A 63,384-nucleotide genomic window follows, 5' to 3' on the forward strand; every position below is an offset into this window, starting at 1 on the left:
CGCTCCTCTGCCCCCCGCTCCGGAATAACAGCATCGCTTCTGCCGCTGCTTTCTTCATGCAGGGCAGAAGCATAGAGATGTTGCTGACTTCACTTGTGCCGGCGTCTAACCCTGTATTGGCGGCCCCTTCCCCCAAAGGGTAAACTACCCCCCTCCCACCAGGCTTGCTCCCGTGCACTTAACCCCTCCTCCCTCCCCCTGAGAGCAGGCAGACACATCACTTGACTCAGGAGCAGCTAGGTCAGGGCTGTGGCCACAAAAAAATGAATAAAGTGAGATAGTGGCCAAACAAAGCAATTTTGCTGAAGCAATGTATTTAGGAAAAGTCTAACATTCACATTAACAAGCAGTATAGATAGGATCCTTGTGACGGGACAACCCCTTTAACAAATTATTAATTAAATTAAAGGGAATCTCTGAGAAGGCTTATTATAATAAATAGTGCATACTCACCCATCCGTCCTGCAATCCAGCAGTCTCTGTTCGGGTCTCCGGTCTATTACTGTTTGTGCTCCAGTGTGTCAGCCATTCAGTGGTGCTGATACTCTGTTAGTACAGAACATCACTGCTCAGTCACTCATTGGTGTGGTTATAATCTGTAGGATATAGGGTATGTGGGGTGGAGTCCACTATATAGATAATGTGAAACTTGATGAAGGCCAGTGAAATAATTGACCAAACATGTAATCTATAGAGTTCTGGGTCACCACTCTTATTTAGTTTTAATTCTTTTTACTAGTTTTCATATATTATGGCTTATAGAGAGGAGTCCTTTCCTCTAATAAATCCATATGGTGTTATAGGGCATACATGCCGGAAATATCTTCAAGAGAAACCTTTTCAAGAGTGACAATTTTATGGTAAAACCCCCCTCCCCACCTTGGTTACTGATCCAGTCCTTCCAAGAAGGTCCCCTGCAGGTCTCTACTTGCCTCTTGTCACATACAATATGCTGCTCAGCCTGTCATTACTTCCTGGTAACTCAGTGAATTACCATTGGATGTGACCAGTGCAGAATCCGAGTGCTGAGCAGAGTACTGCTGCCTCTTTCTTTAAACCCCTTTTGCACATGGCTTGCTTGCCCTATTACATGCCATAGATGTAAGAGAAGATTCTATAACTTTGCTACAACATTCAGATTGCACAGAAGTCAATGAGAGAGTATGGAAAACCTGATGTGAACTTGAAAGCTGAATTATGAATTATTATTGACCGTGGCAAACCTTACCATATGAAAATGTCAGAAATCATTCCTCACTGTCATTTACAAACAGTGAGTCTATTTTTGGCCAATTCATGATGGACGACTGTGCTAGTAAATAATGAATTCACAAGTGGCGTGACTGCAGGTTAACTCATGTATAGACACCAGGTGATGTGATTTATTTTCCTAAGCTTTCTGCTTTAAGATGAAGTCACAAGTCACCAGTAAATGTCTTGTTTCTCAGGAGGATGTAGCTGATCTTGAGGTACGTGTATTGTTTGCAGAACTTGTTCAGACTAGTGATCCAGCTAACTGCAAGTATAGGCATTCATGGCTGGACATCCATCTTTGCATTGTGAATGTATTTCATTGTCTATTGGCTAGCAAGCGAGAACATTGTGGTAAAATCCTGCTAGCCTCACATTCCACAGCCAAGGACTGCTAAAATGTATTACAATGTACAGAGTCCAGGTGAGAATGAAGAAGGGGCTGTTTTATGCAGTAAGAAGTAAAATCAGCAATAGTATTGTGTATTGAAAGACTATTTAGGTGAAGGCCACACATAGTGAATTGTTGTAGAAACCCAAGGTCGCCATCAGGAATTTTGGGTCCCCATACAGCCTAAGTGTCTGCCCCCCCACCCCCATTTTAAAACTACTTTATTTTGCGACATACCAATTATGCATTACATTTACCTTTATTTAGCAGCATTACAAGGCTTAATCAGATTCTATTTGCACGTAAAATCTGCTACATGTGACAGCGCCTATAGAGAGCCAACACCATTTATAAGAGCCCTCTTAATAAATCCTCAGCGCTTTTTCACATTGCTTTTTTGGCCTCCCTTGCCGGGATACGTTGGTAACCAGTCAGAATCAGCTGTCAACTTATCCCTGCACGAAGAACTGGCCATTAAAAAAAAGGGGGGCCTGCAGTTCTCTGTGCAGGGATAAGTGGGGAGCTGATTGTGACTGGTTACCAACGTATCCCAGCAAGGGAGGCCAAAAACGCAATGTGAACACCCCTTTAAAGTGAAAGTCCCACCCCCAAACAGACTGCTATGCTAGTAGCCCCCAGATTCATGTCCCCCATCTCTGCCCCCAGATTCATGTCCCCCCATCTCTGCCCCCAGATTCATGTCCCCCCATCTCTGCCCCCAGATTCATGTCCCCCCATCTCTGCCCCCAGATTCATGTCCCCCCATCTCTGCCCCAGTCATGTCCCCCCATCTCTGCCCCCAGATTCATGTCCCTCCATCTCTGCCCCCAGATTCATGTCCCCTCTATCTCTGCCCCAGAGTCATGTCCCCCCATCTCTGTCCCCAGATTCATGTCCCTCCATCTCTGCCCCCAGATTCATGTCCCCTCCATCTCTGCCCCCAGATTCATGTCCTCTCCATCTCTGCCCCCAGATTCATGTCCCCCCATCTCTGCCCCCAGATTCATGTCCCCCCATCTCTGCCCCCAGAGTCATGTCCCCCCATCTCTGCCCCCAGAGTCATGTCCCCCCATCTCTGTCCCCAGATTTATGTCCCTCCATCTCTGCCCCCAGATTCATGTCCCCTCTATCTCTGCCCCAGAGTCATGTCCCCCCCATCTCTGCCCCCAGTTTCATGTCCCCTCTATCTCTGCCCCAGAGTCATGTCCTCTCCATCTCTGCCCCCAGATTCATGTCCCCTCCATCTCTGCCCCCAGATTCATGTCCCCTCCATCTCTGCCCCCAGATTCATGTCCTCTCCATCTCTGCCCCCAGATTCATGTCCCCTCCATCTCTGCCCCCAGATTCATGTCCCCTCCATCTCTGCCCCCAGATTCATGTCCCCTCCATCTCTGCCCCCAGTGTCATGCCGTCCTCTCCATCTCTGCCCCCAGATTCATGTCCTCTCCATCTCTGCCCCCAGATTCATGTCCCCTCCATCTCTGCCCCAGATTCATGTCCCCTCCATCTCTGCCCCCAGATTCATGTCCCCTCCATCTCTTCCCCCAGATTCATGTCTCCACATCTCTGCCCCCAGTGTCATGCCGACCTCAGTGTACACGACATTACACTTACCTTCTCCTCCGCTCCCTCACCGCTCTCTGCGCGCCTCTCTCCCTCTCGCTGACACAGTTGTAGACGCGATGTGACGTCATCACATCGCGTCTACACAGCCAGTAGCAGCGGCGAAGCAAAGAGCTGAGCTGTGTCAGCTCCTTGCTTCAGCCGCGTATGTCTTCAACTCAGATCTGCATCCTCTGGACGCAGATCTGAGTTGAAATAGGACATACAATGACTGCTGCAGGCGCCCGGGGACCGGCACACAGTGGCGGGCCAAAACCAGGCCCCCCCCCCCATTTTTCAATTTGGCCGGGCCCCTGACGCCAGTAGCAGTAGTATTGGCTTATCGGCAGCCCTGTAGAAACCCACCCCCCCCCAAAAAAAAACCACTGCGGAAAAGAGAGCAGCGAAAATGCACTGCTTTTTCTCTGCAGTGTTTTTCATGTGTCTTTCTGCCTTGGATTATACCAATGTGGAAAATGGCAGTGTTTCCGTAGGTATAATAATTGACATGTTGTGATTTTTTTTTTTTTTTTTTGAAGTAGTAGCATTTCCACTGCAGATTTTCCCCCCCCCCCCCAACCCCCCACCCCCCACAGTGTGTGGATGAGATTTGCAAAGCAGATGGGATTCTAATGTAAAACACTTTTATTGCTGTGGCGCCTCCACTGCAGCCAAAATACTTTGTTTTTACAACATGGGGCCCTGGTGTAAGGGGTATTTCAGCCAAAGACATTCAATACCTCGGGGTTCAGCTGCTGGGACTTTTTCTGATCACGAATACAGGGATCCCTTGTCCCATGGAGAAGTGGCCATGCATGCTTGCGTTCTAAGGCAACTACGTTAGACCGGTGGTGGTATGACCTAAATTAATCCTGATCACAATTAATTGGGCATTTTACCTTGATTACAATCAGGGCCGGCTCCAGGTTTTTATGGGCCCTTGGGCGACAGAGCCTCAGTGGGCCCCCTTGTAAAGGAGGCGGGGGAGTCGAGACACTGTGCGTCGCAGATGAAGTGAGTGACGTCACGCAGGAGTGTGGCGTCACCAACGCCATACCTCCCAATTTTTAAAGAGTAGAAAGAGGGGTAAAATGTGTGGCGCGCTCTGCAAATTTGGCCCCACCCACTTTTATGTTGACTCCGCCCATTCTCATTCATTTATCATGTGCTCCCACACAGTATAATCCTCCTACAGTCACCCGTAAATTATATGCCCCCCCTCCATCTCTCCCCCAGTTTCATATACACCCTTCCTCTCCCCCCAGTTTCATGTCCCCTCCTCCATCTCTGTCCCCAGTTTCATCACGTTCTCCCCCTTCATCTGCCCAGTTTCATGTCCCCCATCTCTGCCCCAGTGTCAGGCCGTTCCCCCCCCTTCATTTGCCCCAGTGTCATGCCGTTCCCCCCCCCTTCATTTGCCCCAGTGTCATGCCGTCCCCCCCCCCTCCATTTGCCCCAGTGTCATGCCGTTCCCCCCCTCCATTTGCCCCCCCCCCCAGTTTCATTGGGCCCCCTCCATTTCTGTCCCCAGTTTCATGCCGTTCTCTCCCCACCCCCTTCATCTTCCCCAGTGTCATGCCGTTCCCCCCCTCCCCTTCATTTGCCCCCCAGTTTCATGGGCCCCCTTCATTATGTTCCACCCCTCCCCTTCATTTGCCCCCCAGTTTCATGGGCCCCCTTCATTATGTTCCACCCCTCCCCTTCATTTGCCCCCCCAGTTTCATGGGCCCCCTTCATTATGTTCCACCCCTCCCCTTCATTTGCCCCCCAGTTTCATGGGCCCCCTTCATTATGTTCCACCCCTCCCCTTCATTTGCCCCCCAGTTTCATGGGCCCCCTTCATTATGTTCCACCCCTCCCCTTCATTATGTTCCACCCCTCCCCTTCATTATGTTCCACCCCTCCCCTTCATTATGTTCCACCCCTCCCCTTCATTATGTTCCACCCCTCCCCTTCATTATGTTCCACCCCTCCCCTTCATTTGCCCCCTTCATTATGTTCCACCTTAATATTTAATACAAAACAAACACTTACACTCACCTTCCATCGCTCCCCCGACGCTCCTCTCTCCGCTCTCTCACTCCATTCACATAGGCGATTAAAGCAAGAGCTGTGAGCTCAGCTCCTGCTTTAAAGCTGCGGCCCGGCTTGCGTGTGTAGGTGCGATGCGATGACGTCATCGCGCCTACACACGCAAGCCGGGCCGCAGCTTTAAAGCAGGAGCTGAGCTCACAGCTCCTGCTTTAATTGCCTATGTATTCAGCTCATCGGCGTCCGTCAGACGCCGATGAGCTGAAATCGGGACAGGCAAGTGCTGGGGCGGGCAGCTGGAGCGGGCGCTGACGCCGGCCCCGATTACAATTAATAGTGATTTAGATTACACCCCATTTACAGTATATTTTGAGTAAAGGTCCCAGATTATTTCATTAGGATCAAGCTGGAACTGCTATTATATTGTGGGGTCCCTTTAGTAAAATTAAGCAGAACCCTGGTGGTGGTGAAAGGGAAAGAAAATAAAAATGTGCGTCAGACCCCTTTCAAATGACCGCGTGGTGTTTGCAGTCCGCAGAATACGGTTCACTTTTTGTGGGCTTTGTGTCTTCAGCATCAGTGCCATACAGGGCCCATAGGAAATGAATGGAGAAGCGAGCTATCCGGGAAAACCGCTGATAGTACACGGTCATATGCAAGGGGCCCTACTCGCATCTCCCAGTGACAGCTCTGGGTATTATCGTGACTTGCTTAAATAAAGGCACCAGGGCTGGTCACTTAAGAGTTAAAACTTACAACCAAGTCAGCCAACGTCCAGAAAACTCATATTAACCCCAATATTTCCATCATGTGAGAGAAAACATTGGGGTCACTTTCACTTATTTGGGAACAACTTTAGATTTTTTTTTTTTGGGGGGGGGGCAGCTTTTGTGTCATTACAAATTGTGTAATATACGGAGTTTGGCTCCTTTGTGTGAAATTCTGAGCTTAACTCCACTTACCCAAAATCTACCCCCAACATCTCTGTATTACATTCATACATCCTCATACTCTGGGTACTAAAATCCTTTAATAAAGTTTATTACATAATGTATTACTGACAAATTCTACCAGAAATTCACAAGCTGTCCAGAAGTTTATGTACGCTTCAAGACGTTGTGGAAAAACTATGTAGGAGTAGGGAATATAAAAGTAGCATTAATTATTATTGTTATGCTCCCTTCTGCTAAAACCTGGTTTTGGCTATAAACAAAAAAAACCCTCAAAAACCTGCATCACCATGCAACTTTTCCATAATGGCCAAAGCCTAAAAGTAGTTGACCCCATCACACATCGACTCAATGTTACCTATTATGACTGTGAGGTACTTAATGGGGGTCACTTACTTTAACCCCTTAGTGATCATCAATATGCCTTTTTACTTTGGTCGCTAAGGGACCTTATTCCAATACATATGTATCAGTGTGTGGCATGGACATTGCATGCCAGGTAAAGCTGGTGCTTCACTCTGTATCTTGCTCTTAACATCCAGGATCAGACCATTTAGATGTCATAGCCAAAAGTGCAGCAGAAAACCTACAGACTATCCATATCAGTCTCATGTGGACAAAGCCTAAGCTGCCTAAAATATTGCACACCGTATCGTCAGTGTACATTGCATTATATTAATAAATCCCATGCTATACGGCAAATACATCCATAGATCTGCATTAACCTGATATTGCAGTATATAAATTGAGAAATCTCCTTGCTATTCCGGGCTCTGGGTGTCAGTATGGTGGAGGTTTGTAAACTAGGACCACAAGTGTCATGAAATATTACAGTATGAAGAATCCACGACTGCACACATCCGTCTATCTTCAGTGCCGTGTTTTTTTTAATTACTGTAGATTTAACTTATTAATGTCATTTAAAAATGGACAAAACGTGGACGTAAAAACTAGACAGAGGACTGAAGATAAAACTGATGTGTGCATGAGAACGTTCTAGACGCTTTCTTAGAAGTAAACCTAGTGAAGAAGCACACATCCAAATTGTCTCTAGATTTATTAAATATATTTCAGTCAGATGCAATTATCTTAAATATGAAAGACTCAGCTTTTTGGCCAGCGCCAACACAAAGATTCACACAACGGTTTAAATAGAGGAGCAGAACCTGGCTAAACGGATCTGGTCCAGTGTCTGCAGAATTAATTCTCTTGAAAAGTACAACATATTATATACAGCTATAAATTAACTCTAAATAGATTTTCTCTTTTCATCTTTGTTCTAAAAGTCTTCCGATTCCGGTATGGTTAGTTTTAATAATCAGGCCACAGTCTCGGGGGATCTGGCTCCTTGGTACACAGAAGGTCCATTTCATACCGACTGCAGCAGAGCTTGTAGCATCCTAGATGAGAGGGTAAAGTCTATGGGCAAGAGAGGAGGTTCAGTCCTGCTTCAATATCGACCAGTGCCGAAAAACGTCAAGAGGATTGTGCATTGACATTTCTGAATTTTTAATCACATTGAAGTTGAAGAGTCAGTAACGCACTAGGAAACAATGCGCTCCAGGCCCCCCAGCAGGAAATGAGGCCAAGTGTCTCCTGGAACAAGGTGTATTGCCAAAGATTTCCAGCTACTTTGAATCTGCAAGGAACAGACAAGTCACTGAGCATGTGCATCACACTATTGGAAATGTATTTTCCCCATGAAAACATACCCTCTATGTACTTGTCAGAAAAATCAGACCAGTATTTTGGCATCTGTGCAGAACTGCTGGCTGATCAGTGTGGGGTCCGCTCTGGTGGTGTTTCCAAAGCAAGATAGGATAAAATGCTTAAAAAAAGGAGCACTGGTCGCTACCGCACATTGAGAACAATGGGTGATGGATTTGAGGAGTTTTTCACACCGATGCCAATATCTTTTCTGTGTCAGAATTGGTGTATTACAACTCAAGAGTATAACTACACTGAGGTAAATGCATGCAGCCGACACGTCATCTATCCATGATGGCCAATGGCCGCAACAAAGAATGCGGCAGAAATTACTATTATTTGATACAACTGTATGAGGCTTGCACAAATCCCTTCACATGCTGCTGAAGTTACCCTATTCAGATTTATGGAATGGATGTTTAGTCACAGAAATTTGCTCTGTGAGTATGCCCTAAAAGTGCTCCAGTGATCTAGTCTATGCCAAAATCCTGACCTGAGACTGCTGACATTCCCCAGCATAAGTGTATTATTCCCCATTCACATGCAGCAGAAATTAATAAAATCAGTGCACAGTAAAGCTATAGAATAGCCCCATAAAACAAATGGAGCAAGGCCAAGTGTGTATCCTCTGGCACGTGGAAGGTGTAAGGGCTTACTTGCATGTCCATTTAATACAGGGGTGTGAAATCTGTATTAGTCAAGTACACAATCCTGCTCCTTTTCAGTGTCCCTGTGCTGTCCATAATTCTCACAGAGCCAGTAGGTTGGCAAAGATACTTGTCATACTTGCTGTATGTGAATGTAGGTGAGGGAATCCAGAGAGCTGCTCTGTATGTACCTGTGCTTACTCCATTGTGCTAAGCAGACTAGCCATGCATAGAGGCCTGGACTTCGGTCAGTCTGTTACAACTCGGGGTGCCCATCCTTTGTGCTCTCTGGTACAGCTCAGAGTCCCCAAAGTAACGAGCCCTGTATAGTAATCCTTCCTCTGAAAATAGGAAAGAAAGAAATTAGTATATTCACTTACACATAAAGCAAAAACTGCTGAAAATACTTTTACCCCAATTTGAAGTTAGATCTGCTATATATTCTGCAGACATAAACATAGAGCAGAATGACCTGGGCCGTGTGCATAGGAGTCGCTGCACTATAGCCCATTATGACACAGTGAGCTCCTGAATAGCCCGATCACTACTGTAATGACTGATAGGTAGCAAATGGGCAGTTCAGGAGCTCCGTGTGTCATAACATAACCGGCTCCTATACACACGGCCGAGGTCAGTCTGGGAAATACAGCACACGCACAGAGCTTTACCTTTGATAGGACTCTGTTATGGGACAAGGCCCTAAGGCTTCATTTTCCACCCTGTAAAGTATAGATTTCTTTCATTTGAAGCAATCCTTTAATACTGCCCCCCCCTCAAATACTCCCTTCTTTAAGCCTCTTGCAGACGATTGTGTCTGAGATCAATGTGCTATCCGTGTTTTTCCTAGATAACACACCTGTCCATTCATTTCGATACAAACACGGACGTTTGCACGAGTCTGAGTCCACACTGCAAAATATAGAGCAGATCCTATTCTGTACAGTGTTTGCAGCACGGACTTGCCCATAGAAGCATATGGCACTGATACTGAATAGAGATGAGCGAACACTGTTCGGATCAGCCGATCCGAACAGCACGCACCCCTAGAAATGAATGGAAGCACCTGTGACGCCGGCCGCCGGCAAAGTCAGCATCACAGGTGCTTCCATTCATTTCTATGGGTGCGTGCTGTTTGGTTCGGCGGATCCGAACAGTGTTCGCTCATCTCTAATACTGAAGACACAATGATGACACATGGTCAACAAAAAAGGAGCACTTATTACTAGTTTGGGAACCGCAAAATACACACGGCCATCTGCAACTAGGCTTATAGCAATGGACTGATGTCAGGGAAGCGGCAGTCAGCCCTGTAGATAGTACACCTCCATGTACTTACTCTGTTGCTTCTCCTTCCAGCAGTTATTCCTTAGATTGGCTATAAAGTCTTCTTCTACGCTTCTTTCTACATTTCTTAGATTATTGCCGGTATATTCCTCATCAAAACTTTCTGACACAAAATATGGAACCTTAAGGTGCTCAGTGAGCTTCTTGTGTATATGACCCACAGACCTGCACAGAAAAGATAGAACACAACCAGTTAATGTCTATTTTCATGTCCTTACATAAAGCTTTAGCTGTGGGTATTAAAGGTACGTTTAGACAATTTTCTCACAACTACAATCATACTAATATAATACAATACAACAAGACTTTTTTTTTTATCACAACTTGCAACCATTGTATCCATAATTGCCTTATGTGGATGGTGGTGTAGAATAATGACGGCAAACAAAGCGTACCTCCAACTATAAAACCAAGGTGACTAGAAGAGATACAAGTCATATACCCCAAGCTGACCATGGCTGTGATAATGGAACACATGGCATCATATAGTTATAATACCGTGCTCTCCTGGACAGCTGTAACTATACTGTAAACTGCACACAGAGGGGCACTACTATATAAGCAGCTTATTTTATGTAAATTAACAGTACAATGTGTGTACAAGAGGAGCAACACATTTGCTCACTAGAAGGATAAGTTCACACATGGTTTTTCGGTCCGGAACCTGAGGAATCTGTATCCATCTTCAGATAGGTCACTTGACCTAAATCACACAAGAGGGCTTTTCGGAGGGAAAGTCATTTTAGCAAAGGGAGGTCGAGCAGGGAAACTTTCCTCTGATATTACAAGGTTTTTTTTAATAAATTATAATACATTTGTGTAACATTTGTTAAAGGGATTCTATCATTAAAATGACATTTTTTTTCTTGATCACACATAGGAATAGCCTTAAGAGAAGATATTGTTATCCTACCGTTAGAGGTCTTCTCCGCACCGCCATTTGGTAGAAATCCTGGTTTTCGTCGATATGCAAATGAGTTCTCGCAGCACTGGGGGCAGGCCCTAGCACTCAAACAGCACTGGGGGCATCCCCAATGCTGCAAGAGAAATCTCCAGCATCGCCTCCATCTTCTTCAGGAATGGCCTCTCTGCGTCAGGCAGAGCTGACTGCACATGCGTGCAGCCATTTTTTTTTGTGGTCGCTTACCCCAGCTTACTGTGTAAGTGACCACAAGAAAATGGCCGCTTACACCAGGCAGGCATGCACAGTCGGCTCTGCCGTCGGGCCTCGGGCATGCGTAGAAGTTTGAACCCAGCTCCGGAAGCAGACGCACAGAGAGACCATTCCTGAAGAAGATGGAGGTGGCGCTGGTGACTTCTCTCACAGCATCGGGGAAAACCCCAGTGCTGTTTGAACACTGGGGACCGCCCCCAGTACTGCGAGAGAACTCATTTGCATACAGACGGAAACTGGGATTTCTACTGAATGGCGGCGCAGAGAAGATTTCTAAAGGTAGGAGAAGAATAGCCTTTCTTGAGGCTATTCCTACGTGTGATCGAGAAAAAAAATGGGATTTTAACGATGGAATCCCTTTAGTTAGTGACCATAAAATTGCCAAAAAAATACTCTATAGCCTGCACCGAAAATATATAAAAATAAACCTTACAAATTTTAAAGTTTAAAACACTACCTCTTTCCATTTAAGTCAGAATATGGCAACAAAGAAATTTTTGGGTAAATATTAAAATTTGGCCTTTCCTTAGTTGTATTGACCCACTTAATGTAACTTTTACCACAGTGAATACTATAAACATTTAACGTGAAAAACAATTATGGAAGTGTGCCCCCACTCCCATCCCGCAAATAACTTAAGAGTTCAATCACTGTAATATATGGATTAATGAAGCCCATTAAAACTACAGCTTGTCCCCACAGAAATAAGACCTTATATGGCTGTGCTATTGCTCATGAAAGGCAAGGCTAAAAAATAGAAAACCTGAAAATCCACTCTAGTATAAAAGGGTTAAAGCTGCTGTTTGTTTTAGGTAGTTAATTGCTGTGTTGTTTACAATGTGTCATTGACCTTTCAGCCATAATTGGGTAAGGTCTCTTGTGTATATATAACCCCTTGTACTACTGACTAGCAGGACCTGGTGTAAGCGCTCAGAGGCTGCAACTTACTCGCATGTAAATTAGTTTCTGAACATTTAGGAGTCTTTTTTTTTAACTAATGTACTTGTGTAGCAGTTTATTTCATTAATATTCGTACCCTGCAAAACTGACCCAATGCTATACAGACATAAGCCTTATGTATAAACATTGTTGGTGCAGTGTTAGGATAGGTTACCAAAGATTGCACAAAGTTTCACACAGATGGAAGAGATCAAAACAAGTTGTAAGGTCTTTAACCACTTCAGTACCGGGCCAATTTGTGGTCCAGGACCAGAAACATTTTAGGTTTATTTTGTATGTGCGGTTTTGAGGGCTGTAACATTTTTCTCGTATGTCTCAGTCAACTAATTTTTGCGTCTTTTTTCGGGGACACATAGGGCTTTATTTTTATGTTATTTTTATTTTCAAATGTGTTTTAATTTTTTTTTTAATATCCAGGGAAATCTAAACAAAATAGGAGGGAAATTGTCTGGTTTTCAATTTTTTATTTAATAAACACAAAGTGTCACTGAAAAACTTTATAAAATAGTTTTTCCTCTCCGTTACGGTAATTTTTATTTTGTATGGTGTTGTCGGGGGTGGGGCTATATCCTTTAATAACAGTGTTTTATTAGCGTATTATTTTTTTTTTATTATTTTATTTACATTTTTTTAAAACTTTTTTTATTATATATATTTTTTTATTTTCAGATTGTGTCCCCATAAGGAGACCTTTGGGGACATCTGATCACTTATTTTTTTTGTACTGGAAGCCGATTTCTCCTATAACTGGGGCTGCTACATTTAACCCCAGTTGCAGGAGAAATCCTACCTCCTGCACGCTGTTTATACAGCTTACTGAGCTGATCTGAGTCCTGTAGGACCCAGCAGCTTTTGCAAGACTCTGCTCCCGGCGGATCATGTGACCACCGGGTTAGAGGGCAGCTGAATTATGGCAGCGTCCATAGCTGTGTATACAGCGCTCATTTAGTGCTGTATACACAGTGATCGAGAAGGCAGGGGAGGTAATAAATCTGCCCTGTCTTCTCTCTGGGAGCTCCGGATGAAGTTACAGCCGGCTCCCACTGAAAGCAGCTGCACGATCTCCATGCAGCTGCTGTGTTCTGACTGGACGCACAGGTACGTCCTGTCAGAACTAGGCAACCACTTCCCGGACATATATAGTCTATGGGTGGTCCGGAAGTGGTTAAAGAGGAGAGGTCACTATGCTGTGGTCTCTGGGAACGGGGTCTCTATGTGCTGTATGTCATGGAGTGTAGCCCGTTTGGCTAGTTTAGTGAAAAAACATTTTTTGACTTTTTTTTTTAAACTTCTGTGTGTCGTCAAAAGGGGGTGTGGCAAGGGCAGATTTATCATCCGTTATAGCCGAAATCTGACATAAATGACGTGGGAAATAAACACCAGGAGGGCGCGCCTTGTCATAAATGAGGCTCACCCTCCATTGACTCTAGTGTTATGCAGATGGAACGTTTATACATTTACTAGCAGGAGGACCCGGCTTTGCACAGGTATATTTCATTTTCTGTTTGTGTATTAGCCCCATAAGAATTGCCCAGTTTCACACTGGTGTATTTTGTATGTCATGTGTGTGTGTGTCCATAAGCATCATGTGATCATGTGTATCTCAGCTTGGATATCAGTGAAAAATCTGCGATCGGTTGTTATGGATACCTGGACTGTGTATGTGACCTTGTACACAGTGTCATCAACAGGGCCCTGTATCTCAGGAATGGTACAATCTGAGAGGGTTGAGGCCTAAAACCTTACCGGACACCTGATGTATTTGTGTGCCAAATTTGGTGAAGATCGGTCGAGCTGTTTGGTAGTGCATAGAGGACAGACAGAAACTCATAATTTTATATATATATATATATGATGAAGACTGGCATTGTTAATACCTTAGTGTTTCTTTTTTACAGTTTGGAAACAAATTGGTATTTTAGAAAACTATTGATAAGTCATACTGTAGTCAATGAACAAGTCCTGTGAGCTGATCACAGGCAAAGGGGCACATGCATAGATATAGAACAGCACTGTATGTACTTACGGTCTGTGGCTCAGGCTGTAAGGCGGATTGGACACCATCAATTGACTCAGGGCAGACACAATTATCAGGATCAAAATGGGCATCAACTGAACAAACATTCCAAGAGTTCCCTGCATAAAAACATGAAATAGTCACAGCTTTAACTATATAGAAGTGGGGCACATTAAAAAAAAATAAAAAATAAAAAGCAGTAGCGGGTTCTTGTTTAGTTTTTTCTTTTTTGGCAAAAGATCAGTCTGGATTTCAGGCTGGAATTTTAAACTCTGTGAACCCAATGGTAGAGGACATGGTAAAATATTAAGAAAGGAATATATTATTATTATTATTATTATTATTATTATTATTAATAATAATAATAATAATATTTTTCTGTGATGCAAAAAGGATGGGTCTTTCTCCCTTGTTCTGGTTTGGCCTTAAATAGGACTTTTCATGTCTTCGGACACATGCGATTTTATATATTGCTAGAAAGCAGACAGCGCGATGAATTAAGCACACTGTCGGCTTTCCCGTTATGTGCCCTGGGGCTGGAAATATCAGTGTAGTTAGTTTTGGCACCAATCTCTGCCCACCGTCAGAAGGACGTTCCTGACAGTCTAGCTGGGCTGTGAGGAACACCCCTCCTGACTATACTCGTCCACAGCCCTGTACTGTCAGAGGGGTGTTTCTTACCACCCAACAATGTCGCTAAACTGTGAAGAATGCCCCCTCCCCAGTACAAGTCTATGGACGAGTACTGTCAGGGGGAGGTGTTCCTCACAGCTAAGCTGGACTGTCAGGAATGCCCTTCTGATGGTGGGCAGAGATTGGTGCCAAAACTAACTGCACCGATATCTCCAGCCCCGGGGCATATAACGGGAAAGCCGACAATGCACTAAATTCAGTCTGCTTTCTAGCGGTATATAAAACCACATGTACCTGAGGGCATGAAAGCTCCACTTTAATCCCAGACAATGTCTCTAGGTTTCATAGAAAACCAGGCAATGCTCTACAGGGGGCTACTTTCTAAAAGATGGCGCTAGAGTGAGTTTTGTGGCCTGCAAAGTCAATCTGCTTAAAGAGAACTAGTACCTTCTGACCTCAGCCAAGTATTAAGAATTTAGTTGGAATTAAAATATCTACGCCATGTGTACAAGACCTTTCAAAGGCATCAGTCACATAGCTCCCTCTAGTGGCCAAACCATTACTTAACAGAATCCCTGAGATCTTCAGAAGAACTGATCAATATGACATGCAGAAAATGTACTTACATCGCCTTGGTGTTCTCGTCTGTCTGGTCTTTGAGAGTATGTGTAATGCATTCTGCCATTGCTGTATACGTGAACATTACCTAAACGTAAAAAAATAAAATCAGAATGTGTAATTCACTTTATATAAAAGTGTTTGTCAAATCCAGACGTGGATTCAGGAGGAATGAGAAATGAAAAAGTAACTTCTACTTCATCTTGCATGTAATAACAAGTGTGAATCCATCCTAAATTTGCAGTTTTAAGGACACTATCATTTTACAAGTAAACCTATTAAAAGAGAGCCATAAAAGACGCTTACTAGAAGGGAATCCTCCTCCAAAGAACATATTGAAGAGGTCTTCAGGAGAGATGTCTGCTTCAAAGCCTCTGTGGAAGTCGGAGTGGCCATGTCGTGAGGCACTGACTTTCTCGTCTCCAAACTGATCGTACTGCTTTCTCTTCTCTGCGTTGCTTAACACTGCATATGCATTCCCAATGGCTAAAGACACAAAAGAAATGGATGATAGTCTAGAAATAATGGAATATATCTTATTGAAACACAAAATTAAGCGATGTGAAAGTATCAGTAGAGCAGAAGCACACTCACATTTCCCCACATTACTGCTGGGCATCTTGTAATCTGCCGTATTGTTCATTTACTCAATGGACACCGCTCCAGTACCAAGCAGCCTTGTATGGGGTTCCCTGGTGTGTCACATGATCACTAGTCTGGTTGGCCAATTTATACATCTTTGGGCAGACGGGAAGTCTCAGATTCACATCAATGCTCTCATTATGATCACTTGTAACAATATCCTGCAATATACCTTAGGGCTAGTTCACATGTAGTTATTTGGTCCGGATTTTGACACGAAATCTGTCAAAATCCATGTCAAAAAACCGCCTTCCTTTGAATTCAATGGGAGCCGGTCATTTTCTCTCGCTTGCGGAAAAAAAAGAAGTGACCTGCCCTATCTTGACACGGATTCCGGCGCGGAGTCCGTGTCAAGACAATCCCTCCAGACTAATTACTAAGGTAATGTTGCACCTATTGGACTACCTAAATGTATGATGGTGCTCAGCATGTCCTACAATGCACCGGGGCTGGTTTGATGTTGAGTTTCCTGATGACAGACTCCCTTTTAATAGGTTTTTAACATTTATCAATTGACTAGACTAGAAGCAGGGTATAACTAATACTCGCCTGTCCACCTGGTCCCTGCTAGTGTTTCACTTTTTCTGCAGCAATGACCTAGCTGTATATCAATGTACACGAATGTCCCATCCTTGCTACAGAACAGCAGAGTGGTGGAGAAGGAACTAACAGGTTAATAACATTACCTGATTTTAGTAACAAATCCGGTTATGTTCCTGTTTTGCTAGGCTGAATTATCAGTAGATGTTCTTATCTGGGTCTTAAGTGTACCACAAAATAATAAAGCCCAGATAATATTTTCCTATACATACAGTCAGGTAATGACTAACATCCTGCCTTGAACTCAATGATCCTGCAGCCACCATGATATGTCTGCTCAGCAGAGGTAACACATGGAAACTGCTCAGGGAATAGAGAACAGTAAGTACAAGCCTGCTAGCCAAACACACAAAGTGCTCTAGCTTTTTGATATATACTGCATTTATTTCCAGTCTGCTAGGTTTGGCCTCAGGAACTGGTAACAGCTCCTCCAAAGACATTATTCAAAGGAGATGTACCCTGTCACAGACTGTCAGGAACGCCCTTCTGACTATAAAGCGCTACGGTACCAGGACCGAAAGCTCTTTACCTGGGGCACAGATCGGGAAAGCCGGCAGTGCGCTGAATTCAGCAGTATATAGAACTGCATGCACCCAAATCCATGAAAGGTCCTCTTTAAAGGAATCATTCTTAGTAGATTCTCAGGCTAGGCCAGGACCACTGCAGATCAGCTGCTCCCAGTAATGTAAACATGGCGATAACTGCACTGCTGACTTGTACAAACTGTATCAGAGGCTTTAGATGCCACAGCATTGTCCTGTAGACTTCAATGAGGCAATGGTTAGGTCATCAGTATTAGAGCAGTCCATATAAACCAAAGATGTGCTGGATCCTCAGGGACTTATTGTAGACAATCTGTACTCTATGGTGGTTACAAATCATAAGGTCCCATATGATAACTCAAAAGTACCAAATATTAGTCACCGCAGTATTCGGCTATGTTCACAGTCTAATTGAGAGAGGAATTTGATCGTGGTTTTCTGCCTTAAAATCCTAGCCAAAAAACAGAATGATGACATATTGCGAGCTTTCAGAGCAACTTGGTTCCTTCATCAGGCTGTATAACACAATATCTGAAGGCGAGCACATTCATACAGGAATACAGTGTTTGATGTACAAATGATGGAAAACAGTACAGCAAATAAACACATACAATGAGTGAGCGCTCACTGGAGTTCAAGAGGTGTCTGCTCTCTATTTAAAGCATAGGCCACCTGACCAATGGTGCATGTGAATGCCTGCATGCTGACTGCTTTCTTACATGTATGGCCAGCTTTATTTCCACACCATAATGTTCCTCCAGCCTCCAGACATCGTAACACTATCTATGTATGATTCTGATAAAAATGGATCCAGTAAGAGGATATAACCATTTCATGTGAATGAACAAAGTGAAGGCATTAGAGCATCATCAGAGGGTCCTCCAGCAGTGTATAGAGACCCCCTACCGCTGTAGACATTAATACATATGGCTGCCTCTTCTGTACATGGTCATATTCACAGCCCTCCTGTTAGCCATCTACAAACGCACATGGTGAAATACTTTGGTAGTTAGGTATAGAAGGCTACTATCTCTCAGTACCTCAGTGTGGGAGAAGAATAAACACCTTTCTAAGCCAAATCTCCTGCATTACGGGCAGGCGGGCACTGGGAATACCACCACTTGTGCTCCAAAGGGCTTGCAAACTGCATAGAGGACAATATTGCCTAATCATCTTGTTTGCTATCAATCCACCTAAACCCCTCAGCAAACAGTCTAAATGCATACAAGAAGAACATGATGTGCTGGCTACTGGTGTCTACCTCAAGACCCTGCTCACTGATAAGGACCTGACACTGGTTTGGGACAGTCCCTTTTTTAAAATCTTTTCAGCAATAAACTGATGATAGGGAACACTGCGTCTATGTGTCCAGAGCTCAGCTACAATCTGGGTCAGTGGTTTGTGTGTATAACCGGTAACTATTCCAATAAAGACTTAAAGGGCTTGTCCTATTGAAGACACTTCTCTTCTACCCACAGACAGCTGCAACCCCATAGAATTGAATGAAGCGCTAGTCATAGAAGCACACTGACAATTCATTCATGTGGGGGATGGGGGGTCAGTACAAACTGTAGCAGAGGCTTTGGGTACTACAGCGCTGCCCCGTAGACTTCAATAAGGGAATTTGTATCTTCACTGGTGTAACACATAATATACATTAAAAACTTACACTAGGTTCACACCTGCACTTGCGTTCTTGTCGCCCTCTTGGAGAAATGCAGAGAATTCCTGCTTGTAGTCCGGCATTATTAAAGGTAGGTTTGTTTGTTTTTTTTTTAGGAAAAAGCCATTCACACAATTCAGCTTGAAACTACACATTTATCTTCTGAGCAGGGGACCCCTCTATATGATGGGGGCAATGATCAGGATAGGAAGCTCCTAGGACTGTTTATTCCTGAATTGGTGGCTACATGTACCAGTCATCTGTCCTGTATGTATGTACGGTAAGCTCATCCCTACACAGTTTGCATTGGTACCACAACTGTGGAAATCATCTTGTGTAGTACCAGTTCCAAAGACGCCTCATCCAATGGACCTTAATGGCTACAGACCTACAACAATGACATCCCACTTTATGAAGGTCTTAGAGTAACTGGTTCTGACACATCTCCAACCTCTAGTGAGTTCTGCTATGGACCCTCTCTAGTTTGCCTATTGGAGTGGATGATTCCATCATCCACCTTCTACACAGAGCTCTCTCTCACCTGGAGAAACCAAGGAAATGGATCTGAGACTATAGACCTAAGTATGTGAGAGCCCAGGACTGTGTGTCTGACACTGTGATCTGTACCACAAGGTACAGTTCTTGCCCCTTTCCTCTTCACACTGCAGACTTTAGGTGCACTCATCCAGCTGTTACTTACAGAAGTACTCCGATGACTCTACAATAGTAGGCCTCATCACAGACAGAGATGACAGGGAGTACAGAGGATTACACCGGAACTTAGTGGAATGGTGTCAGTGGAACCACCTCAGGATTAATGCTGGGAAGACCAAGGAGATGGTGGTGGACTTCAGTAAGCGGAGACCTGCTCCAAAACCAGTGGACATCCAGGGGAAAGGCATTGAAATAGTCAGGACCTATAAGTACCTGGGAGTGCTCCTCAGTAATAAGCTGGACTGGGCAGATCACCTGGAGGCGCTGCACAGAAAGGGTCACAGCAGACTCTACCTGCTCAGGAGGCTAAGGGCCTTCGGAGTCCAGGGGACACTTCTTAGGGCCTTCTTCAACTCTGTGGTTGCCTCAGCCATCTTTTTCGGTGTGGCCTGCTGGGGGAGTAGCATATCAGCTAGGGACAGAAATAGATTTGATAGGCTGATTAGAAGGGCCAGCTCTGTCCTGGGGAGCCCCCTGGACTCCCATCCCATGTATGAGCCCATGATAGCATTGGGCAATACTTGTCAGTGACAGACTGCTTCACTTTAAGTGTGAGAAGGATGTGACCGCCCCAGGGACACTTTCTGATAATCCGGTGATGTTCCATTTCACCGCTTCTGAAACGGAACGTCACCAGTACTCAAGGCTGTGCACAGTGAAGAGGAGCTGGCTCATACATTGGAGGCTAGGCAAGTATAATGCTATAAGGCTATCAGTGGGCAGTAAAGCTAGCTTAGCGTAGCTAGGGAGTGAGGGGTGCTAGTAGTGGGCGGGATAGCTTATTTTAGCTAGGGAGACAAGGTGGGAGTGTAACAGTGAGAGAGGATGGGGGAGAGCAGTGACAGGGAGATAGCGTGGAAGGTACACAGGAAGTTACATAGTAGGAAGGTACACATGTACACAAATGCAGAAGATACCACAGGCACCTAGCAATCACTCAAAACACTGCTAAAAGTATATGGGTACACTTTTAACCCATTAATAACTAACAGACCTTTTAAAAAATATGTATTTTTTTGCCCAGAAAACCCCTTTAAGTTGTGATCTCCCTTCTACTATTTTTTACCCTAATCTTTTATCTGTACGGACTGTCAAACTGTAATGCCTCTACCATAGAGCTTTAGTATTATTATTGTATTATCTATGCTGCTGTAACACACTATTAAAGGATTATCTTATCTTATCTTACACAGGGCAATGTGCTGTATAACCCCTTATCACCTTACAAGAGAGCTTGTTCGGCAACTCACTGCTGCCACCTCCAGGGTGAAGGCACACATTGCAGCTGGATTTATTGATTATTGCTAGAATAAAGGCTCTTAAAATAAATTTCCACTATTATTTATCATGCAGCCCCCACAAAAAAAAAAAAAAGTTCACTACTAAAACTCTTGTCAATTGGACCCACGCAGCTACATGAACTAAAAAATAGAGACCTGTAAAACCAGGGGGAAGCCAATATTGTAGCAGATTCTCATGCAAAAATGAGCAGCCTGAAGGGACAGTTTTATCAGTGTCATGAATGGGCGGCTGCATGACCAGCAGTCTATGAGGGGACTGAATCGCTCTAGTGAGTGCTGGCTAGCTGCCATTGCTGACCCAGCAGCTTGCTCATATCACAGGTAGAAACTGGTAGGGCTGATAGTTTTTCATGTGCACTTTTGATGCCCTAGTGAGGCAATATACACTCACCGGCCACTTTATTAGGTACACCATGCTAGTAACAGGTTGGACCCCCTTTTGCCTTCAGAACTGCCTCAATTCTTCGTGGCATAGATTCAACAAGGTGCTGGAAGCATTCCTCAGAGATTTTGGTCCATATTGACATGATGGCATCACACAGTTGCCGCAGATTTGTCGGCTGCACATCCATGATGCGAATCTCCCGTTCCACCACATCCCAAAGATGCTCTATTGGATTGAGATCTGGTGACTGTGGAGGCCATTGGAGTACAGTGAACTCATTGTCATGTTCAAGAAACCAGTCTGAGATGATTCCAGCTTTATGACATGGCGCATTATCCTGCTGAAATTAGCCATCAGATGTTGGGTACATTGTGGTCATAAAGGGATGGACATGGTCAGCAACAATACTCAGGTAGGCTTTGGTGTTGCAACGATGCTCAATTGGTACCAAGGGGCCCAAAGAGTGCCAAGAAAATATTCCCCACACCATGACACCACCACCACCAGCCTGAACCGTTGATACAAGGCAGGATGGATCCATGCTTTCATGTTGTTGACGCCAAATTCTGACCCTACCCTCCGAATGTCGCAGCAGAAATCGAGACTCATCAGACCAGGCAACGTTTTTCCAATCTTCAACTGTCCAATTTCGATGAGCTTGTGCAAATTGTAGCCTCAGTTTCCTGTTCTTAGCTGAAAGGAGTGGCACCCGGTGTGGTCTTCTGCTGCTGTAGCCCATCTGCCTCAAAGTTCGACGTACTGTGCGTTCAGAGATGCTCTTCTGGCTACCTTGGTTGTAACGGGTGGCTATTTGAGTCACTGTTGCCTTTCTATCAGCTCGAACCAGTCTGGCCATTCTCCTCTGACCTCTGGCATCAACAACGCATTTCCGCCCACAGAACTGCCGCTCACTGGATGTTTTTTCTTTTTCGGACCATTCTCTGTAAACCCTAGAGATGGTTGTGCGTGAAAATCCCAGTAGATCAGCAGTTTCTGAAATACTCAGACCAGCCCTTCTGGCACCAACAACCATGCCACGTTCAAAGGCACTCAAATCACCTTTCTTCCCCATACTGATGCTCGGTTTGAACTGCAGGAGATTGTCTTGACCATGTCTACATGCCTAAATGCACTGAGTTGCCGCGATGTGATTGGCTGATTAGAAATTAAGTGTTAACGAGCAGTTGGACAGGTGTACCTAATAAAGTGGCCGGTGAGTGTATGTATATATGATTGTGGTCATTAAGTGTCCTCCTTCTGCTTCCCTGTCAATCCTATAACATGAGAGTAGTTAAATCTGCTGAACTACCAGCGGAGGCCTCACTAATCTGATTTACACTGGGCTTTATCCTGAAATCATACTTGCCAGTAGCTAATCCTGTATGGCAAAGCTACGGCTCATGGGTTAACTGACCTGAGAGCCATGACACCACATCTAGATTAACACTGTACTGACCTGGTTATACCGCGTGGTCATCATGGCTACAATAAACATTTTATACCTAGAAATACTATATAATTTATACATTTAGTGTACACATATACACTCACCGGCCACTTTATTAGGTACACCTGTCCAACTGCTCGTTAACACTTAATTTCTAATCAGCCAATCACATGGTGGCAACTCAGTGCATTTAGGCATGTAGACATGGTCAAGACAATCTCCTGCAGTTCAAACCGAGCATCAGTATGGGGAAGAAAGGTGATTTGAGTGCCTTTGAACGTGGCATGGTTGTTGGTGCCAGAAGGGCTGGTCTGAGTATTTCAGAAACTGCTGATCTACTGGGATTTTCACGCACAACCATTTCTAGGGTTTACAGAGAATGGTCCGAAAAAGAAAAAACATCCAGTGAGCGGCAGTTCTGTGGGCGGAAATGCGTTGTTGATGCCAGAGGTCAGAGGAGAATGGCCAGACTGGTTCGAGCTGATAGAAAGGCAACAGTGACTCAAATAGCCACCCGTTACAACCAAGGTAGCCAGAAGAGCATCTCTGAACGCACAGTACGTCGAACTTTGAGGCAGATGGGCTACAGCAGCAGAAGACCACACCGGGTGCCACTCCTTTCAGCTAAGAACAGGAAACTGAGGCTACAATTTGCACAAGCTCATCGAAATTGGACAATTGAAGATTGGAAAAATGTTGCCTGGTCTGATGAGTCTCGATTTCTGCTGCGACATTCGGATGGTAGGGTCAGAATTTGGCGTCAACAACATGAAAGCATGGATCCATCCTGCCTTGTATCAACGGTTCAGGCTGGTGGTGGTGGTGTCATGGTGTGGGGAATATTTTCTTGGCACTCTTTGGGCCCCTTGGTACCAATTGAGCATCGTTGCAACGCCAAAGCCTACCTGAGTATTGTTGCTGACCATGTCCATCCCTTTATGACCACAATGTACCTAACATCTGATGGCTACTTTCAGCAGGATAATGCGCCATGTCATAAAGCTGGAATCATCTCAGACTGGTTTCTTGAACATGACAATGAGTTCACTGTACTCCAATGGCCTCCACAGTCACCAGATCTCAATCCAATAGAGCATCTTTGGGATGTGGTGGAACGGGAGATTTGCATCATGGATGTGCAGCCGACAAATCTGCGGCAACTGTGTGATGCCATCATGTCAATATGGACCAAAATCTCTGAGGAATGCTTCCAGCACCTTGTTGAATCTATGCCACGAAGAATTGAGGCAGTTCTGAAGGCAAAAGGGGGTCCAACCCGTTACTAGCATGGTGTACCTAATAAAGTGGCCGGTGAGTGTATATTACATTGTATAATTACCAAAGCCTTACCAAATATGCCTACATTTTGATTCAGTGTTTCATAGGTTTTGTATGCCAGCAGACAGACATACAACACAAAACTTTGATATAACAGAACACCCTAAATCTTAAACCTATCTTACTCGCTCCTACCCCTCCCCCTGTCCTCTCCGGTGAACTATGCTCAACTAACGCTCAATCCACACGCAATAAACTCAACAACATTCACAACTTTTTCATTTCTAACGAATTTACATTTCTCGGCATCACAGAAACATGGCTGACACCCTCAGACACCACCTCCCCCGCTGCCCTCTCCTATGGGTGGTCTGCAAATCTCACACACTTTCCACCCCAACAATAAACCTGGTGGAGGTGTAGGCGTCCTCCTGTCACACAATTGCTCATTCACTCCAATACAAGCGCTACCTACCCTCAACCCCCTCCTTTGAAGTGCGCTCGGTTCACATCTACTCATTCTCCAAGCTCCGACTGGCCGTCATATATTGACCTACGGGACCTACTGCTGCCTTCATCGACTATTTCACCACCTGGCTCACACACTTTCTATCCACAGAAGCCCCCACCATCATCATGGATGATTTCAACATCCCCGTTGACATAGACCACCCCCCTGCCTCCATTTCCTCACCGCCTCCTTTGGTCTTTCTCTATGGTCCTCCTCTGCCACCCACATAAAGGAGCACAACTACTTGCTGCTCCTCATCCTTAACCATCACTGACGAAAAACTCTCCACCCTAATCTCTAAATCCCACCTCACCTCCTGCGTGCTTGACCCGAACCAGTCACATCTCATCCCCAAACTCACTGAAGTCATTACTCCAGCCCTAACCCATCTCTTCAACCTATCCCTAGCCAGTGGATCCTTCCCCTCCGCCTCCAAACATGTCACCATCACACATATACTTAAGAAACCGTCCCTCGACCCGTCCTCTCCAACCAACTATCGTCCCATCTCACTGCTCCCATACACCTCAAAACTGCTTGAGCAACATGTCCACTCCGAACTCTCCTCCTATCTCTCATCCAACCTGCTCCTTGACCGACTTCAGTCAGGCTTCAGACCCTGACACTCCACTGAAACTGCCCTAACAAAAGTCACTAATGACCTGCTAACCGCCAAAGCCAAGTGTCATTAGGGCTAGTTCACACGTGGGCAAAGGGGCGGATTTTGACAGCGGATTTCGCTTCAAAATCCGCCCCTTTACAATGGTGGTCTATGTAGACCACTGGGCTTTTTTTTTCCCGCAAGCGGCGGGCTGCCGCTAGCGGAGAAAAGAAGCGACCTGCCCTATCTCAAGGCGGAAGCCGCGCGGCTTCTGCCCCCGGCAGCTCCCTCCTATGTCGGCTCATTCATTTGAGCTGACAGCGGAGGGGAAAGCCGCGACCGCGATGGTCGCGGCAGGCGGGTTTTGACAAGAGAGAGACGCGGCTCGACGCTTCTCTCTCGGTGTCAAAACCCGCGTGGGTAGTTCACGTGTGAACTGACCCTCACTCTGTCCTCCTCCTCCTTGACCTCTCCTCTGCCTTTGACACAGTCGACCACTCTCTCCTGTTAGAAACTCTCTCATCCCTTGGTATCTCAGACCTGGCCCTTTCCTGGATCTCCTCATACCTCACCAACCACACATTCAGCGTCTCCCACTCGCACACCACCTCCTCACCACCTCTCTGTAAGTGTCCCTCAAGGCTTCGTCCTAGGACCCCTCCTGTTCTCCATCTACACCCTTGGCCTGGGCCAACTCATAGAATCTGATGGTTTCCAGTACCACTGTTATGTCAATGACACCCAAATCTGCATCTCTGGACTAGACATTACCTCCCTGCTGGCCAGAATTCCAGATTGTTTAACAGCTGTAGCCTCCTTCCTCTCCTCCCGCTTTCTCAAACTCAACATGGAGAAAAAGGAGTTCATCATCTTCACCCCACCCCGTACAGCCCCTCTACCTGACCCATCTATCAAAGTTAACAGTCACACTTACCCCTGTCCCATGAGTCCGATGCCTTGGGATAACCCTGGACTCCGACCTATCCTTCAAATCACACGTTCAAATCCTCAACACTCGCTGCTGCCTCCAACTCAAGAACATCCATCGAATCTGTGCCTCCCTCACCCCAGAAACTGCTAAAACCCTAGTCCATGCCGTCAAAATCCCCCACTTAGATTACTGCAACACCCTTCTCTATTGACTCCCAGCAACCAGCCTATTTTTTTTTATATAAGTGTCCGTTTGCGAACGCCGGAGGAGGACGGGACCGGAGGACATCGGAGGAAGAAGAGGCGAAGAAGAGGCGTGGACGAAGATTAAGACACACCCTGAATGCCCGCCCAGCGTGCACATTCGGTAAGTAGATCACATTCTTTTTTAGGTTATTATTTTAAACATTTAATATAACATTTACGGTGCCTGAATAGCCTTTTTAAAGGCTCTTCACGCATATGTGGGGCTCTATCAGCATGATTTTGCTGATAGAGCCCCTTTAAAGGGGGGGGGATAACAACTCAAAGAGACATTAGAATAACTCATTCTGACATACCTATCTCTTTTGTATGCACTTTCTAACCCAGCTTCAGTAGTAGTAGTAGTAGTGGTGCCATAGTTCTGAGCATCTTTACAGGGGATCTGAGTTTTCATAAACAGTTCATATGGGCAGGGTCTTGCTGAGCAGTCTGTTCTTGACTGTATAAGCCATCGTACATGATATTCTATCAGTTTTCTGTTGCTAATAATCACGTTAGAGCTGAGTAAAGCCATGTATCCAAGCAGACAAAACACTAATCTATGAGCAGTGTCAGTAAAGCTGCTTGCGGTCTTTGAATAATATCCCATCTGTAATCACACAAGCAGCCAGAAGTAGATACTAGTACATAGAAGGCTCTTCTTTTGTTAGGTTCACACTAGCGTTGCCTCTCTATCGCTCAGGTCCATAGGGGGACCCAAACAAAGGAGAGGTATATTCCCAGCACGCAGGACTTCTTCCTCAGCCAATTTTCGGGTGACACTGTGTGCACAGATGTGGCTATAGCCTTACATCATAAGCTGTGATATTTGCAGAATCCTCAGTCTTTTGTACAAATCAACAGCTACACTCGCTAACATAAGCAAGAAGGAATGTGATGTATCTAGGATGGACTTAGTAACAAGAGAATGAACAGCAAATATGCTAGAAGAGAGACACCTAGTGGCAGGAACTTTAGAGAGGTTTTTCAGGCAGAAAACAGCCACATTTTTAATTAAAGTGCATTAGATTTTGGTCCATAAACACAAGTTCTATGAAAGGAGACTAAGTTGTCTGAAAAGTTAGTGGCCATTTACAGACAATCTGAAATCTTGGTGGCACCAGCAGATCTCCACAAAGAACGCTGAGACTTTTGGCATCGCCTTGCCCTCTGCAAATTCAATAAATAGGTCAGCCAAGGACCCTCAAAGCTGCATGTGGAAGGCTTCTAATCACGTAACATTTCTCTCCCTACATAACTCCTTTAACACGGGTAACACCTTTCTAAGTGCAACTGGTGTGCCAATCTGGGATCTGCTCTCAGCCAACACCAAAGCAGAAGAGAAGCAGGCAGTGCAGTGTTAACATTGCGACTATTAACCCCATCACCTGCGGGCAATTTTCAATTTTCGTTTTTGACTCCCCTCCTTCCAAACCCCATAACTCTTATTCTTCCACTGTCGGAGCCATATGAGGTGTTTGTGGGACAAGTTTTTCCTCATCATGCTACCATTTATTATTCTGTACAATGTACTGGGAAGCTGGAAAATAATTCAGAATGGGGGTGGATTTGAAGAAAAACTGCATTTCTGCGACTTTTTTACAGGCTTCATTTTAACGGCGTTCATTGTGCAGCCAAAATGACAAGTCACCTGTATTCTATGTTTCGGTACGATTCAGAGGAAATAAAATTTATATGGTTTTATCTACATTTAACCCCTTAACAAAAATCCATAACTGTGGGGCAACATGGTGGCTCAGAGGTTAGCACTGCGCCCTTGCAGCGCTGGAGTCCTGGGTTCGAATCCTGCCAGGAACAACATCAGCAAGGAATTTGTATGTTCTCCCCTTATTTGCTTGGATTTCCTCCCATTCTACAAAGACATACTGATAGGAAAAAAAATGTACATTGTGATCCCTATATGGGGCTCACAATCTACATAAAAAAAATAAATCCATAACTGTGCCCCAAATTTTTTTTTCTACAAGTCACCATATTCTGACAGCCGTAACTTTTTTTTATACTTCCATGTACGGGGATGCATAGGGCGTCTTTTTTTTTTATTTTTATAGATTTGTAGAGCGGGCGTTTTCGGACACGGGGATACCTAACGTGTATGTGTTTCACAGAGTTTAAGTACTTTTACATGTGTTCTAGGGAAAGGGGGTGATTTGAATTTTTTATACTTTAATTTTTTTCTTGCATTTATTAGAACCCCTAGGGGTCTTGAACCTGCAATAGAAAGTATAGAATGACAGGCCTGAGAGCCTTCACAAGGCTCCCAGCTGTCATAGAAATGGGATGCAGGCCCCAGAGCTTTTTCCGGGTGCCTGTGATCCCCAGTAAAATGGCGGCACCCATCAGCTTTGACCAAGGCGCCAGAGGGGTTAATACCCGCAATCAGCGTGGGCACAGATAGCAGGCATTTACGCTGGGTGTCTGCTCTATAAAATAGCAGCCACCCAGCAGCTATGGTGGCCGCCATGTTTAAACACCCGGCATCCGCTGTACTAGTACGGTGGATGTTGGGAAGGGGTTAAACTAAATGGATGTCATGCATAGATGTCCTCCAGTCCACATGTGAATGTATACAGCATCTCCCTATTCTGGAGCATAGAAAAATGGTCCTGACGCTATGTCCTCAAAGTACGTGGTTAGAATTTGTTTTTTTTGTCGGTCTCATTTGGTTATCACCCTCTCTCATATTAAAGGTGACTTACCTTTAAACGCTTCAGTAGCGCCCGGTGCATGGTTTTTATCTGGATGAAATTTTAACGCTAGCTTTCGATAGGCTTTCTTCAAGTCATCATCTGGAGCGTCTCTTGTTACACCCAAGATTTCATAATAATCTTTGCACTGTTTTATCCTATAGGTAATAAATGTATTGGGTAAATTAAGTGAACAGAAGACCATGTATACTCTAAGACATGACAACTGCAGGTATCATTATTTACTTTGTTTTAAATGTCACGACTAGAGATGAGCGAGTACTGTTTGGATCAGCCGATCCGAACAGCACGCTCCATAGAAATGAATGGATGCACCTGGTACTTCCGCTTTGACAGTGGCCGGCCGCTTAACCCCCCGCGTGCCAGCTACGTCCATTCATTTCTATGCGAGCGTGCTGTTCGGATCGGCTGATCCCCACAGTACTCGCTCATCTCTAGTCACGACCAAAGAATGGAAACATACATATATACAGCAAAAGGCTACACTCCTATCCTAGAACCAGTGTAGAACAGTGCAGGAACCATGGAAAGTTTAGGGATTTTACACTTGAAATGCACATCCAGCACTTCCTAAGCTGTTCACCTCCTCATCTCAAAATGTCATATCAAAGAGGAGATTCTCATCTTTCATATGACACTAATATTCAGTTCTCACTCTATTTTTCCAGAGATATCGTAAAGTAAAAACATAGGACCTGCAGCTGTTCCCAATGACCATTGTCATCCAGTGATATCTCTAGAAACCTTATGAAAGATGAGAATCTCCTAAAAGCACATTTCTAGATTTTATAATAAATGACTTAAATGTTATCTCCTCTTCATTACACACAAGGAGAAGCCGGGGACAGCTCTCAATAGAGAAACAAGCGAAAGAATGAAGAAATGTAGGATTTCACAGAAAGGAGACAATTTGCTTATCCTTTAAGCCCTAGATTTTTGGGGGGATTGGTTAAACTTACTGATGCACAAATGAAATGTCCAGCTTCAATATTGTATAATACATCTGATCCGCGGGGATCCAACACCCGCAGATCAGATGTATTGAGAAAGGATGGCTCCCAGTGTTGCATGCAGGACTTTTTCAGCGGACGATTTTTGACAGACACTGCAACAGCGTTCCACTGTTTCCAAAACTCCTGACCGCTCCAGGATTGCAGAGCCACATGCCATGAAAACACAAGGAAAATGCCCTTTTAAGCATACTAGTCATTTATTTTCTCCATTCACTGGATTTTATTTTTCGCTGAAGCCCAGACATCCCTGCAGAAAGCCACAGTCACACAAAGTACTAAGGAAACATCAGCTATCTACTAAAAGCTCAAAGTGATCTACAAAAACCTTTTTTGTTCAACCACAAAATGTTTCTTGCAAAATACAGCCTCTACCGCAGTATCTGCCACCTACATGCTGTACGCTGCTCAGATACAGGTCAGATGTTTACATAGTACCGCGTTTCCCCGAAAGTAGGTTACCCCCCGAAAGTAAAGCATGTTTTTTTTTTTTAGTTGAATTGCCTAATATAAGGCACCCCCTGAAAATAAGGCATTCCCAAAAATCATTACAGCCGGCTGAACACTGTGATGTGCTCCATGTGCACAGGTATGCCGACTGCTGCCTCTGCTGTTGTATCCACTGTCCCTGCTGCTGTCCGATGAGCTGGGAGATGCCCACTGTACATATGCTGCGGGGAGTTCACTCTCCCAGCTCATCCAAGAGGCAGAGGCAGTAGCCGGCTTTCCTGTGCACACAGAGCACAGAGTCCATCTGGCTGTTGTGTCAGTGAAGTGAGGATAGCTAAGCCCCGCCCACGAAAGCCCCATCCCCGAAGCCTCACTAAGCCCCGCCCACCACTGCCGGGACAAACAGCAGCACCAGCGCTGCTACAAAGATGGGAAAGGTAAGTAGCATACCTTATCCCCCCCTTCTATACTTGGCAGTCATACCGGCGCTCCACTAAGGAAGTGCCGGCATGACTGCCGATTGTCATAAGACGTCCCCCGAAAATAAGACAGGTCTTATATTTAGGACAGCAATTTAATATAAGACACTGTCTTATTTTCAGGGAAACATGGTATAGCATTCCTGGCTTCTAGAACAGGGCATGACATATCTGGACCTGGACTAGAGCCACATGACACAATTTGGAGAAGAATTTGAGGCAGTCTTCCACCTAAATATCCTCTCCAAAAACTGGCCACAGGGAACCCACAGCAAAAGTTCAAAGACACGGCAAGATCAAGCAAATTCTGTGATATGTGAGGGTATGTTCAGAATATATCAGAACATACAACTGTGAAGGTTATAATCATGTCATGTATGAAAAACATTGTTATCCTTAAAAGCTGAATGCTAGATATAGTTGCTTATGCCTAAAACTGGTATAATGTTATATGATAAGATGGCGCCTGCATCCAGGATGGTGCAAGAAAAACAAATGCTTGGTTTGCTGCCAGAAGACAGCTCCCGAAGGTTACCACGCAGGAGCGGGAGTAGCTGGATATATATGGCACTGCTTAAACTTTTTCTGTTTGACTGAGATCTACCATGCCAATCAGGAATGAATATGAAAATTTATGTTGTTGTTACATCACTTCCTTTCTTTGCTACTATTTAACCCCACGTTGTTTTAATAAAAGTGCGTCAGCATACATTCCTCAACTGAGAGAGGAACTAATACCAACATATAGAGTGGTGTGATTTATTCACCACCTGCCACTCAGCCTAAATAATTAGGACGGCAACAGTTACCCGAGATTATTGGTCAATTACCCATAAACACGGCTTTGACCTTATCATAGCGCCTGCTCTCTGGTGATCTGTGGTAGTCTTGGCTAATGGACCATGGTTAAATATTCTGAAACTGGCTGAAGTATTTTGCCATTATGGATTTGTCTGGTTCCGTTACCTCTTCACTGCGTCAAGCTGGTCTTGTGTGTAACTCTTGCTCGATTCTCCACCAACCTCCCCATTTGCAGATGGGCTTGGCTCAGCTGCTTTTTTCCGGTGCCGGGGATGTGGAGGCTCTGTACCATTAGACTGGCTGTTTTTTGAGAGGGATTCCATGAGCTCTGCAAGAGACATAAATCATGGAAAAAGTCAAGCAAAATAAGGCACTTCTTAGAGATAGGGTCATATAAAACATTGCATGACCTATCCAGACTACCAGTCTACACTGGCATTTATTTTTGCTGGTTGTATTAGCCTATTAACAACTACTGGGAGGTGAGTAACAAGGGGGGAGAACATATGGAGCCCAATGAAGCATGCCATAACTTTGTACCTTTCAGATTCATATAGAATCCAACAAGAAAAAAAAAACCCTCCTTGTAAAATAAGAGACTTAAGGAGGCGCCATACAGAATACACTCGGAATACAGCTATCAGTATGACATGTATGAAGGAGTCTAGCTCTTCCTCAGCAGATGATATCAGGAGACCATCCTTATCTTAGTGTAGATGACTACTGCCAAAGGTTTACTCACCTCTCCCCATAAACACAGCTGACAACTAATGAAGACTCTAGGGTGCTGGCTCCTTAAAGTGTATGGGGCAGAGATACAACAGCAAACAGTAAATAGGCTTCTCAGTGGGGTTGAGGAGTGTAGGATCTTCACGGATATTGATGTTTATAATGTATATGCCTAGGTTGGTGGAGAAATAGCAGGTTGGTGACTGCCACTATAGATCTGTAAGATTACTGCCAAACCGCTCAGAGCAGCAGTTTAGCAGTTAATGCTGCAGACATGTCTAGAAATGAACTATATCAGGTTTTGTTTTTTTTTTTAGTTTTCAGGGTTTAGAGTCCCTTTAACCTGGCTAAAATCTGACCTAGATAATAAGGCTCTAGTAATTCTGTATATGTGTTTTATTACACAGAAGTTTATTATTATTTATTATGCTTACTTCTATAGCGCCATCATATTCCGCAGCGCTTCACAGACATTGACAGTCACTGTCCCAGATAGGGCTCACAATCTACAGTCCCTATCTCTATCCTATCATCCTATATCTTTGGCGTGTGGGAGGAAACCGGAGTACCTGGAGGAAACCCAGGCAAACACGGGGAGAACATACAAACTCCTAGCAGATGTCATCCTTGGCAGGATTCGAACCCAGGACTCCAGCGCTGCAAGGTTGCAGTGCCAACCACTGAGCCACTGTGCTGCCCAGGATGTATCACCTTAAAAGGAAGAATCTGAAAGTCAACAAATGGAATCGGCAACAAAACCGCCAAATACAGCAAAATGCAGAATTAGAAATCCAAGGGACAGTCGTTGTTGTAACCTGGATTACATATTAACATGCATGTTCAGCATGACCAAAGGTACGTATCTAGGTAGAGGAAGGTGTGGGTGAGTGCTCAGTCCTTTTTGAAACCGATGAGGCTTATTTAAAAAAAAAAAAAAAAAAATTAACCCTACTTGTTCTCTTCTATCCATCCACAGTAAAAATAGATTTAACAAAAAAACAAAAACAAAACAAACAAACTCATGGGCCTACACGAGGCAGTAGTCACCAAACTGCCATTTCCCCACCAACCTGGGCATATCTCTCTATCTTATAAAAATGAATTCTTGTCTGTCTGTCTGTCTGTCTGTCTGTTCTCTAATGCGAACCAAACGACTGGACCGATCTTCACTAAATTTGGTACAGAGATACTTCAGATATCCGGGAAGGTTTAAGACGAGACTCCAACTCGCTCGGACGTACCGTTGCTGAGATACAGCATTCCAAACACAGTGCCCCCCCCTTAGCCAATACAAACCTGCAAGACCTTCACTCATATTCCAACTGCAATACACACAGTCACTCCACATGCACAATACAACACTGATATCCAAACTGAGATACACGCATCAGAGGATTAGATACACAGATCAGCACACAGTATCACACGCCACAGGATTAGATACACGGGTCTGCACACAGTCCCACACACCAGAGGATTAAATACGCACTTCTGCACACAGTTCCACACACTGAAGGATTTGATATGTGCGTCTGCACACGGTTCCACATGCCAAAGGATTAGATACAGGCGTCTACACACAGTTCCACACTCCAGAGGATTAGATATGCGCGTCTGCACACAGTTCCACACTCCAGAGGATTAGATATGCGCGTCTGCACACAGTTCCACACTCCAGAGGATTAGATATGCGCGTCTGCACACAGTTCCACACTCCAGAGGATTAGATACGCGCGTCTGCACACATTTGTACGCGCCATAGGATTAGATACACGCGTCTGCACACAGTACCACATGCCGTAGGATTAGAAACACACGTCTACACACAGTTCCACACTCCAGAGGATTAGATACGTGTGTCTGCACACAGTTGTACACGCCATAGGATTAGATACACGCGTCTGCACACAGTACCACATGCAGTAGGATTAGATACGCACATCTACACATAGTTCCACACGCCGAAGGATTAGATATGCGCCTATTCACACAATACCACACAGGGGAGGATTAGATACATGTGTGTGCACACACTACCACACTTTGGAGGATTAGATACAAGCCTCTGCTCACAGTACCTCAAGCCAGAGAATTAGATACGCATCTCAGCACACAGTATCACATGGGGGAGGATTAGATACGCGTGTCTGCACACAGTACCACACAGGGGAGGATTAGATACGCGCGTCTACACACAGAACCACATGCCATAGGATTAGATACGCGCGTCTGCACACAGTACCACATGCCGGGGGATTGGATACGCGTGTCTACACACAGTTCTACACGCCGTAGGATTAGATACGCGCCTTTTCACAGAATACCACACAGGGGAGGATTAGATACATGCATCTGCACACAGTACCACATGCCGTAGGATTAGATACACGCGTCTACACACAGTACCACATGCCGTAGAATTAGATACACGGGTCTGCACACAGTCCCACACACCAGAGGATTAAATACGCACTTCTGCACACAGTTCCACACACTGAAGGATTTGATACGTGCGTCTGCACATGGTTCCACATGCCAAAGGATTAGATACAGGCATCTACACATAGTTCCACACTCCAGAGGATTAGATACGCGCGTCTGCACACAGTTGTACACGCCATAGGATTAGATACACGCGTCTGCACACAGTACCACATGCAGTAGGATTAGATACGTGCGTCTACACATAGTTCCACACGCCGAAGGATTAGATACGCGCCTTTTCACACAATACCACACAGGGGAGGATTAGATACGTGTGTGCACACAGTACCACACTTTAGAGGATTAGATACATGCCTCTTCACACAGTACCACAAGCCAGAGAATTAGATACGCGTCTCCGCACACAGTATCACACGGGGGAGGATTAGATACACATGTCTACATACAGTTCCACACTCCAGAGGATTAGATACGCGCGTCTGCACACATTTGTACACGCCATAGGATTAGATACACGCGTCTGCACACAGTACCACATGCAGTAGGATTAGATACGTGCGTCTACACATAGTTCCACATGCCGAAGGATTAGATACGCGTCTGCACACATTTGTATACGCCATAGGATTAGATACACACGTCTGCACAGAGTACCACATGCCGTAGGATTAGATACACGTGTCTACATACAGTTCCACACTCCAGAGGATTAGATACGCGCGTCTGCACACAGTTGTACACGCCATAGGATTAGATACATGCGTCTGCACACAGTACCACATGCAGTAGGATTAGATACGCGCGTCTACACATAGTTCCACACGCCGAAGGATTAGATACGCGCCTCTTCACACAATACCACACAGGGGAGGATTAGATACGTGTGTGTGCACACAGTACCACACTTTAGAGGATTAGATACATGCCTCTACACACAGTACCACAAGCCAGAGAATTAGATACGCGTCTCCGCACACAGTATCATACGGGGGGAGGATTAGATACGCATGTCTGCACACAGTACCACACGGGGGAGGATTAGATACATGCCTCTGCACACAGTACCTCACGCCAGGGATTAGATACACCTGTCTGCACACAGTACCACACGCCAGAGGATTAGATACATGCGTCTGCACATAGTACCACATGCCGTAAGATTAGATATGCACGTCTGCACACAGTTTCATTTACCGGAGGATTAGATACGTGCCTCTTCACACAATGCCACACGGGGGAGGATTAGATATGTGCATCTGCAAACAGTACCACACCAACAAGTATTAGATACTTGAGTCTAAACACAGTACTACACGGGGAAGGATTAGATACAGCTTTACTCCAGGTATCCATAACAACTGATCACAGGTTTTTCACTGATATCCAAAATGAGATACACATAATCACATGACGCTTATGGACATACACACAAACCACATACAAAATACATCAGTGCAAAATTGGACAATTCTTATGGGGCCACTACACAAAAATAACATGTAATATACCCGTGCGAAGCCGGGTCCTCCCTCTAGTACATTATAAATATCAATGTCATTTTTGTGAAGATCCTACACTCAGCAACCCCACTAATAGCTCTTAGAACAGGCAGCCGCTTTCATTGACAGAGGGGCAGCCACGTACGAGGAATCCACCATTTCTTATGTTGCGGTGTTATTTTTAGATTGCAGCCTATAATTTTACTGGGAGTCATGAGTCTTAACCCACATGTAGCTTACAGATGATCCGACTGCTGCTTCTAAGGAAACACAAGTAGCCTGCGTACAGTTTAGTCGTGCAGAACTGTTGTCACGGTCTATAGATCCACTTTTTGTGACGTAGATATAAGCTGAGGATGTTGCTGAGGTGGCGCTGAGCACCGGGATATTTCACCACTGCAGAAAGTTCTGATGATTTTTTTTTCCCTACTGTCACCAATTAACAGGACAAGCAGAAAACTGCAGACTAGATACTTGGCCGCTGCAGCCTGCACCAAGCAATTATCTCGCCTTGGAAGGAATAGATAGAAGAGAATTTCTGTAGGTCCAGATAAGCAGCTCATTGCCGCCCCCACAACCTGGCTGCAGTTCACACACTAACAAGATCCTTCAGACTCAGATCTGTAATTACAAAGTGTAAGGTATCTATCTACTTCTTATCATGGTAGAAAACATATGGAGGAAGGCGGCAATATAAAGTGAGTATCTTAATGCCCTGGCCTATGTACAGATGTAGCAGAGTTATCCAAAACTTCTTGGTTAAATTGCTGCATCACATGGATATTTCTGCAAAGACGACAACAAAACAAGCAATGAAAAGTCATTAGAAAAAAAAACAAAATTGTTGTCTTCTTTGATAAGATATCATGCTGCAGCAAATTGCAAAAAGTGTGGGTTATGCTAGGTTCACTCCTGCGTTCAGGTTTCCGTTTGGGGCTCCCCGAACACAGGAGAGAAAAGTACTTTTCTCTCCGCATGATTTGTGCCGACGCTGTGCGAGAAACACACGGACCCATTATGGTCTATGGGGTGTCCGTGTGGTTTCTTTAAAAAAATGCTTTTTAATGTGTTTGGTATTCCGTTCAGGTGTTCCCCCAGCGGACTCCCCGAACAGAATCCTGAACACAGATGTGATCCAGGCCATAGATGAAGTGCACATATCCTGCTTTACTGTGCAACTAGACAATGCAGGAAGGAAGTGTGTGCCTCCTATATGGCTGCAGGTGGTGTCAAAAAAGAAAAGAAAAATAGGTGCAACAGTAAAAAAAAAAAACTGAATACAAAGTGGATCAGATCTTCACTTCACCCTGTCATAGATGCTTTCTGATTTCAGGAGATTTTATATAATATATATATATATATATATATATATATATATATATATATATATATATCCCAGTGTAACAGGGTCACCCAGCATGAGTGCCAAAATCTGATGAGGTAGCAGAATTGGTATATTAATACGTAATGGAGTGTAAAAGTCCCAATACACCTTGGGAACATTTATTTAAGTGTACCTCTGTGAAACTGGAAGAAGGTCTGGCGGGTCACTTATCACTCCTCGGTGAATATAAGACAATGTCTTCATACCAAGAACAACATCTTTAGAATAAATAGAATCCCCATTTATGCCAACTCTTCAATTCCTTCCTAGACGGTGCTCCCATTCCTCCATCCATGCTCCATTCCCACATTACCCTAGTCCCTAAGCATGACAAGGATCACCAGGAGTGCTCTAATTTTCGCCCTATTGTGCCGTTGAATACTGATCTCAAGCTTTTTACTAAGATTTTGGCTAAAAGGCTCAACGCTTGGCTCCCGTCTTTGATCCACCACGACCAAGTGGGTTTTGTCCCTTGCCGTCAAGAGGGAGACATGACTAGAAGGACTGTGGACTTAATAGACGCAACCGCTCGGCTACCCCTGCACTACTCTTGAGCCTTGATGCAGAGAAGGCCTTTGACCGACTCGATTGGTCATTTATGACGGCTACCCTCAGGCGATTTGGACTGTCTGTGGCCTTTCTCACGGCTATTGGGGCTTTATATTCCTCTACCTCGGGTGTAGTTAAACTTCCTAACTCGGTCTCTTCCCCATTCCCAATCCGTAATGGGACGCGTCAGGGCTGCCCCCTGTCCCTGCTTATATTTGCGCTTTGCATAGAACCCTTGGCTTTCCGGATCCGATCCAATCCTGATATTACAGGAGTTAAGATAAGAGATAGAGATTTTAAGATCAGCCTCTTTGCCGATGATGTCTTGTTGACCCTCACACCTCCCTCCCTAGCCTCCTTCATGAGTTAAACGCTTATGGTGCTCTCTCCGGGTACAAGGTTAACCCCACTAAAACTGCGCCCCCTCCCCCTCAATATCCCTGATATGGCCCTTCAGCTCCTGAAGTCCAATTATGACTTCCAGTGGCGTACTAAATCTCTTTGCTACCTGGGGGTTCACCTGTCCCTTTTCTTACACTACCCTTTATTCAGTGATCTACGTGCTCTCCTGGACAAGTGGCGCCCTCTTAATATTTCTCTCATCGACCGTATTAATGCTATAAAGATGACCCTCCTTCCGAAACTTCTTTATTTTTTTTTTTAAAACCCTCCCGGTAGCTGTCTTGCACTCTGAATTGCGTGCTCTTCAGAAAGCGATTTTCCAGTTTCCATTTTGGGCTGCTTCGAAAGTCTACACAAAATGGGTTGAAATTGAAAAACTCTGGCTAGCACCGATTCACCCCAATTAGTTTCTGTGGTCCCACTCCCCTCCCTCCTCTCCAGTTCCCCTCCTAGGCCCCATTCGCTTTACGCGTGCTATCTGGCTTTAGTGCTCCAAGGTTTTCCCTTTAGCCTCCCTTTCTATACAACCCACTCCTCTCTGGTGGACTTACAGCTTCTATGATACGCTCTTGGAGCACACTGGGTCTTTTCCACATAGCCGATTTGGTCAATCTGCTGACTTTGGAGCTCAGGCCCTTTGACTACTTTACTTCTAACCTGCACTTGCCAACCACAGAGTGGTTTCATTATCAGCAGATTGTACATTTTGTCTTCTCCCAGTTTGGCTCTCTCAAGGTCTCCATGCCTACTATTTTTGAGACAGTATGTCGGGCAGTCACCTCTACAGTGGGCCTCATAATCGACAATCTATAGGTTTCTCTCATTTCCAGAGGTGCGATCCCGTGTATCTCATCGATATATGGTTAAATGGGCTGAAGCCCTGGGTAGGCAGATCTCACCCAGCCAGTGGCAGGTTATTTGGTCTCGCGCAGCTAAATCATCATCTTGTATTTCCTTTCGTGAGACTCAGTACAAACTGCTCATGCATTGGTACTATACCCCTGCCCTGCTTCATTCCCTTAAACCCAGTATCTTTCCTCTGTGTTAGCGCTGTGAAAGCGATATTGGTTCCTTATACCATGTCTTCTGGGACTGCTCTGGCATTCGCCCCTTCTGGCTTGAGGTCCAATCTCTCTCTGATGCTCTTTTTATTCAAGGTGTTCCACTTGATCCTTTTACCTACTTGCTCAACCTCCCCCTCCCCATTTAGGCAAGCTGACCTCTAAATTGTTTTTGTATCTTTGCACAGCAGCTAAGACACTCCATTAGAAGAGGACCTCTCATTCCATAGTTGCGGACCTTGTTGCTAGGGTAAAGGATGTTTGTGGCATGGAATATTTGACAGCCTCCCTCCACCACACCTTAGATGCCTTCCAGGCAGTATGGTCACCTTAGGACTCTTATTGCACTCTTAGTGATCTGTGACTCCGTCCTCCGTTCCCTTCCCTCTCCCCACTATCTGTTTTATTTTGCTATTGATTTGTTTGTCGTTTGATGTTATATATGTTTACCTGTCTGTACCAATTTTTCTGAAAAATGTCATAAAAACTACAGTTTAAAATAAATAAAATCCTTGATTGATCTGGTGTTAGGAACTAAGAAGTTATTGGACTTGGATAACGTTGGATTTACAGACAAAACTAGAAGACAACAGAAGTCTGCTGTGGTGGATACAGGAGCATAAACATGGCTGCCCACGGGGACTCAATTACAGGACTGCGAGGATCTTTAACCCCTTCCCGACATCCGCCGTAATAGTACGGCGCTGCCAGGAAGGACTTCCCACAAACCGCCATGCCATGCGGGTGTCAGCCGTAATATATGGCTGACACTGCCCTATAACACCTGCAGTCGGAACCGGGTCTGATCACGGGTGTTAACCCCTGAGATGCCGGTGGTCAAACATGACCACCCGCATCTCAGGGGTTTCGGGATGTTTTGTGCCCGATCGGCACCCCCCGCGGCGGTTCGGGGGTGCCGGTGTTGCTAATGGGCAGCCCGGGGTCTGATCAGTGACCCCGGGTCTGCCCCATGCCGTCCCCTCCACCTGGTTGATCCTGCCAAAATGGAAGCTGTCAGCTCGTGCGTCTGCACGGGACTGATAGCTTCCTGTACACTGCAATACACGTGTATTGCAGCGTACATGTAGTTAAGCAGTGATCAGCAGATCACTGCTTCAATCCCCCATGGGGACAGAAAAAAAAGTTATAAAAAAGTAAAGATAAAAAAGTTTAAATAAGTTTAAAATAAATAAAAAATAAAGCCCCAAAAATCCCTTTTTCCCATATAAAATGTTTTAATATGTAAAATAAAGAAAAATAGAAAAAAAATTGCATATTTGGTATCACCGCGTCCGTAATAACCTGAACAATAAAATTTAAATATTATTGAACCCGAACGGCAAACAACAAAAAAAACGTAGAAAACTGCACAAAATAATGCACAAAATAATTAAGGTGGTGACCTTTCTCTTACAAAATGTTCAGTAAAAAGTAATCAAATGATCAGATGGAAACCAAAATGGTACCAATAAAAAGCAGAGGTCATCCCGCAAAAAATAAGTCCTCAACCAGCTCTGTCAACCGAAAAATAAAAATGTTATGCCTTTCAGAAGATGGCGATGAAAAAATAATTTTATAATTGATTATTATAATTGATTTATTTTATTCTACACAAATAGCAACGCATTAAAAAATAATATAAATGAGATATCGCCATAATCGTACTGACCCGCAGAATAAAGATAACATGTTACTTATGCTGTACGCTGCGCGGGGAAAAAAAAAAAAAAAAATGCTAAAAAGCAATGTCAGAATTGATGTTTCCTTTTACATCCCACCCAGAAAGAGTTAATAAAATGTAGTCAATAAGTTACAGGCCCCAAAATGGTGCCAATGAAAAGTACATCTAATACCGCAAACACCAAGTGCTCATATTGCCACATTGCCAGAAAATAAAAATCTAGCTTGTACAATGTTAAGACAAAATCCCCAAAAGTCGCCAAATCATTAGGACATAAGTGGCTGCGATTAGAAGGAAATGTATAAGCTGTGTGAGCGTTTTCAGGGGACACCCCATATTTAGAGCTTATGAGAGAGAATACACCAGCGCTGATCCCCCAGAATGCCCCTCTTCCCCGTCCGTGTCATAGGAGCTAGTGGGAAAATAGAATAGGATTTGGTGTGCCCAATTTACTCCGCACAGCTTACATATTCACTTCGGGGTTACTAATGCTCACTACATCACTTGATAAATTCTTTGAGGGGTGCAGTTTTCAAAATGGGGTCACTTTCTAGAGGTTTCCACTGTTTTGACTCCTCAAGGGCTTTGAAAATGCGACATGGTTCCTGAAACGAATCACAGCCAGATCTGCCCTCTAAAAGCGCCTTGGCGTCCACTTACTAATACCCCAGGTTACAAATAAGATCACTTGTGTCAGCCATAGCCATTCCACTATGTAACAAGTCCAGCCTATAATACTCAATTGTTGATCCAGTGGAAAGCAAAAACCCCAAGGGGTGCATAGGCTCAGAGGCTACAGTCCCACCCGGGCCAAATCAGTCTTAGGAGCCAGAAAACCTGTTTAATGATACGTCAAAGACTTATTAGGGAAGATCCACTATAAAGAAATATTTCAGGGACTTATATTGTGTTATTCTGGGTTAAGCAGGGCTAACAGGTGGATAGGATGAATCAAAAAGCACCAAAAAGAGTGCCCTTGTGCCACGTACCCCACACAGTGCCCAGTATTATCCCTGGAGGGCCCTACATTGGCACACATTAGTGATGCTGATCTAGCACTATGACTAAACTTCTCGGTGAGGACACTGACTTGGAATGGAGAAAGCTATAATACATCTGTCTGGATAAGGAACCTTCTTTATTCTATGGGGATTTTGCTAGTAATATACGCGTTATATTAAAACTACCGTAAGTTGCTTGTGTCAGCAAACAGTTAATGTATTACTTCACAATGAAGAAATACATGAAATTTCCCAGAAGGAACACCCGACAGATCAGAAAATCCCCAAGGAGATGTTCTGAAAGCAGCAGGCTCAGACAAATGATAATGTCAGGCTTCATGTACGGCATTTCCATCATTTACAGAGCCACAAAGTCCGTCATATACACCCATGAACTGGGTAAGCCCTGAATGACAAGGAAACCAATTATATATATAAACTATGGCCAAGGCTGGGAGAGTCATTCATATTTCAGGGAATACTTTTTGGTGGTGACACCTATTTTCTTTATTCCTTGTCAGTTTTCCTTCTATATGCTAACACTACTACAGGGGGTTTAGGGTTAGTCTAGTTACAAAATGTCTGCAATACTAGACAAGGACCCGCACAGAAGAGTAGGATTGTTGGATTCTGATATGAGCTTTTAGGAGAAAAGCACAAGTCAAAAGTGGCGCAACCAGGTAGTCTGATCTCTCTTTACACTGTCTGCAGAATGGACCATGACCGGCGCCTAGAACTGAGAGAGATTTTATGTAAGACTGGTTTTGTGACCAACATTCAGGGCTCAAACAAGTCAGATTTATAACACCCTCTTATACGGTCATTGATCCTGAGAATGACAGAAATGGCGGTCACTTCTCCTGCTCCCAGCATGGCAGTAACATGTCCATTTATCGGATACTCATAGCAAGTCTCTGACCAGTCTCCCAACATTACATGGTCTTTGTAGTGTATTCAGGCTGATCCAAGACCCAAGAACCAGCAGTATTGAAATGCACGGTAATGTAGCAGACTGGCTAATCCAAAACCCATCATTACATATGGACTGTGTCGCACAAGGATTCAGGGAAACCCTCTATTTGAAAGCTCTGAATACAATGACCAGTTTACCCAATGGCAGGCTCTGAAATAGGATCGCATTGGAAGAAAGTGAATCCTGAACCTGGCTAACAGATTTACCAAATGCACCCCAATAACCCCTCACTAGTAACAGAGGGGAAAAAAAGCATCTAATAGCTGCCCTGTGGTGACTCAAGACAAGTCTCTGCCGCTCCTACAAGGTAAGAGGTGTTATAGGCAAGTAGCACGTGGGAAAACCAGTTATATTACACTGTTGTCAGACATGACACCACCACGTTCCTGTAGGTACTACCAGCAGAATCCAGCAGGACAGGCTATGTCAGAAGTGACGGAGCACAGGCGGGCACACACATCAGCTGGAGCTTTACTATCCTATATTCCACGTTACATACACAGCCATTACAAAGAGACCGTGTGAGAAAACCCATGTACACAGCGCCAAACCGGGACAGGCTGCATGTGGGTCACATAACCAGCCATTCCACAGCTTAGTGGCTCTTATTCAGCTGCTTATAATCCCGCACTGGACAAGTGTGCCTATTAGTTATTGGGGGCACCGGCTGGCGAGAGCGGGGCCAAAAGGCTACACGACCCGGATACGCAAATCATTTTATTAACTCCTAAGGGTCATTAATAATTTAATTTTTATCTACATTGGGGTTAATGTACTGCATAACCCCTTCAGGACCAAGGATCTTATGGGCTTTATATTTAACCATCATTTAACTGATCAGCTTTATGGATAAAAAATATGAAAATCTATTCTCCAGGATGTAATTAGGAGAACAGTGCCTCTGTATGCTGCCCTATAGGGGCAGCCCCCTTAACATCATGCATGACTCAGTTAATAAGCCTACTGACATGATGCGGGGTTTATTGCCAAATTAGTATTTCTATCCTAAAAGGGACAGATTCCCAGCTATGGACAGCGCTGTTTCGGTCTATTGGACCTCCTCAGCATAGCGCAGGGATACTGATTTGGCAGAGTGAGAGACTATAGACCAGGGTCAGGGGATAATCATACACATTAGTGGAGCAGGAGTGACTTGTAAGTCTCCGTACGCCTATGTAGGCACACACTCTCCCTAATGTGTATTATCCCCTGACCCAACTTTATGGAAACAAGCAGATGCTAAAAACGGATGACCTCACATTTACATTGGGTCAATGTTAATGCAGGTCAGTTTCTGTAGGACATAACACAGTTTTGTTTCCCACAAAAAAAAAATGAACAAAATTTTTTTGGTTTATTATTTTCATCCTCAGACTGCATTCTGTGATACATTCACATCTATGGAGCGTCCGGATCCATTCTGTTCCACTAACAGGTTATTGTAGAGAAGGCTCTAATCCGCAGTGTTATCAGAACTGTATGGATCAGGAAATCCCATAGATGTGAATGTATCACCCGACCGCGTTACATGATAAACTCTGTCAGCGTGGATGCACACTCAGTCATGTGCTCGGACCCTTAAACTGACGTTTAACTCATGATGTGAACGGATCCCTAGGTATGGATTAAAAATGTATTCTCTTTTCCTTTCATGTCCTGGGGCATGTGTTTGTTTTTTTATACAGTGCAGAAAACCCCCTTGTCAGTACTCATCCATAGCCCTGTAATGTCAGGGGGGTGTTTCTTACCTGTGAGGGAGCCCCCCCCCCTTCAGTATTAGTCCATGGATGAGTACAGTTAGGAGGGGCGTTCCTCATAGCCCAGCTAGACTGCCAGGAACGCCCTTCTGACCGTGGGCAGAGATCGGTAATGACACCGATATCTCTTGCCCCGCCGCACATAATGGGAGGGCCCACAATGCACTAAATTCAGTGCACTGTTGGCTTTCTAGCGATATAAAACCGCATGTGCAGGACATGAAAGGTCCTTTTTAAGACCATTAGCAAAGTTGCCTAGTTTTTATTTCAGATACACTGATGCCCCCCCAAAATAAATTAAACATAAAATCTCCTTTCAAGAGCTCGGCTCAGGCATACAACATTGGGCGTGAACAGATGCCACTGTGTTCTGGGCAGGACAGCTACCAAGGCAAGGCTTCTATTCTAATGTACTGGATTCATGCTTGATACTCCAGGACGGTAAAATAAATCCCTAATAACTTTCCTGCCTAGTCTGTGCTGCCCTCTCTCCATGTCAGTCCTTAGAAAACCTGTGGCATCTTTCGCAAATTAATTTTTATCCTTTGCAGTAAAAAGGGGTGAACCTTGGTGCAAACCAGAGACGTCCCCAACAAAAGAGACAAGACCCGACTTCCACTAAAAATGGACCATGTTTCTTACTAGAATTCTTTGCTGTGACAACCATACTGCTCCTACTGTATACAGAAATAGGTTTTCTATTTCTATGGCTCCTGATTCTATACAGAGCAGCATTGGCATTTCTTGGTCACGTCACCTACTGTACATTGTCTGCGCCTGGGCAACTTTTCTGACAATAACACATTTGTTGATTTGGGGACATTTTTCACAGTTGTGACCATTTTTACCAGGTACACAAATCGACCATAGACTATACCCAGGGGACAGGTAACCAAAGTGCTGACAAGTTTGCTGCTGGTGCCTACTGCTATCTAAGATCTATTTCTGGCTCCGCTATATATAGCTCAGTGACACCTATACTGGTGAAGCATCTCCCATTCTCAGACAGTTCCCAGTAGGGGATGCAGAATCATGAAAGGTGACTTGTGCGATATCTAGCACTTTGATATATGGTGAAAACACTGGCCTGCTTTCAGTGGACATATGGTAAGTAAGAGAGGCCGATGGAGTGACCTACATGGAATAATAAAATCTATGGCAGCTATGAGCAAATCTGATGAACATCATTGCCTTGAATCCTACGTAATAAATGTGGTATAACCTGTATTTCCATATATACTTCTAGTATCACAAGTTTTACCACCAGTATATATTGCACCTCATTGCTAGCAACCAAAGCGTTTTTTTCCCAAAAGATTAAACGAAAATTCTTCTGATTCACATTTTTGAGGAGTATTTTTAGCCAAGGAGGGGTAATATAGATAAGAATGCACAGGCAGACATAATGGTAATAGGTTATTTATGCAGGAAATCCATTACTAGAACTTTTCCATGCAGAAATCGGAGATTTAGGCAATTCTCCATTTATCACAGACCGTACTCTAAATAAGAGACTTAAATATATCCTCGATAATAATAGGGAAGATGATGGGGGACCTCACTATTTAGGGGGTTTCCAGACTGTCAGCCTTGGTGAAATTCAATTTTGCTGCAGTTTTTTTTTTTTTTTAAACATTTTAGATGTGAAACATATTTAAGGGACGGCAGCGACAAAGTGCCCTGCAGAGTTCTCCCCACAAACGTATCTGTACCTGCAGGCAGCAGAGCAGACAGCGGAGAGAACGTGAGGAGGTATCTGATCTCACGTAACCTCAGACACAGCACTTCTACGGCTTCTTCCATACCTGGCTGCCACTCATGCCTGGGTATAACAACCACTAACCTGCCCTGTACAGGGGATCCTGTTCTCAAGGAACATTAGCTTAGTTCATTCAGTGATCCATTGATCCTCTCTCTCGACCAAACCAAGCAACCTCTTGTATGAAGGCAGGGGAGGTCTTGGAGGAATAGCTGACAGGCCAAACAGCATTTAGCAGACAATTGTAGGGTGTAAGGGCAACTATGGGCAGTAAATACCACTTCAATGATCAGCCAGCCTGCCCTAAAGTGCAGAAATACATGTTCAATATAAAATGAGTAGAGCAAAGGAGTGCGCTAGAGACCTTTGGGACCGCTCAAGTACAAGAGAAGTGAATGAGACAGCAGACTATTCCAACCATGTTTTCTCTAGCAATGGCTCAGAGGCAATGGTCTGCGAGCCCTCTACACCATATGGCTCATGCACACAGCTGAAGAGTGGATCAGTATTGGGCAAGGCCATAATAGGACTGTCATATAGGTGCATAAACCTCAGATACACAGACACGCATAGGCATTTTTTGATTAACGGGGTACATATCTGACACTCACAAAAAAAAAAAAGAAAAAAGATCTGTCCCATCATACTGTGTATGTCCAATAGATGCATTACCTCTAAGGGAGAATATATATGTGTCTGTCACAGCCTGTATGGCCCTGTACTCTGCTATACATACATATCAGATGATGAAAGGAGTCAAGTTTGACCGATACTCATCTAACGTTTATGTCCAGCTGAATGTAACAGGGATAGGAGACAATGGCCAGAGCCTAAAATGCTGATACCAAACAGAGTCAACAATGGTGCATGATGTAACAACAAGAAACTTTCCCATACAAACAGAAGGAAACAACGTAATAGTTTAATATGGAGATAAAGATAAATAAGGGAACACAATAATGCGGCGCTCACACTTGTGTCGCTGTCCAACCTTTGTGTTTCCGCCTAAATCCCCGGAAAAACTGGATAGGGAGAGCTTGCCATCAGTCAGTTTAAAAACCCATTCATTTCAAACCGCTGGTGTCCGTAGGTAGCCTGTCCGCAGTGAAATCGTTTTTTTTTGTTTTTTGTTTGCACAGTCACAAAGTTCTGCATGTCCGTGCAAAAAAACAAAACAAAAATGGTTTCACGGCAGAGAGGCTGCATACGGACACCAGCAGGTGGCTTTAAGAATGCATTGAAATGAATGGGTGTTTAAACGGGCCGCCGGCAAGCTGTCCCTATCCAGTTTTTCCGGGGATTTAAGCAGAAACACAAAGGGCGGACGCCATCTTGTGTGACTCCTCCATAGACATTTTGTATCTTAATCCTCTCAGTCATTTTTGAATGAGCCCACTTTTATTCATATGCTAATTGGCCAACAACAAGCAGCGGAAGTCTCATTGAGCACTGTCTGCTGTGTGTGAGAGCAGGGAGGCTACTGCTGCTACTGAGAATAACTCATCAGCCTCTCTGTTCTCACACACACAGCAGACAGTGCTCGCTGAGACTTCTGATGCTAAAGGCTATGTATGTATAGGATTAGTTAAAAATGGGTTTTCCCAATGATAGAGCCCCTTTAAGCCATGAAAGGCCAACAGGGGCCATAGATAATAATAAAGTGATTTTTGGCCCATGTGCCCATTGCAGATAGGCCAGTGAATACCATGCATCAGACTGTGTATAAGGGAATAACAAATGCTCACTGATCAGAAGATTTTACATGTGCACTGACCTAGTCCTTGTAACAGCAGCACAGAGGAGCATCTGAGGTTTATAGTGTAGGCACTTACATAGAAGGCTATGTACAGACTCTCCATGGACTGAGAAGCAATTTCATTACAAGGTATTGTAGTTCCTAGATGGGAAAAAATAGATGGATCCACAGTAGAGATGAGCGAGTACTATTCGATACAGCCGTTTCGAATATGCACGTACCCATAGAAATGAAAGGAAGCGGCCGGCCGCTTAACCCCCGCTTGCCGGCTGCGTCCATTCATTCCTATGGGTGCGTGCTATTCGAAACGGGCGTTTCGAATAGTACTCGCTCATCTCTAATCCACAGTAAATTCTTACTGACAGACACAAGAGAGAAAGGAATGGGATTGAATGGTGTGGATGCAATTTCTGAACGTAACATTCACTGTTTTTGCAATTTGCAGAAGACTAGGCCATGGCGATTTCCTAGTAATTTCATACTGGAGGTTAACCCACTGCAAACTCTCTGGCCACCCGCTGGGCTAGTATACCATAATTTGCATCAACACTAAAAGGGGCTCCTATCTCTAGACTGGCTAAATAAATTTGGATAAACAAAGCACCAAAACGCTCAGGATGACAGCGCCTATCAGATGACGTATATGATGTTGGGCTTTTCAGATCTGATGAAAGGTCTCCTTTAAGGCTGAGGCCCCACACTGTGGAAAAGCTGCTTTTTTGTTGTAAATTTTGCTGCAGTTTTCTGAGCAAAAGTCAAAAGCGGCATGAAAAGGAATGGGAAATATAAATGCAGGATATGAAAGACAGAGATCCCGTCCATTACAAAATTTGTAACCTGCGGACCCCATTGACTTCAATAAACTTTTCTCTCCAACAATTTTAGACAGAATCTGTGGTGAAGTCCAAAATAAATATGAACCTAGCTTTAGGCCAGGACCCTATGTAGTAGAAACCCCACAGAAAGAAATGCGGCATTTTACAGTCACGCAAAGTAGATGGGATTCTAGTGAATCCCATACCCACTTTGTGGGAAAATGTGCGGTGACGACACGTGACGATTTCCAAAACTATTGTGGTTTTGGAAATCGCAGCATATCAATTATATATACAGTTTCCCTACAGATATAACTGAAGCAGAAAGTCCACAAGGAAAACTCTGCAAATTTTGTGCAAAGCCCTGCAGAAAGAACAGCAAAGTGTTGCTGCCATCTAAACTGCTTGTTGGACATATTTTAACCATTTTTGCCAGAAGCTAAAACAATTTTTTTACTATGCATGTCAGTTTGTAACAGCAAAAAGTAAAGTGGATGAAGTTTGCTGCTTGGCAAGGATTTGGACGCATTTATGAAATGTGATTTTTTTTTTTTTTTTTGCAAAAATTGAACATCATCATAAAAAAGTAGAATTTTTACTCCACACACATTCTGGCATAGAACGAATGGCTTCTTATGGGACGTTCACACTAACGCTGCTGTCTGCCCAGGGGTTTCCATCCTAAACCCCAGGGAAACTGGCCAGGGAACGGCTTACTGGTGGTCAGCTTTAAAAACCCATTCATTTGAATGTTTTGTTTTTAAAGCAAACCGCCATGGTCCGTATGCAGTCTCTCCACCATGAAACCATTTTTTTTTTTTTTATTTTTTTTAGCATGGACACAAAGTCAGACATGCAGGACTTTGTGTTCGTGCAAAAAAAAAAAAAAAAAAAACGGTTTCCAGGTGGAGAGGCTGTCAGTGACCGACTGCTTCACCCCAAGTGTGAGAAAGCACTATCGGAGATCCTACCTCCCAACCGTGTTCAGGCTGTATAATCTACATCAGACCAAGCAAAGATCACTCCGCACAGAGAACTAAATGATTCTGAAGTCTTCTTTTTCTTTAGCGGCTATGACTCCTTGTATTTTTCTCCTATCGGCTATTCTGAGCTTATGTGTGTCTCCTTCTGTAATATATTACTGTGTATTATCCGGTATCTGTATTACTAATAAACTAACTGAAATGATAAAAAGAGAAATAAAAATAATACTCAGCCCAAATGTGACTCGTACTTCCTTGCGGCTAACTGATCACCACCCGTATATATCCAACTGGACTCTGCCTGGAAAGCTGCTCCCTTGGCTCGGAGCGATGTATATGAAATTTCTCAACATAAAAAGAACCAGCAAGGTCCATGGTGGGATAAAAAATTCTTCTTCTTTATTGATTACATAGTTGTTATAAAAACGCAATGGTACACAATGCAAATGCGTCAGACTGACGCGTTTTTATAACAACGATGTAATCACTAAAGAAGAATTTTTTTATCCCACCATGGACCTTGCTGGATCTTTTTGTGTTGAGGATTTTCATCTGTATTACTATGCTGCTGTAACACACTGAAATTTCCCCATGGTGGAACTATTAAGACTTATATGACGTGTATGTCTGCTACACTACAATTTGCAGTTAGTTTCTATGGCCTGGACACTGATTAGTAAAAACTACAAACTTGTGTATGGGGACATAGAAATGTATGGGTCAGTATACTTTCCACAATTTTGGACAGTATACTGGTAACCTATGGTCATGTGCATCAGGCCTTAGAAATGTTTGGTAGAAGCTTACTCTCCTATCCCCACTGTGAAAACATGCATGCTCAGCTGAATCACTTGTGCATGTGAAGTGAGGTGGAGATTTTGTGGAAGTTGGGAGATATAACTGTAAGGGTAAGTTCACACGGGGTTCTTTTGGATTGGAACCTGAGGTGGAGGCCGCCTCAGATTCCGATCCAAAAACCGGGTAGCTGCGACTGAAAGCCAGTGCCATGCACCGGCATCCAGCCGCGCACTCCACTACGGATTAGGCCTAATGAATGGGCCTAGTCCAGAGGAGGGAGTTTCCGACTCAGCCTGAAGAATGAACATCTCGCTTCTTTTTTCTGGGAGCTCGAAGAAACGGCTCCCGGAAAGAAGACCTGGGCGGCTCCCACTGATTTCAATGGGAGACGTCTTTTGGGGCGGGGTTTTGAGGTGGGATACGGCCTCAAAGCCCTGACCAACAAACCCTGTGTGAACTTACCTTAAGAGTGACTGACAGCTACTGAAGGTGAAGATCCTTTAGGCTAAGGCCCCAGCTTATAGATACGCAACATTTTTATTGCAGGTTTTGTTGTGGTTTTTTGAACCAAAGCAAAGAGTGGCTACCAATGGAATCGGAAATATATAGAAAGCTCTTGTACTTCTCAGGGCTCGTTCATATCTGCGGCCCGGTCTCCGTACTTAGGTTTCCGTTTCCTGCCTAAAACACAGGCAGGATACGGAAACCTGCAGGAGACTCTCTCACCCATTCATTTGAATGGGTGAGAAAGCTGTCTGGCCGTGCGCGGCAGTGAGCGTTTTGCGCTCTCCGCCGCGAAACCGGGTTTTATAATCCGGACACAGAGTCGGACATGCAGTACTCTGTGTCTGGATAAAAAAATCCGGTTTCGCGGCGGAGAGCGCAAAACGCTCACCGCCGCGCACGGCCGGACCCGGTCTATGGTTTCCGTCTTCTGGCATGCAGAAGACGGAAACCATAGAACGGAGACCCCAAACGCAGGTGTGAACCCAGCGTAACTTCTACTCAATCTAGTCCTGGCTTTGGCTCAAAAAAACACAACAAAAAAAAAAGGTTGGTGTGTTTCCACAACGTGGGGCCCCAGCCTTAGTATGGTTTTCCCTGTATAATGATGCAATGTTAGGGCTGCTTCAGACTTTTAGCAAAAGTGGGTAGAATTTTAGTCTTCAATCCTCTTTTTTTTTTTTATACATCCGCAGGGGTCGCAGAGGTCAGATCCCTACCAACTTTTATGCTATGGCGCTGAAAATATGTTCACACAATGTCATTTGCAGTGGATTTTGAGGCAGATTCCAATGCTAATGTGAACCTAGTGTAACATGGCTGCTACAGGAACCTCCTCCCTTACCAACGTGCCAGTGATCAGTATTAGGCAACATGTACACGACTGTGTGCGAGTTGTAGGGCCGTAATTTAACAGCACATGGATGACATCCATGTTCCACCCGTGCCTCCACAGCCACATTCACCTAGGTCAGTGACCATGAGCCACAAAACAGACAGGAATAGGACCTGTGCTTAGTTCTACCACAGGCCAGCGGCCCCATACATGGCGGAGTGGATGGGGCCATAGACATGAATGGGTCAGTACTAGTTGTGGAAAACACAGACCTTATTGTGCCCACACATATGTCATGGTCTCCGGACAGTAGATAGGTCTAGTGTTCCCTGGTATCAGCCATTTCAGCCTGGGAGGGGCTGACTATAGTGTTTACTCAGCTTACAGACAAATTCACATATCTACCTCATAGAGTATGTGTGGTGGTCGGGGGTCTCCTGAGGTGGGCCACAAACTGACTGACATATTGGCTATATTAGACCACGGCAGCCATGATGAATACAGTATGAGCGGTGTGTCTATGGTTAGCCGAGAGAACGGCCTCAGACACTTACACACAAACAGGCCCGACAATACAGGCTCTAACTGTACTCAGCGGTTCTCAGCTGGCGGGGGATTATGGGGGATGTAGTTCGTCCATCTCTCCCCATTTACCGCTAAAACCACAATGTCTGAGGTACTGCGCGGCTGGGGAAATAAAACAAGCACAGAGCCGAGTCATAGAGCACGTACACGGGGAGGCTGAGGGCTCAACACCCGCACCACGACATGTATGTACTAATGAATGCTGACACATGAAACTACAGTTCCCGGCATGCAGCTGTATTTCCGCACTGTAGTCTCTCAGCCGCAGGAGATCATTATTAGAGCCCCCATCGTACCCTAAACCACCACCTTCTCACAGGACTACCTCGAGTGACACCCGGCATCAGCACAGACAAGCTCTCCAATGTAACACCACATTCCTAGCCAAAATAAACGAGAATTCTAAGTCACCCACAAACTACAATTCCTAGAATGCCGTGCGCAGTATACGTAAGTACACGCATGCGCATTGAAAAGATGTGACGCAACAGCTGCCCAAGAGCCAGCGCTCTCTTCCCCCCCTCAACCCGTCGATTCTCAGGTTTTCTTAAGGCATTCCTTACCCCGTGCTTGGTCGGTGGGAAATAACTTCTGAGCCTTCTCCAGGAACCGCAGGGCCTTCTCATTGTTGTGGGCCTTGATAGCATCCACAGCAATGCTGATACAGCGCTCCGCTTCATCCCGGTTTGATTCCATTGCGGAATCACTGCTAATAGGAACTGGTGGGCGGCGCTCCTCATGCGCGTCATCAGGAGTTTGGCGCTGGGTGATGACGTCAAACACTCTTGGCCTCAGTAGACATGGAGCAGCCAATGGGTGTACAGTCATATTGGTTAGTGCAGGCTTCTGACCTTTAGTAAGGAGTGTGTATGAATAAAATGTGGCAGAATTGTCTAAATGTCTATGAGTGCACGTTATTTTACATGCTTATGTAATTCCTGCCCCAAAATTTACTGCCCCTCCACCCCATAATTTCTGCCCATCCTTATAGAGCAGCATTGTGTATAAAGATGACTAGCCACTAACGCCGGGACGTATTTTCCAGTTTGACCCCTTGGAAATGTGTGAGTAACTTGACAACTGGGTGTTTCCATTCCACTTGTCAATAGGTTGTCCCCACATTAACATAACTCCCAACTTTTGAAGAACAGAAAGAGGGACAAAATGTGCTTTAGCTCCGCCCACTTTTATATTGACTCTGCCCATTCTCATTCATTTTTCATGTGCCCCCCCCCCCCGCACAGTATAATCTTCCTATAGTCACCTGTAAATTATATGTCCCCCCCCCCTGCATCTCTCCCCAGTTTCATGTCCCCCTCTATCTGCCCCCAGTTTTATCTCCCCCCTCCATCTCTATCCCCAGTTTCATCTTCCCCTCTATCTGCCCCCAGTTTTATCTTCCCTCTCCATCTCTATCCCCAGTTTCATCTCCCCCTCCATCTCTATCCCCAGTTTCATCTCCCCCTCCATCTCTATCCCCAGTTTCATCTCCCCCTCCATCTCTATCCCCAGTTTCATCTCCCCCTCCATCTCTATCCCCAGTTTCATCTCCCCCTCCATCTCTATCCCCAGTTTCATCTCCCCCTCCATCTCTATCCCCAGTTTCATCTCCTCCTCCATCTCTGCCCCCAGTTTCATCTCCCCCTCCACCTCCATGTCTGCCCCCCAATTTCATGTCCCCCACCTCCATGTCTGCCCCCAATTTCATGTCCCCCACCTCCATCTCTGCCCCAGTTTTATGTCCCCCTTCATCTCTGCCACAGTTTCATGTCGTTCTCTCCCCCCCCCCCCTTCATCTGACCCTAGTTTCATGGGCCTCCTTCATTATGTTCCCCCTCAATGTTTAACACAAAAAAAACACTGATACTCACCCTTCCCTCGCTCCCCCGCAGCTCTCTCCACAGTCTCACTCTCAGAGTTGTAGGCGCGATGTGAGTGATGTCATCACATCGCGCCTACACCTGCAGGAGCCAGATCGCAGCGGTGAAGCAGGAGCTGAGCTGTGACAGCTCCTGCTTCACTTGCCTGTGTTTTCAACTCATCTACAGCCGAACATACCTCCTGCTGACTGGGACTGCGGGATAGGACACCGAAACCAGCAATGTCCCGCAAAATCCGGGACGGTTGGGAGGTATGCATTAAGGCTAGGGCTACCTGGCAACATAAAGTTGTGTAGTTTGCCTGCAAGACTACAACTTGCTGTCTTGTAACTTTTTTAGAGCTGTGATTTGACTGGAGAAAGATAGTCAAGTCACAAACATTTTACAGCCGCATGCAACTTCCATTGAATTATATAGTAAGAAAAAAGTGACATACAACAGTTCACCAAAAAAATCCGACATATTTTGATTTTTGTTGACTGTTATCTCAAATGTAGCGCCATATGTATGAATTGCGTACGAATTGACATTTTTGTTGCTTGACATATTTCACCATGTAGCCCTTTTTTTGTGTATGATTATGGATTCATTGGCGGCTGCTGTACAGTGAGCATGCACCCTAAGAACAGGGCTACAATAATGTATCACACAACTAAAAATTGCGTTAGGAGGACCTGGATTTGCACGGGTATATTTCATTTTTTATTTGCATTAGCATCATATGTATCTCAGTATGAATATAATTGAAAAACCTGCTGCTACATAACTTGTACCTGGCGCCTAGTTTGCTCAATCCTCCTCAGCTCCGCTTGAGGGGAACTCTTTGGCTTCTGGCTACCTTCATAGTTTTAGTTTTTCGCAAATGTTGCGATAAACTTGATTTTCATTTTCCCGGCATGTTTAAGGTTGTTTATGCTTCCCACCCCTATTAGTCCCTTCCTAATTTTCTTTACTCAATTAGAAATTGGTAAGTATAAGCTATAAGTCCAGCCTGTTACGGTTAGTTAAGGAAAGTTTGATGCTGAGAAGTGCAAACATGATAACTGCTTACCAGAGTCAGTGATACAAGAGGTAAGATATTACAAATGTGGTAATCTGATAAAGGAGGAGGTGCATAGAGAAGATGGGGACATTGTATTACAGGACCAATAAAAGAAAAGGGAAATGATCACTGCATACTGTAACCAGCATTTTGACATTACCGATGTAGTCAAGCCATTCTACATAAGACATAAGAATTTGCAGCTGCGATTTTTCTCCACATTTTTTGGCTAAATCATTTTATGAAAGGCATTGTTTCTTCTGTAGAAGTGTTTAAGTGGTATTTCCTGTCGCAGCACCCCCCATAGGTATCATAGCTGGAGTATCCTTACAAGGGTGCCACCCTCAGTGTCCCCATATTCATGTCAACCATCATAGCTCTAAAACAGTGTAACTGACAGTGCCCCCATAATTATAATAGCCTCAGTTCTCCTATAACAGTGCCTCCATATTTATGACAATTGCAGTTCTTCCATAACAATACAACCCCAGTGCCACCATAACTACTATAGTTGCAGAACGTCTATGATATCCATAGAGGCCCTATAATTGTGATAAGCACAGAGTCCCTATAACCCTTAAAATATTAACATCTATAAAACCACAATACCCCTTTATGACAACCAAAATGCCCAAGTAGCCACCGAATGTGCAGATCACTTTACTGAACCCACCTTTTTACATAGATGTAGCATGCACAGCAAATCCTAAAAACATATCCAATCCATTCTCCTGGTGGAAGAGGAATGTACTTTTCTTCAGTTTTCCTTCTTAAAAACATGAAAATTAAAATTGAAAATCACCGAGAAGCTTAAAAGAAAAAATTTTTTTAGGCAAAATCTTCCAGCCATACTGTAAAGTAGTCTAATTTCATCCACAGGTATTATAGGGGTTATCCAGGAATGGGACATAAATCACCGTTCCCTTCCTAGCGACCACTGATTGGTCATGTGGGGCACAGTGCTTCTGGGTACCAAGGCACAGCACATGACCAAACAGACTTTGGCAACGGACAGTGGAGCACCAGGTACAGGTGAGAAAAGTTTTTCTTTTTATGTTAGACCTGCCCTGACCCCTCTGTAGTTTTCCTGGACAACCCCCTTTAACCCCTTCCCGACATCCGCCGTAATAAACTGCCGTAGTACTACGGCGGCTGCATGGTGCGCACACAGAAACTGTGCGCGCACCATACCCTGCGGATGTCAGCCGTAACATACGAGTGACAATGCCTTGTAACACCCGCGATCGGACCCGGTTATTAAACCGTAAGATGCTTTAAGACAACCCCCTTTAACCCCTTCCCGACATCCGCCGTAATAGTACGGCGCTGCCGGGAAGGACTTCCTGCAAACTGCAGTAGTACTACGGAGGCTGCATGTTGCACACACAGAAACTGTGCGCGCACCATACCCTGCGGGTGTCAGCCGTAACATACGAGTGACAATGCCCTGTAACACCCGTGGTCGGAAGCGGGTCCGATCGTGGGTGTTAACCCCTAAGATGCCGGCGGTCAAGCATGACCGCCGGCATCTCAGGGGTTACGGTATGTTTTGTGCCTGATCGGCACCCCCCCCCCCGCGGCGGTTCAGGGGGTGCCGGTGTTGCTAATGGGCAGCCCGGGGTCTGATCAGTGACCCCGGGTCTGCCCTATGCCGTCCCCTCCACGTACCTGGTTGATCCTGCCAAAATGGAGGCTGTCAGCTCGTGCGTCTGCACAGGACTGATAGCTTTCTGTACACTGCAATACACGTGTATTGCAGCGTACATGTAGTTAAGCAGTGATCAGCAGATCACTGCTTCAATTCCCCATGGGGACAGAAAAAAAGTTATAAAAAAGTGAAGATAAAAAAAGTTTAAATAAGTTTAAAATAAATTAAAAGTAAATAAAGCCCCTAAAATCCCTTTTTCCCATATAAAATGTTTTATTATGTAAAATAAAGAAAAATAGAAAAATAAATTACATATTTGTTAGCACCGCATCCATAAAAACCGAAGAATAAAATTAAAAGATTATTGAACCCGAACGGCAAACAACATAAAAAAACGTAGAAAACCGCACAAAATAGTAATTATTCACCATCTTTCCCTTACAAAATGTTCAATAAAAAGTAATCAAATGATCAGATGAAAACCAAAATGGTAGCAATAAAAAGCAGAGGTCTTCCCGGCAAAAAATAAGCCCTCAACCAGCTCTGTCAACAGAAAAATAAAAATGTTATGCCTTTCAGAAGATGGCGATGCAAAAATAATTGATTTTTTTTCCCCTAAATTGAATTTTATTCTGCACAAATAGCAACGCATTAAAAATAATATAAATGAGATATCGCCGTAATCGTACTAACCCGCAGAATAAAGATAATGTGTTACTTATGCTGTACTCTGCACGGGGAAAAAATAGATGCTAAAAAGCAATGCCATAAATTGATGTTTCCTTTTACATCCCACCCAGAAAGAGTTAATAAAATGTAGTCAATAAGTTACAGGCACCTCAAAATGGTGTCATTGAGAAGTACATCTAATACCGCAAACACCAAGCCCTCATATGGCCACATTGCCAGAAGATAAAAATCTAGCTTGTACAATGTGAAGACAAAAACCCCAAAAGTCGCCAAATCATTAGGACATAAGTGGCTGTGACTAGAAGGAAATGTGTAAGCGGTGCGAGCGTTTTCAGGGGACCCCCCATATTTACAGCTTATGAGAGAGAAGACACCAGCGCTGATCCCCCAGAATGCCCCTCTTCTCCGTCCGTGTCATAGGAGCTGGTGGGAACATAGAATGGGATTTGGTGTACCCAATTTACTCCCCACAGCTTACACATTCACTTCGGGGTTACTAATGCTCACTACATCACTTGATAAATTCTTTGAGGGGTGCGGTTTTCAAAATGGGGTCACTTTCTAGAGGTTTCCACTGTTTTGACTCCTCAAGGGTTTTGTAAATGTGACATGGTTCCTGAAACTGATCACAGCCAGATCTGCCCCCTAAAAGCTCCTTGGCGCGCCTTCCCTTCTGCGTCTCGCTGTGCGTCTATATATTAGTTTACACCCACAAGTCGGGTACTATGGTAGTCAGGAGAACTTGCCTAACAAATTGTGGGATGCGTTTTCTCCTTTAACCCCTTGTGAATGTGCAAATTCTAGGGCTAAACGAAAATATTAGTAAAATAAAATCAAATGTGTAAATTTCACCTCCATTTTGTCTTAATTCCTGTTAAGCACTTATAGGGTTAAAATACTAGGTATATGTTGTTTTGGCTTATTTAAGGGGTGCAGTTTTGAAAATGGGGTGATTTATGGGGGGCTTTAATACAAGGGTCTTTCAAAACCCCTTCATAACTGGATTAGTCCCTTAAAAATGGGTTTTGGAAATTTCTTGAAAATTTTGAATATTGTTGTTTCACTTGTAAATCTTATAATGTCCGTAAAAAATAAAAGGGTGACTAAAGTTTGATGCCGACATAAAGCAGAGATCTGGGACATGAGATTTATGATATAATTTTGACGGTCTGACTATCTGTATGTAATGTACATAATTTCAAAACTTATAAAATGCATATTTTTCAAAATTTCCACCAAATTTCCTATTTTTTAATAATTAAACACAAAACATATCTACCAAAATTTACCACTAACATGAAGTATAATGTGTTACGAGAAAACAATCTCAAAATCACTTTGGTAAGTTAAAGCGTTGCAAAGTTATTGCCACATAAAGTGACATGTCAGTTTTGAAAAATCGACCTTGGTCAGGAAGTCAAAAAGTGCCATCGGTGGGAAGGGGTTAACCAATGACAGTATCTGTACAGTTTATTATATCCAACAGCAATACCCTGTATCGATAGATGATGAATTTAATAGTGTACCCAGAAATGACGATTTATTAATTTAGCTTATTTGTATTGCGCCATCATTTTCTGCAGCACATTACAGATTTTGTCAGCCTCTGTCCAATATAGGGCTCATCATCTAAATATCCTATCAATATGTCTTTGGAGTGTGGGATGAAACCAGAGTACCCGGGGAAACCCACGCTGGTTAGGAAACACTGTTATTACACTGCATGGTGGCAGCAGGAAGTAAATGTCATCTTATAATGGTGGATTATGTAGATAATCTGTTTTCCCTTAGTCATAACAGCAGCACAATGTGGGATATTTCTGCCCCTGTGTGATGGTAGGACAGGCAGAATTTTTAATCAGCAATTAATTAATTTGCCTATAAGAGGGCACAGAGATCTCCCCCCCCCCCCCCTTCTCCGTGTGTTACTACAAGAGTAAAAAGAACAATCCAATAGGGAGGGAAGCTTTACGCTGCTGTTATGACTAAGGGAAAACAGATTATCTACATATTATCTACATAATCCACCATTCCCTGTCGTCATACCAGCAGCACAATGTGGGGAGATGTCAAGTAATCCCCGTAGGGAGGGTTTCCTCGACTTACAAAGCTCAAGACTGACCGGCCAAAGGCAGTCGTGTCCGAAGCACGAGAGCTCAACCTGTAGTGCTTCACAAAGGTGTTGAAAGGGGACCAGGAAGCTGCCGCGCAGATCTCCAAAGGTAGCAGATCTGAAACTTCCAGCCAGATTAATTAAGAGGTTCTCAGACCTCCTAAAAGATCTCGTACATTCCAGGTAAATGCGCAGACATCTACCCTGGTCAAGGGAATGAAGTCTTAGGTCGTTTTATAAGTCAAGAACTTTAGATCCACTTCCTCTAAAGGCCATCCTGTAAGAAGTCCAATACTGCTTCCATAGAAGGATTGGAAAACGTCCAAGGCATCAAGTTTTGAAGATCTCCCAGATCCTGAGATAATTCCTGTTGGTAGATTCTGCCCTGACATGGGCAAGAGTTCTCAGGACGGCCTCTGACAGTCCATTATTTAGTAACAGGGACTGGTCAACCTCCAGGCTGTCAGGTTGAGTCTCACCAGATCCTGGCACAGTAGTCCTCCTTGAGTGACCAGGTCTGGGAGAGGGGGAAGCCTCCAGTATACGCCTTAACTCATCTGTATGAGCTGGGCGAACCAAGTCCTTTTTTCGGCCAGAATGGGATTAGCGGCCTTGGTCCAAGGCCTACTTCCAGCTCCTAGCTGGGCGTTTTTCCCCGGCCCACGACCGGAGGCCAAAATAAAAAAAAACAAAAACGCCCAATACAAATATAGGCCAGAAATACGGCCGAGGACCTGGAGCCAGGATGCATTCACCCTGAAAGAACGGCAAAAGAACTGTCCACTCAGGGAGAACTACTAAAACTCTATCTTCTACTCCACAGCAGAAGAAAGAGACTGGGACCTGGTACACAGACACGAGGAAGAGGTAAGAACTCCAAAACCCGGCCAAAGGAGGACTCAGAGTCCTCCCCACCTGTCCCACCGACACAGGGCAGAAAAAAATTTTTTTGCCTGTCCTACCGGCACACAGGGGCAGAAATACCCCACATTGAGCTGCTGGTATGACAACAGGGAATTTTATTTATCTAGAAAATGGATGTTCACTTACCATTCAGCCCATCAAAAGAAGAAGCAGGAGAAAAAAAAACAAAAAAACTAGAAAACAAGAAGAATACACCATTCTTGTAATTTCCCACTAGAGGTCATCATTGTCTAACATCAGTGATCATGTAAAAAAAAAAAAAAAAAAGGTGCAAGTAGAATTGTGTATTCTTAACAACACAGCTAAATGTTAATAGGAAGAATTGCCTATAATGGTGTAGTGGGTGTTTATAGGAGGAATAAGTACCAGGCTATCAAAATTTCAGTAGTCACTGACATGCTTTTTGTTTGTGTTTTTTTTTTTTTTTTTCTTCACTGACAGACCGATAAAAATTTTATGGTGAGGCTGGAAACCAAAACATGAATCATAAAAGATTATACATGCTATTATATATCTGGCCGAAAAGACTGATATGAATACATCATCAATATTTAGCAGACTACTCCATTCTCTGTGTTGTGGCCATACTGCGATATTGCAGATTAGCTGTCATTCACTTGAATGGGAGCCAAGCTACAATGACTTGGCTCAGTCCCTACAAGCCCACTGCTTGTTCAGCCAGCAGCTATTCCTTCCAATTCCTCCATAAAACGCACATATGCAACATGTGTTCTGAATGGAGAGAAGGGAATAAACATTGGGCACAGATCTCTGAATGGGTAGAAGTTTATCACCCCTTAGAACAAAAGCAATGACCAATGAATTCTACAATGCCCAAACCTTCTTCTCCCTGTAATGTAATGTGTATGGCGGACTTTACAAAGGACACACATTAGGTCCACCGCAAAAAAAAGGTGCTAAGATATACGCTGGTGGCAGCTTCACTGTTCATATAAAGACTGACCAAAGCATTGCAGATATTGCTTGCTCTTACACTGCAATAAAAAGTAGCCACACAAAGCCTCATACTGCCTGTCTGTGCTGCATTGCTGTATCTCAGCTCTGTGTACTATCTGCCAGATGAGATAAGCTTTAAAGGGGTATTCCAATCACGCTTGTTCACCATCATGCAGGCTGTATGCTCTCTTCACTTCCTGGTTTTCTCGGCACATTGGTGGGCAGGGTTTCACTTGCTCTGCTATCTTCTATGTTTGCAGTCAGTAATGAGGGATTGGTTGTAAATGAATTACCACAGTATGAAGCTGATGTATAGGCTGATGTAGCAGAGCTGGATTTGAGTCAGTTTGTAATATATACAGAGGTACCGGACTGCCTATCTCAGCACTTATCAGCCAAATTCAATTAAACCGACTGATAAGTGGAAGAGCTGAGTTCAGAAATCCCGGAGGTCTCACCTCCCCCCTCCCCTATCTGAGGAGCTCCGTTGCTGGTCTGTGGCAGAGACATACACAGCTCAGAGCTGCTCCCAGCACTCAGCCCCTCCCTCTCCCCTGAGAGCAGGCAGCTATGTCACTTGGGGACTGAGCAGATAAGCACGTGGTCCGTGGCCATAGAAACACAGTGTAAACAATGAAGTGAATAAATTAAGATAGCGGCCAAACAAAGCAGTTTTGATAAAGCAATGTATTTAGAAAAAGTCTTATATCCACATAAACTATCAGTATAGATAGGATCCTTGTGATGGGACAACCCCTTTAAGCTGCTGAACTGTCTGTGCTGCAGTCTATGGGGATTTCAGAAGAATAGCCATAAAACCCTCATTCCAGAAGTTTCAAACAAAGGAGTAACTACCCTCAGACAAACTATAACTCCCTGAGGCTGAATCATGTGGCCATATTACAATCCCATATTAAGCTGCAATTCCTGATCCTAATAACCTAATATTATATCAACAGTGTA

General features: G+C 44.4%; 1 protein-coding gene across 1 annotated transcript; it reads right to left on the bottom strand.

Moving 5' to 3' along the window:
- Window positions 1-7,265: 7,265 nt before the first annotated feature.
- On the bottom strand, window positions 7,266-53,900 carry DNAJB12 (DnaJ heat shock protein family (Hsp40) member B12). Its single transcript, XM_075258242.1, has 9 exons — window positions 53,731-53,900; window positions 31,817-31,979; window positions 28,903-29,048; window positions 15,632-15,811; window positions 15,334-15,413; window positions 14,084-14,193; window positions 9,916-10,088; window positions 8,771-8,920; window positions 7,266-7,864 (listed from the first exon to the last, which is right to left on the bottom strand). The coding sequence occupies exons 1-8, from the start codon at window positions 53,861-53,863 to the stop codon at window positions 8,799-8,801; spliced, it is 1,107 nt and encodes a 368-aa protein (XP_075114343.1). The 5' UTR covers window positions 53,864-53,900; the 3' UTR covers window positions 7,266-7,864; window positions 8,771-8,798.
- Window positions 53,901-63,384: the final 9,484 nt, after the last annotated feature.

Source organism: Leptodactylus fuscus, chromosome 10 (genome assembly GCF_031893055.1).
Source record: "Leptodactylus fuscus isolate aLepFus1 chromosome 10, aLepFus1.hap2, whole genome shotgun sequence".
Classification (NCBI taxonomy): Eukaryota; Metazoa; Chordata; class Amphibia; order Anura; family Leptodactylidae; genus Leptodactylus; species Leptodactylus fuscus.

Excerpts from the sequence above, each read along its gene's own strand:
- DNAJB12 (XM_075258242.1), bottom strand. The coding sequence starts at position 53,863 with ATGGAATCAAACCGGGATGAAGCGGAGCGCTGTATCAGCATTGCTGTG. Across the intron at positions 31,980-53,730 it reads TCCCACCGACCAAGCACGGG|AGCTCATGGAATCCCTCTCA; the intron begins GTAAGGAATGCC and ends TGTCTCTTGCAG. Across the intron at positions 15,414-15,631 it reads TGGAGGAGGATTCCCTTCTA|GTAATGTTCACGTATACAGC; the intron begins GTAAGCGTCTTT and ends TTTTACGTTTAG.